This window comes from Canis lupus, chromosome 37 (genome assembly GCF_003254725.2).
Source record: "Canis lupus dingo isolate Sandy chromosome 37, ASM325472v2, whole genome shotgun sequence".
NCBI classification, from domain to species: domain Eukaryota; kingdom Metazoa; phylum Chordata; class Mammalia; order Carnivora; family Canidae; genus Canis; species Canis lupus.
Window position 1 is genome coordinate 28,316,245 of NC_064279.1, and position 72,089 is coordinate 28,388,333.

General features: G+C 40.4%; 1 long non-coding RNA gene across 1 annotated transcript; it reads right to left on the reverse strand.

Moving 5' to 3' along the window:
• Nucleotides 1–26,867: 26,867 nt before the first annotated feature.
• On the reverse strand, nucleotides 26,868–58,255 carry LOC112656734 (uncharacterized). The gene is made up of 4 exons (XR_003134625.2): nucleotides 58,124–58,255; nucleotides 56,906–56,990; nucleotides 27,874–27,998; nucleotides 26,868–27,062 (listed from the first exon to the last, which is right to left on the reverse strand). It is a non-coding gene; the product is annotated as an uncharacterized LOC112656734 (long non-coding RNA).
• Nucleotides 58,256–72,089: the final 13,834 nt, after the last annotated feature.

Genomic DNA, 72,089 nt, shown 5'->3' on the forward strand with positions numbered 1-72,089 from the left:
AACAGACATGTATTTAAAATGAGAAGTGGTAGGAGCAGAAAACCTATAAAAATAGATTTTATTTTTATAGGAAGTAGAAGTGGTAAGAAGTCATTTTTACAGAAATTACCTAATTGAGGGGACTCCGGGTAGTTTTACATACTCCTTTACACTGATCTGAATTGTTCAATTTCTTCCAATAAATAATTTACTATCATAATAAGGAGGAAAATGTCTAAGAATGGGCAAATCACGGTAAGTTTATTTAATGAACATGGAGTTGAAGCAGTGTGGTGTACCATGTGAGTCAGAACTCTCTTCTTACCTGGTTGAGAAGCAACCCGACAAAAACATCCCTAAAATATTCAAAGATAGGCCAGCTCTGGAACCTTCCTGAGCCTCAGTTTCCACACGTGTAAAATGAGGGGAATGGGAATGACCATCTGATAGCATTGTGGGGATTAAGTCATGATTCGAGCAAAGCATTTTGCACGAGGCCTGGCATATTGCAAACATCCACCATCACCCAGTTGTTGCTATTAATTCCACCAGTAAAGCTAAAAGCTGCTTATTTCTTCTGTTCTAGTTAGAAAACTTTCTATCTGGAGGGGAAGATTATAGCTAGCTAATCTCATTGTAACTTTTTTAAGATACGAAATTCTTTGCTTAGAGCTATGGAGAAATTCTATACAAGAAAACACACATCCACGACCACACAAGCACACGTGTCCACTGAAAAGTGATCTCCTGTGGGAAGTCTGGAATGGGGCTGCTGGGGGGTCAGGGCCAAGAGGCCCAGCAGCAATCAGGAAGGGGCTTCTAGGGTCATGTATGAATGGCAACCATCTCTGCATTGAGTTGGGAGGGACTCGGGTCACCAAGGAGCAGCATGCCAAGCAATGCAGAAAAGGAGTGAATGTGAAGCAGAGGAGAGTGGAGGTAAACCAGGACCTCCATCGCTAACCCCAGGGATGCAGGGGACCTGCAGAAGAAGCTCGAGACCTTCACCAAGGAGCTGCACACCACACCCGGCCCAGGCCTGGAGAAGCTGAGGAGGAGATTCAGGGAGGCATAGTCCCTAGAGTTAGGCCCATAGCTGTTGGCCTCTGCCAGCAGGTGAGCTACAACATGCTCCTGATGCCCCACCAGACCTTTGGACAGTGAGGGCTGCTCTTCACACCTACTTTTCCAACCCTATACAGGTTTTCCTTGTGGCCTGTCCTAACCCGCCACCACACCAGGATAGTGGATCTTGGATACACAGTTCCTGTTTGGCTAAGCTGACAGTGTCCAAAGCCATCCCGGTGACCTTCTGTTTAGATGCTGTTCCTTGTAGATACGATGTTAACCATGATCCACGCTCAGCTGATTTCTAAAACCATTGGCTCTGAACTTCATTGGCAAGATGGAAAAACTACTCTTCTTTTCAGGGGAATAATATAGGGACTCACTGAAAATCTACCTGAAGTTTATCACATCGTCTGAAATCGACTGAGAGAGCTTCAACATATGGAAAAGCGATCTCCTCCTCCCCCCCATCGGTGGTTCTTAAACAGAACCACTCAGAGGCGGCTGCCAGTCCTCACAACAGTGTCTAACCTGTAGGTCTGGAGCACAGACCAAGAGTTTGCACACCTAACAAGACCCTGGTAATGCTGATGCGGAGCACCGTGAAACCACTGCTCCCAGTAGTGGTTAAGAACCATTTCAGAAAAAAAAAAAAAGAACCATTTCAGGCTCACCCAGGAAACTTCCTAAAATTCAAAATAATTGGGCAGCCTGGGTGGCTCAGTGGTTTAGTTCTGCCTTCGGCCCAGGGCCTGATCCTGGAGACCTGGGATCGAGTCCCGTGTCGGGCTCCCTGCATGGAGCCTGCTTCTCCCTCTGCCTCTCTCTCTCTCTCTATGCCTCTCATGAATAAATAAATAAAATCTTTAAAAAAACATTCAAAGTAATTATGCCCATTGCACATCACTACATCAGTATCTTGATTTGGGGTGGAGGGTGGGTATTTTCTTTTTGAGAAAGTTTTACAAGTGTGTACGATATGTCCATCTATTTTAAAAACTACAGATTGGAAATTGTCCAAGAGCTTACTTTCAGCACGTTGGTACCTGGTATAAGTCAATAGCTTGTTCTAAGGAGGACAGGAAGCTTCTGTGATCAAATATGGCGCGAAATACAGAATTTAATAATGTTGAGCTACCTACTATTCAGGACAAATCTGTAGTTGATCCTTATGTAGCGGTTGCTAATACTAATGACAAATTAACCTAACTAGCAACTCCATGAAGTAGCCTTATTTTTTATTCCCATTTTGCAGATGGGGACACTGAGGTGTGGAGAGGTTAGCACTATGCCTCAGGTCACACAGTTAGTAAGCTGGTAAGTGGAAAAGTCAGTTTAAAGCCCAAGCACTTGGGCTCTGGAAACCACACTTTACTGATTTACCCAAACTCCTAGCAGCTCATATGCACTGAGAATCTCTAACACCATTCTTTCTTTTCAAACTTGTTTGATTATGCACCATTTCCCCCATCCCCATTTTGTGCCAGAGGAGCTTTTGGAACTAGTGTTCCTGGAATACATTCTGGGAAACGCTGCTTTACAAACTCTAAACTCCACTTTTGGATTAAACGTGATTATCTAAGTGTTGGCCATTTAGGCAAAACCACATCAGTCCTATATACAACTTGCTTACCTAATAATTCGGCTCTGGTGAGGAGCCGTTAACTTACGTTCTGAGCTACGATGAAGAACATAATGCCGTGGAAATCATAGTTGTGCTTGTTGCAAGAACATGAATTTTCTTTGTTTCTGTGTCTGTTTTTTTAGATCTCCCTGCGTCCTGGTTGTGTGGTCCAGGTTTGGTAGTAGGAATAAGTGTGATTTTCAAACCTGAACAACCAGCTTCCCACCCCCCCCCCCGCCCGCCCCATCCCAGGCATACTACATATCACACATCCCATCATGTTTTGCTCCTGGATTCTGCTGCTTGGAAAATAGGGCTCCACTCTTACAAGCATATATATGCACTTATTATTAGCAATAATTAATACTAAGAAAAAGGATCTTTTAGATCAAAGACCAAAATTTTCTCACAAACGATCCTGGTGACTGAGCAGCAGTGGAGGATGGAAGAGTGTCAGGGATAGAGAGGATGGATAGACGTCGGATCTCAAAACATGAAATCAAAATGATTTCAAAAGTTTGTTTTCTCCGACAGTGAACATGCTTCAAAACCGGGCACAAATTCTCAAACAGAGAACCAGCCTCGTGTTGAGGATTCGGTGCTCTTTTCTGATAAACTTGTATCACAGCTTAGTAAGACATCGCTCACGTTTGACTCTCCTGGGAAGACACAGAAGGTCATTTTGGCAAAAATATTCAAGAGCTTCACTGATTTTCTCAAGGGGCTTTCTCCATCCTTTGATATTCAAATCTTCTGCTTTTGAAGTTTCCACCAATGGGGTCTTGCGCGTCCAGTTTCCCTTACTTAGCTGTTAACTCACCCAACTGCCAGGTCTTCGTGGGCCTCAGGCTTGGGCTTCAAGCAGGTGGTCGTCCAACCGGCCTCGCAGAGCAGAGGCCCCAGGGCTCCCTGCACAGGGGGCCACCACCAGGGAGCCCTCAGTGGAAGACAGGTGCGTGGGGACTGGAAGGGCATTTGCAGAGGCCTTACTGCATGCCTCCGAGCAGCCTTTGCTTTTCTTAGGCAGCCCTGGTAACTTCTGGAACCCCTCAAACGAGGTCAGATCATACCAACCCCCTCTGTAAAAGGTCACGGGGTGCACGTGGGCACTTCGACCTGAGTCTGCATTCCTTTTGTTTTACCTTTTTTCAGTGTTTTGAGGTCATGGTGCTTTATTATTTATTTATTTATTTATTATTTATTTATTTATTTATTTATTTATTTTTATTTTTTGCAGCTCAGTGAACAAAATCAGAGCGTTTTGCGGAAAAAGCGAGAGCAGCCTAAGAGGACTAAGCAACCAAACGTTACCCGACTTCAGTGGCCTCTTCCTTCACAATGTTGCTCGGCGTCCAAAGGTTTGGCTGACACCCTTCACATCGCGCTGCCTTTGAACCAGGACATCTGCAGTCGGGCACCACTGAGGTTTTATATCTGCGGTTAAACCTTGTGACACTGGGTTTAAAGACCTGTGTGAACCCTCATCCTTCTGCTTCTGTTTTCCAAATATTTACATGGATCTTTATAGTATTTAAATGCAAGATAGGTCCAGCTGTCAGCAATTGGGACATCCATATCGAGAGGAAATGAAGTATAAAATGACTCACTCTGGCTCTTTGTCCAAAAGGCAAGTGAGAAACATTTTAACAAATATATGTAATCCTCACGGCTAATTATGATTTTTCTCATTGCAATTTTAATTATTTTTTTAAACCCACACTTTCTTTCATCCCTCATGGCAGTTTCATTGTCATTAAAAGTACCGCTCTATTGTGTACAGCCTCTATTCATATTCATGAGGTCAGGACCATTCAACCACAGTAATTGAGCAGGTCTGATTGGCTGAATGTCCCACAGTGGTTTAGAGTGATACTGATTAACAAAAGGCACCAAAGCCTCTGCCATGATAGAAAGTATAATTAAGTAGGACCCTAAATGGGGACTCCAATCATCTGACAATGCCCATTGGACTCACATAATATTAGTGTGTTATCTATCATCCCACTATGATTAAGTAGTATTTAATTATTCTTTTTTTTAACGGGGATTATCCCCAGTAAATATGTCTCATACCTACCAACTCAACAACTCAACTTCTTTTCTGGGTTTTCTAAAGAGGATTTTTAAGTCGAATATCATGCTGGACATGAGCATATCTAAGATGCTATCCCCCAAATTGGTAAGATACTCGCAGGAACACCCTGGTGCATGGTGGCAGTGCCGAATGCTGTATAGATTGTCGTACTGTAGGCAGAATGAAGTATGACTATCTTTTGTCTCCTGGGCTCTTTCTTTGAGCTCCAGGGGAAATTCCTTCTACTATTTCTTCCAATACTCTGGAGCCACGTAACCTCTGACACAGCATTTAATCTCCCTGGATTTCTGGTTCTTTATCTGTAAAACAGGAGAGGTTGGGGAAAAACGGTTCAGAAGCTCTTTTCCAGCTTTAGAATTCTGTGATTTTCTGTAAATGGAGGTCTATTCTATTTCATGAATGGGATTATTGTCAGAATTCCATAGTCTGTGTGGTAGCTCATATAGCCGTTTCAAAATATATATAGGAGGAATATAAAACCATTTCCAGGACTATGGGAACTCATTAGAACTTCATTTATTTATATTTATTTTTTAATTACCTTTAAAGGTTTTCTATTATATATTTATGTTTTATATTCATTAAGTTTTCAAGCACTTTATATGTGCCAGGCACTGTTCTAAGTGCTCTAAGATTATTGGTATTATTTAATCTTTACAGCAACTCTATGAGGGAGATATTCCTACTATACTGATTTTATTTATTTATTATTTATTTATTTATTTATTTATTTATTTATTATTTTAAGGTAGAGTGTCACTCCTTTTTGTTTAGACACTTGTCTTTTTTTTTTTTTTAAGATTTTATTTATTCATGGGACACACACACACACAGAGAAAGAGAGGCAGAGACACAGAGAGAGGGAGAAACAGGCTTCCTCTGGGGAGTCTATTGTGGGACTCGATCCCAGGACCCCAGGATCATGACCTGAGCCAAAGGCAGACGCTCCGCTGCTGAGCCACCCAGGCTTCCTACTATGTTGATTTTAATGGTGATGAAATAGAGACACCAAGGTTATGAAAATGACCTGAGATCATACAAAGTTGGAGATATTCAAGCTGAGACTTGAACTCAGACACAAACCTCTTAACCACTTACTATCCAATCCTAGTACAGTTACAGGATCCAAAAATAAGTAAGCGTGCAAATGGCAGACAGACTGTACGATGCCACTCCCCACGCTCTGTGATTCCCTTCCTTTTTCCTGATGTTCCTAGGTTCATATAATCCTCTCTCATTAGAGGCAGAATCTGTGACTTGCTTTTAATGACTAGGATATGCCAACAGTGAGAGGCTGCCATTCTCATCTCATTTACTGACAGATTTGTTCCAATAGGTTTCTCCTTTGGTGGCTCGGAAGGAGCAAGGTGCCATGCTGTGAACTGCCTATGGAGAGGGCCCCATGGCAGAGAACTGTGAGTGGCGGCGTCTAGAGGTTGACGGTGACCTCCCGTCAATGGCCAGGAAAAACTGAAGCTCTCTTTCCTACAACCATAAGGAATGCAGTGCACTGAGTGCTGCCAATAAAATCGTGAATGAGGAAGTGAATCCTTCCCCAGACAAGCCTTGAATGAGACTGAGCCCCAGCCAACATTTCAATTGCTGCTTGCAGAAACCCAGCAAGGCTGCCCCCCGCCCCAGACTCCTAACCCAGGGGTAAACTGTGACATAATAAATGTGTGTTGTTTTAAGCCTTACGTTTGTGTTAATCTGTTACACAACAATAGAAAACTAATGTAGGAAGGACCTGCTCATGTTTCTAGCCTAAAACAATGAGCCATAAAAATATATATACCACTTCAGTGTCTCTCTCTCTAACCCATCCGATGGATGTAGAAAATTTGGTTTGGTCGCACTGGAGTTTGGCTCTCCTCAGTTACCCTATTCCCAGCCAATATATGAGATTAGCATCAACAATATCCATGTGAAAAATAGCTAGCAAAACATCAGAGAGAGTTTTCTCTTCAGTGGGCTGGGCTACTTGTAACAAGAAAGGTTCAGGAATTTATTTATTAAAGAATGTAGTTAGAGAAAAAAAAATAAGAAATGGTGCCAGCTAAGGGCGCCTGGGTAGCTGTCAGTTAAGCATCACCTCTTGATTTCCACTCAGGTCATGACCTCAGGGTGATCAGATCAAGCCCTGCATTGGGCTCCATGCTCAGTGAGGAGTCTGCTTAGGATTCTCCCCCCTTGCTCCTCCCCCGACTTGTACTCACTCACTCTCTCTCTCTATCTCTCAAAATAAATAAATGTATGGGTTTGTTTTTTTGAATACAAGAAATGGTGCCAGTTACATAGAAGAAAGTAAAACTGAACCTCAATCAGACACCATAAAACATTAAATTCCAGATATTTGTGCGATGGAGAAAATGACATATAGAGAGACACCATGTGGTTATTTATGACTTCAGAGAGGCAGGAATAGAGGAGATTTGCCGTCCTGTCTTTGAATGGCATGAAATAACTCCATTAAGCATATTCCAGATTTTAGTTTGGAATACATTTCATAAAAATTTATTTTATATAATAGTAGTTTCAGGAGTAGAAGTTAGTGAGTCATCACTTACATGTAACACCCAATGTGCCCTTCTTAATGCTCATACAAATTTTTTTTTAAATAGAGAAATATTGGGGCGCCTGGATGGCTCATGATCCTGGGGTCCTGGGATTGAGTCCTGAATCGGGCTTCCCTGCAGGGAGTCTGCTTCTCCCTCAGCCTGGGTCTCTGTCTCTCTCTCTGTGTCTCCATGTGAATAAATAGGTAAAATCTTAAAAATTAAAATAGAGCAAGATTTATTTTGCTTCCTTGCTTAAAAGACATGTATGTGGTTATCTTTTCATTTTGTGTATATTTTATGTTTTGTGTTTTTATCTATTGTATTAGAATTTTTGAGTTGTACAAGTAATGCTTGGTCATGGTAACAAGTTAAACCTGGTAAAGATGTTCACTTCCTTTTTCCGGTCTCCTGGCTGCCCACCCTCCCTACTCCATTGTCATTGCACACTTTGGTGTATATTTTTTCAACTTTTGCTATATCCACACAAACATGGAAGAGTAGGGGGAAGGCACCTGGAAAGCAAGATCTAGACAATCAGTGTACTTGTTGTACTATTGGGTGTCACTATTTTATCTGTGTGATTACATTACCAGTTGAACATAGTTCCATTTCTTTCTGCATATATTAAATTTCATATCTTTTTATTTACTAGAAACACTTTATTTACTTTAATTTTTGAACATATAAAACACTTTCAAATTTTGAAGGTCAAAACTATATAAAAACATATACTGGCAATATCTCACTACAATCCCTAAACCTTTCCTCCATGTGGCTACCTACCTCCTTAGTTAACACTACTTTTACTTAGAATCTGAAATAGCCTGCCTATGTTTCTTCTGCAAAAATAACTGTCTGTGTGCACATCCACAGATTTATTTATGCATTTTAATTTTTTCCTTCTTTCTTACATATAGCATAATGATTTTGTACCTTGTTTCTTTTATTCAACAATATATTCTGGAAATAATTCTCTATCAGTTCACAAAGATTTTCCTCATTTTCACAATATCATGTGGATGCAGCATAAATAATAAACATTTATGTATATATGTATGTATTTATATATACAGGCTGAATTCAAATAAAGAAAGAAATTGTAAAGTGCTAAAAAGTCAGAGAATATTGAATATTAGAATACCAGAAAGACCAGTAAGTGTAGTTATGTTGCAGCTGCAATGGGAATGAGCATGCTGGTGAGAACCACAGGATTTTTAGTCTAGCGGCATGAGTTTTTATGCCTACAGTTAATGGGCCCATGTGAGGCAGAGAGTCAGAACTTAAACTTCCCAGATAAAACCAAGATCCTCAAAGAACTGCACCCTTGGGATCCCTGGGTGGCTCAGCGGTTTAGCGCCTGCCTTTGGCCCAGGGCGCGATCCTGGAGACCCGGGATCGAATCCCACGTCGGGCTCCCGTTGCATGGAGCCTGCTTCTCCCTCTGCCTGTGTCTCTGCCTCTCTCTCTCTCTGTGACTATCATAAATAAATAAAAATTAAAAAAAAAAAAAGAACTGCACCCTTCGTGGGAGAATATACCAGAAAAAAAAGTTGCCCATTGACTTATGTAGACAACAAGAAATATTGTTTATGTTTGCCTAGTTATTACATACTTCAGTCTGATAAATCTTGAATTAAGAATGTAACATAAAAATTGATCCTTGGACGGTAAATATCCAAGGTAGGTCCTGGAAGAAGTAAAATTCCCCACTAAAATTCTTCTTAAGATATAATCCCACAAAAAGGCTATGAAGAATATTTCGGAGGAAGGGGTATTTCTGACAGAAATAATTACAAAGCCAACTCAATAAATAGCAAGACTAGAACCTCAAGAACTTGAAATAACATGGAACAGTCACAGAAGAGTATCAAATAAGTATGTTCATTTATTTTTTTAAGATTTTTATCTATTTATTTATTTGAAAGAGAGAGAGTAAGAGAGAGCACGAGCAGTGAGGAGGGACAGAGGAGAGGGAGAAGCAGACTCCTTGCTGAGCAGGGGCTTGATCTCAGGACCCAAGATCAGGACCTGAGCAGAAGGCAGATGCTTAACCTACTGAGCCACCCAGGAGCCCCTCAAATAAACTTGTTTAAATGGTTAAATACAGAAAAGAACAATCAAAAAAATCAAAAGCCTAATGAGGCACTCTAAGCTAAAGACCAAAGAGACTTCTAGGAAAAAAAAAAAAAAGCAAAGTCCATGGAATGAAAAACTCAGCAGATTAAGGAAAATGTCAGACAAACTTAGGAAAGCAATGGCAAACTGGAAAATAGATGTGACAGTTTCACAGAACAAAGTTCAGAGATAAAAGAATGGAAATGATTTTAGGAAAAAGAAATTAAGATATGTATAGGACAGGATAAGAAAGTCTAGTATCTATGAGTAGTGTGTCTGAAAAAAAGAGAGGAGAATGAGGAAGGTAATTTTGAAAGATAAGAATGAAAGATTTCCAATTTAACCAAATAAATTAATCCTCAGGTTAAGGAAGCAACATAATTCTTTTGAAGGACAAACAACTAGTAATCTATTCCTAGACTTAGAGTAAAATTCCAAAATACCAGAGGTAAAGATCAATCTTAAAAACAATCATAAAGAAGACAGACCACTCTCAAATGAAAAAAAAAATTCATGAAGAGAGATGGTTTTAAAGAAAAAGCATTATCATTTTCAAAAACATAAAAGACATAGAAGAGCAATACACAATGCTGAAAAGAAAATTTTATAAGGAAATCCTCAATTCATATGCACCTAACACAGACTTAAAAAAATAAAGAAAATTGGAGAGACTCAAAAGAAGAATGCAAAGATCCACGCTCACAGTGAACATTTTGTCATTTTTTAAAGTAATAGGCAGAGCTCAATTAAACAGTGGTGTTATTTAGTGATATAATTTATAAACCTGTTAGTAAATGTTTATAAATACTACATGTAATGATGAGAGAATGCACATTTTTTTACTTCTATTTTTTTTTTAAGATTTTATTGATTTATGTGAGAGGGAGGGAGAGCACAGTGGGGGGAGGGAGAGTGAGAAACAGACTCCCTGCTGAGCAGGGTGCCCCACATGGGGCTCCATTCCAGGACCCCGGGATCATGACCTGAGTTAAGGGCAGATGCTTAACTGACTGAGCCACCTGGGTGCCCCAGAGAACACACATTTTTTAAAAAGATTGTATTTATTTGTTCAAGAGAGACTCACAGAGAGAGGCAGGGACACAGGCAGAGGGAGAAGCAGGTTCCCTGAGGGGAGCCCAACGTGGGACTCAATCCCAGGACCCCAGGATCACGCCCTGTGGTGCCTCTGAATCCACATTTTTAAAAGCCCACTTGGAACATATCTGAAAATTTAATACACATGATACATCCCAAAGCAAGTCTCAAAAATGTCAAAGAATCGATACCTATGCATTCTCTCTAAAAAGAAGCAAAGAGAACTAAGAGAAAGAGGACATGAAAGAGAGAGGAAGCATGCAGGCACAACCCTTGAATGTAAATTACCAAGATAAAAAGGGGAGAGGTAGGGTGGGGTTAGAGGTTACAGAAACACTATTCTAAGCCCAGGGAAGAGAGCCTTGGTGGACCTTACAGAGGAAGGGGGTTTGGTATATTTGAGTGAAAGGGGAACAGGGTGGCTCGAATTCACTGGTGGAGGAGGAAAGGTAGAATAACATGCGGCTGAAGAGATAATCAGGAGCGAGGCCAGGCAACTGTGTGGATCATATTTTCTTATGAACCAAGGTTTGGGGTTTTATCTGAAACTAAGAGGAAGGCATTAGAAGGTTTAAGAAAAGGAGGAGATGCGATCAGATTTGCATAAGGAAAATGTGCACTTACCTGCTGCATGGAAGTCAGACAGACAGGAGTGGAGGTCGGAGACCAGCTAGGGAGCAAAGCTGTAGTTCACACAAAACGTGGGGGACTTCAGGCCAGGATGGGAGCAGGGGAAGAGGCGGAGATGAAAATGAATGGAGGATGTGAGGGAGAATTAGGTGATACAAGATTCAGTGATGCCTTGGCTGTGGGGGTAGGAAGGACAGCAGGGGGTGTTTCATTTGTTGAAATAAACAGGTGATAGTACCAGTGACAAGAGACACAGGTATCGTGTTTCACAAACAAGATGAATTTTGTTCCTGCCGCTGAGCACCACCACCCCCCACTTTTTTTTTTTTTTTTTTGAATGCTTAACTTCTTGCTTTTATTTTAAATATACCCCACATGGCCTGCAAGGCCTGGAGGACGTCTGATTTCTTCCATTCACGATCATTTATATTCCTTCAGCACCATCTGCCCTTTACAATTACACTTAATTATTTCAGAAATAGACTCAAACAGGCCTGAAGGTCTCCTGGTGGGAAAGGATGCTCAGCAGTGTGACCCCGGAGACTGAGTTTTGATCCATCTTAAGCGCTCCGAGACACACTAAATGCACCAAGGTTGTTTCTGGTTACTTGCAGTCTAGCAAGAAGGCACACCCGGAACCAGGGTCTCCAAAAACACTAAGAAGGAACAAGAGACTATAAAACTCCTATGACAATGGCAGAGCCTCTCCAAGGAGCCCAGCTTCCTTTCCCTGAGCCGTAGTAACAGCAGCTTCTGGGCTCCTTCCGTTGAAGGCTCCCCAGTCACCTGCTCCATGCGGCAGCCGTCTGGGCACACTCCATTAATTTGTTTTCTCATATTAAAGGAACTCATATTCTTTTTTGTGTGTCTTTTGACATTTCAGGGCTTTAGCTGGTGTTAGAAAAAAAAAGGGGGCTGAGGGATTTATTCATGGGCAGTCAGAACCTTGCAACTGTTTGCATCTAAAACCATCTGGGTCTCTTTGTGTTTATCCGACTGATTAGTGAATCTCCCGTCCTCTTCTGTTATCTATTAAGTTTGAGAGCCTATCTTTTTTTGTTGTTATGTTGCTGTCTTGTTACAACAACAGGAGCGATTCATTAATCAGATAATATCACACCCAGCCTCAAACCTCTCCCAGTGGTTTCCCATCCTACTCAGCATAACAAGGATGAGCTATGAGAATCAGCCCCATGTGCTCCTTGACAACCTCTTCATACTCCCTTTTTTTTTTTTTTTTAAGATTGTATTTATTTATTCATGACAGACTCACAGAAAGAGAGAGAGGCAGAGACACAGGCAGAGGGAGAAGCAGGCTCCATGCAGGGACTCGATCCCGGGAGTCCAGGATCACACCCCAGGCCGAAGGTGGTGCTAAACCACTGGGCCACCAGAGCTGCCCTCCTTTTTATTTCTCTTCACTGTGCTTCAGCTACGTCGTCTGCCTTCATGGAACACAATCACACACACACACCCCTCAAACTCGGCCTTTGTGATTTCCATCTCCACTTGAAGACCTCCTCCAGGTACTGACCTGGCTCGCTGTGGAGAGTGCACATCACCGATGCCCACTAAACCCCAGTTTTCTTTTACTTTCAGGTACACAGAGGATGACTTTCATGATGGGTCGATGACATGTAACTTCTAGGTGAAGCGTTGAGTTGAATCTCACTGTGTTTACATGCTAACATGTATAATACCTTGCATGTATTGCTTTCTTTGTTTTAACTGCAGGAACACGCCCTCCTAAATGAACTATTCCATAGCTTATTTTCCCATATTACAATTCCTCATGGAAAGTGTCAATGTCAACGTTTACTTGTACTGATTTGTCAATGTTTTTGTTTTTGTTTTAGCTACGTGCTAGTATTTACCTTCTCAATAATTATGAGTTTCCCAAGGTTTCTGAAACTTACTATTCATCCATTCTGGCTCATGTTTGTCACATGCCTGCCGTTCCAAGCTGTGGAGATTGGGCAGCAGTTGAGTAGACAAGGTTCTTTCACATAAGGAATTTTATGTTAAAGTGGTAAGAAACGGATAAATAAAATAAACCAGGGTGCCTGGGTGGCTCAGCGGTTGAGTGTCTGCCTTTGGGTCAGGGCGTGATCACAGGCTCCTGGGATTGAGTTCCACCTCCCACTCCCCATAGGGAGCCTGCTTCTCCCTCTGCCTGTGTCTCTGCCTCTCTCTCTGTGTGTCTCATGAACAAAAAAATAAAATCTTCAATAAATAAATAAACCAAAATATTTCAGATAGTGATCAAGTAACATACAAATAAACACGGTAATGAGATGGGAAGTGACTTGGAACAGAAGGGCGGTGTCATAGAAAAGATCTGGAGGGACTTTGGGCTCAGCCCAAAGGTGACACATCTAGTTCTACATATACTTAGGAGAAAAGCCTACCATGCAGAGGGCACTATGGGGCAAGCTTGCCACGTCTGAGGAACAGAACGGCCAGTCCAGCTGAAGCGTGGTCTGTGTAGGAGTGTGATACAGAATGAGGCCAACAAGGGAGGCTCTGATAGTGTGGAACACATAGTAGGTATTCAGTGATGTAATGAATAGGGCCTTTTTTTTAAATAACAATGATATGATTTCAAAGGGAAAACTAATATATTTGCAAAATGGGAAAAAAATTCTCACTCCAGGTTTGACTGATTCCATAAGATATTTTGAATCCAAAGGCTGAACAGAACCCGAGAATGTTTCGGCTCTTTTATAAGGCACCATTAGGATGGCCATAAAATGTTTAGCCCTTAAAAACACATTCTATAGCTCAGCAGTATGTCTGAGATAACTTTAAATGTTAATGAAATGTTTCATAAGTCCACTGTTTTTAAGGCTGTTAGGAGTCTAAGGAATTTCTTAAATACCATCTCATAAAAAAAATAATCTAACTTAAGATGAACTTACATACAGAATATATGTCACAGAAGACCTGGCATAGGACTTGAATTCAATGATTATGTTCTTCTGAGAGGGAAACAGGATTGATTTTGTACTGGCCTCAAGTAAGTTCTTGGAAAGATCTATTCCTTTCCAAATGAAAATATATTAGTGGCAATAAAGTTTTTTATAGCTTGTAATTCAGAAGTGAACTTTTATGAAACACTTTGGCACTGTGGATATATGTCCAGTGAAATCCTGTATAACTGAAAGATCTAGAATTGTTTTGCTTCTGGTGAGCCATCAAGATAAGCTGTGGAGCAGTGGAAACCATATTTCTAGAGATATCCTCCTATTCAGGTCCAGTCAGGTGAAGGGAAACAAGAGCATGACGTTCTTATGGGCACTGTTTTTTTGTTTGCTTTGCTTGTTTTTTGCTAATTGTTTTGCGAATGGATTTTTTACATTCCGGGTAGCCACACAGTCCTGAGGGGAGAAGCTACCAGAAGTCAAATCAGGGCATGAAAGCAGAGTAGCTACAAGAAATTAAACACATTTACCTTCAATTTATAAAAATCTTTCACTTCGCTGCGAGAAGTTGCATGTGGATTTGCCTTGTTTAATTAACTTTTCTTAGTACACTTTACATCTTTCACACCGAGAGATGTATGTGAGCTAAATCAGAGCAGCATGACAGTATTTTTGTCACTGCTGGAAAAACAAATTGCTCCTTTCAATTACCCAACCCCTTGCTCCCTGGACCCACGCATACAATCAAGTTAAAACTTACAAGAGACATAAATGTCATTCCTCCTTCCCCAAAGGAGAGTCTGACCAAGAACCCCTACTTCCCTTTGGGTTGAGTTTGGTTTTGCTGCTACCGCTGAAGGAATGAAGGCGACATTCATTGTCCCTTGCCGTTTAATGGAGGTAATAATTGCCAGCCGGCGTGGACTGTGATGCTAAAACCCAGAAAAAGCCTTTTCAATCATGGCATTGCATTTCCATCCAAGCCCCCGCTGTAGAACACTAGAGAACAAGGTGTAAATCAGTTTAAGAACATAGTTCTGCATTCAAGGCATTGTGGTTTACAGCTCCCAAATGACCTCCATCTATCTTCCTTAGCTGTAGAGGTGTATAATTGAACTAAAGAGAGTCTTGAGTAATGAGGTTCAGAGTGGCAGCTCCATTGCTGAGGCTTAATAGTGTAACTGCTGCATGCTTTTTTATCCCCTAAAATGTAACAAAATAGTCTAGTAGGTCCAATTCTTCAGGGTGACACTTGCCGAGAGTCTATATTTTAAAATAGAAATAGGTTTTTATAAGCAAAAAACTATAAATCTCTCTCTACAAGAGGGTTCTCAAAATACAATTATACAAGCCATTTTCTGCTGGAGCAGAAACTAATATGAATGCACACAACAACCTGTACTTCTTTTTGTGGGGAAATCATTTTTTTAAGCCTTTATTTTTCTAACACAACCCAACAGCTGCTTTCTTGGTCTCCAAAGGGGCTGGGGAGTGATAGCCTTTTTCAAATTGTGTGCTGCTGGGAGTTGTAGCCAGAAGACCCATGTTATTTTAAGTTTTCTTTTCTTTTTTTTGAGAAATTTTATTCTTTTTTTTTTTTTTTTTTTTCAGTGAAATTCAGGAAATACTGCTGCTGGAGAATTCTTTCTTCCAAGGAACAGTCTGCTTGCAAATGAATGTTTCTTTTTTAAGGATCCATAGTTTATATGCTCTTATCAGGCCTTGACCATATGCAAATTGCTGGGTGAACAATTTAGTAGAGCAATGTTAGTAAAGCATAAAAACTGAACAAAGGCATAACTACCTCCTTGTGAATTCTCTGGGAGTATAGTATTGGCTGAATTTAGGAATGAGCTTATTAACACAGTCATTTAATATGAGTGATTAGAACTAGGTGGATGGCTTTAGGGGCTCTAAATCCTCTATCCTTCCCCCAAAACAAGACCCTGAAAGAAAAACAAAAACAAAACAAAACCAAAAAACCCCAACAACCTGCTTGCTGACTATGCTTAAAATTCCACATTGGACATTCAACACTATTACACAAGATATTCCTGGCTAACATGCAAATTTCACTAACAGGGTAAATTATTAAATAATATCAATCACAACAAGTAACACTACCTGATTGCTTACAACATTCGTTAGAGTTCTAAGCGCTTGATATGATTTAACACTTTGAGTCCCCCAAACAGCCTATTGATTGCCTCCATTTTACAAATTCACAACCTGAAGCAGGAACAGAGGAGTTAATTCGTCCATGCTTATAGTTATACATGGCATTGCCCAGATTGTCGACTTCAGAACACTTGGTCTCTTTCTTTTTCTCTTTCTTTCTTTCCTTCTTTCTTTCTTTCTTTCTTTCTTTCTTTCTTTCTGAGAGATTTATTTATTTATTTACTTATTTATTTGAGAGGGTGCTTGCACACATGCATGTGGGCGAGCTAGCAAGGGGAGGAAGGGCAGAAGAAGAGAGAGAATCTCAAGCAGACATCTCCACTGAGTGCAGAGCGCATTGCAGGGCTCAATCTCATGATCTTGAGATCAAGACCTAACCCGAAATCAAGAGTTGGTCACTTAACCATCTGAGCCACCCGGGCACTGCAGAATGCTTGGTCTTAACCCCTTTGTTCACGTGGATAAGTTTATTAGATGGATTTGTGAGAAGAGAGAACTGAGAAGGTTGAGTGAATCGTGTCCTGTGAGGAACCTCCTTTCAGAGCCCACAATTCCTCCTGGGACCAGTGGTAGAGGCAGTCTGTGGTTGCAGATTCAGTGATGCCATCAAGTTATCCTTATAAAAGCCATGCCACACCATTTATGCCATTAGTGTGTCGCAGAAAGGTATCACGGTCAAAATTATTTCCACAATAGCATACGTTGTTCACCTCTTTTACTTCGTTGACATTTGCAATGGTGGTACAAAAGCAAATGGTGGTTAAGATGGCTAGCAACTCAGATGAATTAAGGCAATGGTGTCAAACGTTGAATTCTTCTCTGACCACACTTGCAGTAAAAATATGCCAGTCGCATTCAGGAATGGCCTTGATGAAGCAGTAAAAATTGTTGATTTTACTAAATGGGACCCTAAGAAAAGGTGTTTTTAAAATATTTTCTATAATAAAATAGGGAGTATGGATACAGCACTTCAGCTACCTACCCAAAGCATGACGGTCGCCTCAAGGAAAAGCCCTTATGTGACCATTTAGGTTACAAGTTAAATGGGGCACATTTTTCACGAACCACTGTTTTTCACTTGAAAGAATGGCTGAAAGACAAACTTCGGTATTTGGCAGCTAGGATATCTAAATGAGCCTACAACACCAAGGAAACCAATTGATACCCACAACTAATTATAGTGTTGCCATTATCTTTTTGCAGGAGAAATCTGGGCAACTCTCTATAGCTCCACATCCCCCCAACACATCCCTTCTTCTTGGATGAGGTGTCTTTCCCTGCCTCTGAGCAACTTGATTGGGTTGGGTGCCTGACCCAAGCTGAGTCAACAAGCCCAAAGTTATAGCATGTAAAACTCACGACTATGTGGGTCACTGCATCCATGCCAATCAGAGAGGTATAAGGCCACCATTCTGGGAGGAAAGAAAAGAGAATGGAGGTGGCCATGATGTTTATGGAATGGTTTCTCATTGTTCCTGAGGCTTACAGATCCCCCATGAACTCTCTGTTATTTGGGCAATTCCTGAAATAAACTACCCTACCTGGTATTCTTTCATTGACTTCTGTTTGCTAACACTAGTTTAATTTGGATTTCTATCACATGCACTCAAAAGAGACATCACTAAATTTTATTTGGCTCCATTTCCTATTGTATGCCTCTATGTACCTTCTGTTACACTCACATTAAACTATTCAACAGACCCTAAACAAAAGTGTTGATGCATTTTCACATGCTTTCGCCTTCAGTGTAGAATAATTTTTCTTTCTATCAAAATCCTTCCATTTCTCAAGCCTCGGGTTCAATACCACCTACTCAACTAAACTTTCCCTGGTTCACCCACCCAACTACACGTTTCATAGCCTCTCCATGTTGTGCTGTTTATTTCCTTGTTGGTTTTCTCATTCAGCTCTGTATGACGATTATTTTACCACCTGTCTCTCTCACTAGATTTTATTTCCCTGTGGAAAGGCTCACATCATCTCTGATGCTTTAAGCCCCAGTATCTCAGTCACGGCACTTAGTTGGGACCAGTAAGGGTTTGTGCAATATGTAATTCAGGTGAGAGGGTATCATAAAGGAACCTGTCATTCGTGTCTCTCTAACGCTGCAGGGTGAATGTCTTCTTTCTTGTGATATATCTTCTTGACAATGTCTCCACTCTTTGTATTAATGTCCTATTTTTTTTCTGATTCGTCATTATTCTTACCCTGTGTTGGCCATTTTTTTTTCTCATTATAAAAATATTCTGTTTCAGAGCCAGATAGTCCATTTACTGAAGTAACACCTTATCTAGATAATGTGATTTTTCTACATCTCTTGTTTCTCGTGTTATTGTCAGACCTTCCATTTACACTATTCACGGTTTGTGAGTTTTTTTTTAAGACATGATTAACCTGGATGGTATATTTATTTTACCATAAATAAATGTGAAGTCAATATATGGATTCTTTTGTGTTTGTATCAAGTTTTCTTCCTTCTTATTTTGTATTTTATGTCACAAAAGCTGAGAATGGGAGGTTGTGTGGAAAGGGTAGGCTCACCCATCATCCATCCATATATTAGCTCAATAGAGTAGTTTGCAATCAACAAAGATACCATAATCTCATTATGATAACGTTTTACTAAAGATCAGTCATAAATTTTGGGTCATGGTAGGTATAATTAAGAAAGACTGATAGGGGTTTTGAAAATGGAAAATTTAGGTATCAGAACTCAGTTCCAATCTCAGTTGTCTTACTTACTAGCTGTAGGACATCACATCACAGATCATGCATCATCATAAATAAGCTTAGTTCTGAAGCAAGGGCTTGAGTACCTGAGATAAAGTACCTCAGATAGACTCAACTACATAAAAAGTTAAATTTAAATGTCAAAAAGCCCCACTAAAAAGTAAGTAAGAGAAATTTGAATATAGCAATATATTTATTTATTTAACAATTTTTACTTGAAACATACTTGACATATAATATTAAATTAGTTTCGCCCGTACAACATAATGATTCACCAATTATATACGTTACAAAATGCTCACCATGATTGCAGTATGATTACTGGCTGTATTCTCTATGCAATACTTTTCAGTCCTGTGACTTAACTGTTTTATAACTAGAAGTTTGTACCTCTTAATTCCCTTCACCCATGTTGTTCAACCCACCACTCTTTCCCCTTTGGCTGTCACCAGTTTGTTCTCTATATTCATGAGTCTGTTTCTCTCTTTGGTTGTTGTTTGTTTTTGTTTTTTTAGATCCCACATGTAAGTGAGATTGAAATCATATGGTATTTGTCTTTCTCTGTCAGGCTTATGTCCCTTATTCCACTCTACGCCCATCCATGTTGTCACAAATGGCAAGATTTCATTCTTTCTTAGGACTGAGTAACATTCCGCTGTGTAGACGTGCCATAACATCTTTATTCACTCATCTATCAATGGATGCTTAGGTTGCTTCCATATTTTGGCTGGATATATATTTTATTTTTTGAATAAAGTTAATTAAAAATAGATAAAGCCCTGGACAGAAAAAAATTAGCAAATAATGTGAAGAAACAATTCACAAAGATAAACATAAAAATTGTCAACAAACTGGTAAAAAATTTTCGAATTCACTAGAGATAGAGGTACATGAGTTAAATTAAAAGAATGCAAAATATTTTACAATAATTAATTGTAAAAGATAGTTGTATATTAGATTGCCAGAAGCCAGAAATAATAATAGCCTCAGATGGGGCGAGTATGGAGATTTTTACACACGCGTGGGGGATAGTTACAACTTTTCTGGAGGCTAATTGGTACAAAAAGCCTTAAGATGCATATACTTTATGCTTTTGACCTAGGAGTTTCACTTCTGTGGGTTAATGCTAAAAAAATGACTGAACACGTGTACAATGAGGCAGGAGTTGGTTTGTTTTAATGCCAGAAGATCGGGAACAGTCTAAACAACCAACCATGAGAAAAAGATGTCAATTGGAGATGTTATTTAGCACTTCTGCAGAGTGGGATGCTGTTCAACCATATAAAAAAGTGCCAAGAGGAGTATTTCTCAACATGAAAATATATATTGGAGTTAGAAAACTGTTCAGTGAAAAAAGAAGCTATGAAATGTGAGATTAGGAAAAAAAAAAAAATAACACCCCCGTGTCTAGTTAGAACGATGTTAGGACGTTACCCAGTGGCTTTTCTCTGGTGGTGAGAAAATGGGTGGTTCTGATTAAAACCTTTGTCTTTTTTGGTGTTTTCCAAATTTCTTTGTGAATCAGACAGCTCTGCGACCTGCCTAAGTTCTTTCACTCGGGCCGTGCAGCAGCAAGGGACTCCTCTCTTGCGGAGTTGCTCGGTGTCTCCGGCAGCAGGTGGCACAGGGAGCCCTTACCTCACCTGTGGCAGGTGGAGACCCTTCGGTGAATCCTCTGGCGCGGCCTCCCCGACCCGGGGGACAATGTGGAGGTGCATTTTTAGGGCCCATCAGCAGGTCTCACCAGCTGACCTCTGGCTCTCCCTTGGCCTCAGAGTCCAGGTCACAGCAGGGCAGGGGACACGGGTGCCCAGCAGACTGTGGTGTCCGTGCTCTCTCCTTCTGCCTCGCCCTTCCTGGGCCTTCCCTCCTCCTCCAACAAACCCAGGCCAAGGCCTGTGCATATTCATTCCATCACATTACAATGCAGTTCACACTAACAGCGTGATATGGTGTCACTACAGAGAATGAGAGGCCCCAAGTTGTGGAGCCCCGTGGCCAGCACTGCCCCCAGCATCGGGGGATTGGATGGGCCCGCGGACCCGGGGGAGCTCGCCGCCTGCACACCCCACAGTGCTTTCCCTTGGCGGTTGGTCCAGACCAGTCCTTAGACCCTGTGGGATCAGCTCCGCTGCTGGAAAGAGCGTGGGGACCGTGAACAAGGGCACCTGTTGCACCTGCAGGGCCGCACACATGGCAGGTGGCAGGGCCCCGGGAGAGACGTGATGCACAGGCACTGGGTGGAGCAGGGTCTGTCCCCGGGGCCGCGGTGTCCCGTCCCCGGGGACGACACACACAGCTCCGCAGAGCAGGGCAGCCTGCGCCCAAGCCCCAGCCCAAACAGGGACGCGGTCCCCCGGACAGGGACAGGGCTCCTGCCTCCCTCGGGGACGGCTGTTCCCAAGGTGCACTCCTGGGCCACCAGGCAGGGGTCAGCAAGGCCTGGGCTCCCGGGGCTGCCCTTCCCAACTCGGATGCAGTGATTTAAAACTTTACCTTGGGTGGGCACTTGACGGGATGAGCACTGGGTGCTTTTCTATATGTTGGCAAATTGAACACCAATAAAAAATAAATTTATATAAAAAAAAAGATCGAAGCTACATAAAAATAAAATAAAATAAATAAATAAAACAAAATAAAATAAAATAATAAATAAAACAAAATAAAATAAAATAAAATAATAAAACTTGACCTTGGTAGGAAGCCGTCTGGTGGCAGGCCTGGAACAGATCCAGCCTCTGGCTATGCCTTCTGTCCAGGGGAGCCATTCTGTCCAGCTCAGCAGTTACTGTTTTTTACAAGAGCATCCGCCTTGATGGGATTAGGAAGTTCTGACCTTTTTCTTTTCAAATATTTTATTTATTTATTTGAGAGAGAGCACAGGGGGAGCAGCAGGCAGGAGAGGGAGAAGCAGGCTGCTCCGATGCAAGGCCAGGCTACATCCCAGGACCCTGACCTAAACCGAAGGCAGATGCTTAACCAACCTAGCCATTCAGGTGCCCCAAGAAAGTCCTGTCCTTTTTCTAATTACCTCCCCTTTTCTGGCAAACCCTAATAACCGAACTCAGTGGTGTTCAGAAGAGCCACAGAAACTTACCATTAGAAGGGATCGATGGCAGTCACTCCCCACACCCCTGGAAAAATTAAGTTTCTGCATGCTGTCTTTTTCCTCGTATTTCTTCCGCAGCTTTGGCCTAAAGCTTTGGGGGCCTGGTCTCCCCGGCTTCTACTGGAATAGGGTCGATGGTAACATCTGATTTAGCACTTATTTACTTTGTGATATAAACTTGATTACCTCATGGTGTTCTTTAAAAACGCCATTTCTTTGGATGGCTATGCCTACCCTGTGAAACACTATCCTCCTGGAGCGTACATTTGCTGTTGTTTTTCCCATTTACCTTCCTAAATGCCTGGAGGTTTTATAAGAAGTGCCCCAAATGCTAAAAGGGAATTAGAATCTGGTGGGAAAATTAGAATCAGGCCAAGATTTTCGTGCATGTCTTTTGACTTGAAATCCTATTCTGTTTCCTCTTACTGCCTCTAGCAGGAGCTCTAGAGGAAGATCTTGTTCTTAGGGCAGCCCCACTGCCCTCCACAGGCAAGCCCCTGATTCTAGCTGCGACAGCCTTCTTCACAGTTAGGTGACTGTTAGAAGGGCTGATGCCATAATACAGTGCAAATGAAAGGTAAATTGTGCAACCAAAATTTGCTCTAGGAGGTGGACTGATGCCTCTGGGGGAGAAGCTGCCTTAAGAAGCCTCAAGTCATGCAGAAAAGATGCAGTGCAGGACCCAAGGAACCCAAAGGAATATGCAAGGCAAGGATTGCCCGGTTGAATGCACTGCATGGAATGGCCATCGTACGTGAGAACAAGGTCACCACCGGTAGGTGCCTCAAGGAGGCTGGAAACAAGCAAGTGACACATGAACTCTCGTCAGTGCCTTGGTGATCTGAGCTCTAGACTTGTCCTACAGATTTTCCTTTTTAGCCAGTGCCCTTTCTTCAAGTCAGATTCCAACCGGGCAGGGGGTGGGGGTGTGGGGGTGTGGGTTGGGGAGGGGATCCAACCAGAGGTGTTCTATTTAAATTGAGAGTGGGGAGACCTGAAGCCCCGTGATGATTAATTTTACACGTCACCTTGACCACAGAGGACCCAGAGATTTAGTGAAGCATTCTTGTCAACGAATGTATTTCTAGATGAAATTAACACTGGAAGCCGTAGAACGTTGTTCTAATCTAATGAGGTGGAGCCTCATCTAACCTAGTGAAGACCTGAACAGAACCAATATGGCGGACTGAGAGAGAATTTTTCTCTTTCTGCTTGATGGTGCTCAAACTGAAGACAAGCTGTCCTCTCCTGCCTTCAGACTCAGATTCAGACTGGACCTATACCGGTGGCTCTCCTGGGTCTCCAGCTTGCGGACTGTAAATCTTGGGACTTCTCAGCCCCCATAACCATGTGAGCTAATTCCTTATAATAAATCACTTCTCGTGTTGTTTCTGTTTCTCTAGAGAACCCAGACATATATATCCCCCTAATCACCCTTCCAATTTCCTCCTCCACTCATCCTCTCTAGGAGCTAGTATGTGTGCATTTAGGCAGGTTTCTGGATGGAGGCTCTAGCCAAAAAAAAAAAAAAAAAAAAAGGTTATAAATTCCTAGGATATATACCAGTCAGTCATGTCAGAGCAGCCTCTGGCACGAGGATTACACTACAATTTACTGGACTTGGCTCATCTGTCTTCCTGGATTGCCTTTGACTGTCTGTCAACCCTGGAAATTATTTACCTCCCCAGAGTTTAGACTAATCCCTCGTTTTCTTCCTTTCATTGCCACACTGCTTATTCACCTGTCAGATGGCAACTATATTTCTTCTAGCTCCAGGGAGTTTACTTGCTTTGAACCTATTGGGTAGATTATAGGGTCTGGGAATCTTAATTTCTGGGAATTCCACAGACTCCTTTTTAACCATTGGAGAAATCTGGCCACAGCTTTTCAATTCTGTCTGTCTTTCACATTTCTTTAAATCTGAACCTATCACTGTATAAACGTTAAGAGAGAGGATACAAGGGCAAGCATGATTCTCCTGCTATTATGCTTCAAGCGCGAACCCAAGTTGTCCCTATAAAGTCCAGAATTCAGCAGCGTGGCGGGATGGCTCCCTACTTTCTTTTTGTACTATTGGGAAATGGAAGGTAAGGGTTGGGCCCTGTTGTCAAATTGGAACCCCAGGCACCAACCTTGACTCCTCCTGACCTCTTGTACCTACCCCCCCATTCAAGCTACCACAAGGTATTGTCAGTTCCACCCACTAAATACCTGTCCAGTCTTCCTACTTTTTTCTGTTCTCATTGTCACTGCAGAGAAGTCACACCTCATGTAAGGATTAGGCTCTAAAGAGTTGAGGCTAGGAGTACCTGGTTGAGCATCTGCCTTCAGCTCAGGGTGTGATCCTGGGGTCCTGGGATTGAGTCTCTCATCGGGCTCCTCACAAGGAGTCTGATTCTCCCTCTACCTATGTCTCTGCTTCTCTCTGTGTGTCTCTCATGAATAAATAAATAAAATCTTTAAAAAAAGAGTTGAGGATAGCTGTGAGTTGTGTAGTTATGACTACCCTTGAGAATTCCTCAGGAAGATTCCTCAGTGGAGACAGACCTACTGCTTCTCAGCAAATGGAACACAATTTTCTCTCTAGTGTCAGAACACATTGCTATTTCTTCAGCTGAGCTCTAGATGAAGATGTTGGTTTGTAGTTCAGGGCCATATTGGATAAAAATGCATCCATATTTGAACCCTAGAATGACATTTCACACGATGAAATGTCTGGGCTCTCTCTGGGACACACATTCCCAGCAGTGGAGTGGAGTTGTCGGTATTACTTAAAATGGTATTGCTCTACATCTTCTGCTTTCTCCAATTCCCATCTCTCACCTTGTCACTTAGAGCATCTAATTGAATCAAGTAAACATACGACGAACACTCCACCGTGTTGATTTTAAGGTACCAACGTCTGCTGTCTAAATTATAATAGGGGTCTTCTAAATAGACCATCATCCTCCAATATTAATATTCCTCAAACCATTTACCACATTGCGGCCAGAATGATTGCTCAAGAGCACAGAGTGTATCATGGTTCCTTCTTACTTCCCCGTGTAAAATTGTTCACCTGCTTCCCATTGTCCTGGGAAAGAGTGTAGAGTCCTTTGCATGACATGGGAGCCATTCACATTCTCTCTGCACTTTGCATGCTCTTCTCCCACCACACTTGTACCTAGCCTGCTGCCATTTCCAGTGAAATTCAACTACTTACACTCGCTAAAATAACAACACCTTCCTTTGCCCTTGGACTTTTGCACATGCCCTCTGTCTCCTTTTGCTTAACTAACTTCTCCTCATCCTTCAGAGCTCAGTGTAGGCATCATGTTCTCTGGGACCTTCGTCAAATATCTATAGCACTGCCACTTCACCCTCTGGCTAAGCCTTTGCATTTCTAATCCATGGGCAGTTCAAGGTCCCCATTGGAAGCCATTATTCCATATTTTTTAACACTCTAAGGAAACTTAGAGATGTAGAAACAGTTGTATTTCATGGGGTCATGCTGTTGAGTTGTTTTCCTTTAATGCCAGTTCAGTTACAGCTCAACACTGATAATGATAATAATAATAATAGTTATTATTACAACCACATCTATAAGAACAAATACCAATGTTTGTAGTATATATGCTAGTCCTTCTAAGATATTTATACTTATATTTATATGTGATAACTATATTCATATCTATTTACCTAGGTGTATATATACTTTTATACACTATATAGATACTCTTCTAATATGCACAGAATTATTACATTCTCCTCTAACAGATAGGCAAGGAGGGTCACAGAGACACAAAGTAACTTGCCTGGTGGATCAGAGAAAACATATTGCTTTTCAGTGAATCCAACACGGCTAGGCTTTCTTCTCGTGTTGGAACAAACTGGAAAAATCAGGATCTGAGTCCAGGAAGCCTGAGTCAAGAACCTGCCTAACCAGTGTACTCTCGGCTTCTCTCATCTGCTTGGCCTGGCCTCTGGGATAGAGCTCAGTTTGCAGTTCTTTCCCACCGACAATTACTCACTCCACAGCTCAATGGAAGTTCATGCTGTCTTGAATAGAGAAGGTATATATATATATATTTTTTATAAAAAGCCTAAGCCTTGAAAGACGTATTCTATAAGCATGAATAAATCCTCCACCATTACTGTTTACCATAATCAGAGGCCCTTTTCTCCAACAGTCTCTCTTTTAAAAAATTGTTGAATTCCACCCACGACCATGCTGAACATTTCCCCGGACTCCCCTGATCCAGGCATTATGCTATTTGTATTCATTAAAACTGATTAAGGTTTTCTTCATATTTATTACCAGTTTGACTTTCATAGCTGAGGCTTACTCTGCTATCAGCAGGATTCCTGGTCTCCTTTGGAAGTTTTCAAAGTGAAAATCCAAGAACACAAATGAATTCTGGCAGCCAGAAGTCTCTAATTTAGTGTGTGGGTTCAGCAAGATGAGAGGAGCTATATTTTAGGATAAAACAATTAGATAACCCTGAATTAAACCTATGGTGTACTCATCACATTCTTTTCTTGGATTCATGTGCAATGTAAATGTACTTGACATGATTCAATTATGACTTAAATTCCTGATTGCCAAAGCTAATCATATAATAAAAGTATAACACACCAGCCATATTTACAAAAGTTGTGTAGAGCCATTGACCCTAGAAAGGACATGCTACCTCTAATTGTGCATTATGGGCAACATGGGCCCTATAAATCATAAAGAATAATCATTAAAATGCTAAAATAATGAGTTCAACGAAAGGTAGGGCTTTCCATTAAGTTTTATTAATACTGAAGAAGAATGAGATTATAAGTGGAGACAAACCATAGCATCTTTTTTTTCTGGTTCACTGTGTAGATCCAACCTTGGGGCCCTTACCATGGTCACCAAATACCTCTTATCCCTTGCACATCTTGAACAAGCTCATCAGGAGGAAGCGTGCCGTGCATTCCTCTCAGGATTTTTCTGTTGAGGTAAGTAAAGATTTTAGCTTACAAAGAATACATATGTATAGTCATGGAACTTTCGATTTGCATCCCTGCAAACTACACACGTTGGTTGGAAACCATAGGTGTGGTCTAATGTTTGAGACATTCCTCCCCCTCCACCTCCCACCCCCATTTGCAAGGACACCAGCTGCTACTTATAAGAATATGTTGTATGCTATTTCTCTTCAGCACTCTGCTACCAAACATGCCTCAAGGAAAAGAGAAATCTGGAAGTAAACTGTCACCTTATGGAGTCTTTCTACCCCGCATGCTTATGTTTGTATATAAAAAAAGACACCATCGCTTTTCTCAGAAGTGTGGTCTGCCTCTGGCTTGTAATTCTTCATGGGGGAGGGGGGGATTTTTTTTTTTCTCCCAGTGACCTTAAATGCAAAGAGAATAAAGTTCTATAATTTGGAACAATGAATCCTTCCCACATTTCAAACTTGGCTGGAATCCTCTCTATCCCCTAAACACCTAGCGATTATAAACTCCTGTTGACGTTCTATCGTCTGTGCTCTGCTAGATACGTACTCACTTTTCACGTGTTTGCATCTTATCTTGCCAATGAGACCATGAGCTCCTCGAAGGCAAAGACTGTCTTTCACTGTTATGCATCCCTGCAGTCCCCAAGCTCAGCACCTTACACATTATAGGCACCTGGTTATTACTTTTGATGGCTTAATTTATCAGGAAGAGCCACTGGCTGACAACAAATCTAAGCTCCAAATTAGAGTCCCTGTGTCTTAGATCAGGGCTTCTCACACTTGAGTGTGCACATTGCTCACCTGGGGATCTTGTTACAACTTGGCTTCTGATTCCTAGAACTGTGGAGGTACCTGGGATGCTGCATTTCTCCCTCTGAGAGACTGCCAAAGTTGCTGGTTCAAGGATCTCACTTTGAGGAGCAAGGCTGAAATGTGAAGAAAGTCAGAAATGAATAAATCATCTAGCAATCACTTCTTTGCTTTTTATGCTTTTGCAGAGCCACACGTACATCACACTTCTGGTTGATGTGAATCTATCCAGTTCAGAGATTTTAGAAATATTCAGTCACCAATTAAAGGTCTTCTGCACCATAATAAGAGCTACTGTGGCAGGTAATTCATGGAGGTGCTAATTTGCATTTGTTCCCTGTATTTCTCATTCGTTTGTTCTGAGCAGGTAGTCAAGCCCATTCAAATTCTTTGCTTCAGAGATTCAAGAGGTGGGGGTCGGGGTGGCGGTGTGGGAGCAAGAGCTGCAGAAGACAACCCTTCTTTTTGTCTCTTTTGAAATCTGAGTGATTGAAAGGATCATTCTAGGTATTCTTTGGGGAGGGGAGAAGGAAAGAGAAATGGGTAACACTTGTGTCCAGGCCTATAAAGGGGAGGAAAATCAGTGTCTCTCATAAAATTAAGAACTACTTGTGAAGTGTGACAGGACCCTACAAGGGCAGTAGGCAGGCAGGGCACCAGACACCAGGCTCCTTCTCTGCCATGTACTGTGCCCTCTAAGGCATGGAAGCCACAGATTCCTGGGAATGCCTGGGCCCTGGAGATGGGTATCTCAGTAACAACCAGACTAGGCTGGTACTTGAAATGGACTCCGATGCTTTGGCACTGCACGACCTGCCCTATTCCAACAACCAAAGAAACACTGAATTCATGAGTTAAAAATGTGGAAAGAAGAAAAAGAAAAAAAGGAAGTGGAATTAGAAAAATGTTGGGGAATAAATTTCTCATTCCCCTAGCAAAAAAGAGTTTGCAACTGGGTTTAACACGATTTTAAAGAAGTAAGCCTAGGAGATAGTTTTTGTTTAGCCGAGTGTGAGAAGTAAGATTAATACTTGGTAGTCATCTATTGAGTGACAAATTTAAAGACAAAATCAAGTCATTTCTCCATCCCTCCCCCTGGGCCACACACACACACGTTTTCCCCCAACTCTCTAACCCTCCAACAACTTCCTATTTGCCTCAATCCCCTCAGTTGCTTCTGAGATGTTAAGTGGAAAAGGCCTACCAGGTCTGAAAGGTTTGGTACAAAAAAAAAAAAAAAAAAAAGGAAGAAAGAAAGAAAGAAAGAAAGACAAAAGATTATACATTTCTGGTTACTATTTTTTAGAGTGATTGTGTGTTGACATAATGTGTTGACCACACTGGGTTAATTTCACCTGTTTCTCATTATTTCCCAAATTGCAGCTACTGGAAACCTTAAGGGCACTACATACACAGCTGGCATTTTACTTCTGCTGGCCTGCACTGCTCTGGGGATCCGCCCTCAGCCGACCTCCCCTCCCTCCCCTCCTTCCCCACCCAAGGGTCCTCCAGGCTACAGGCACCTGCCCACAAAGCCAAGGCAGCACATGCCACATGCTCGAGGTTGGCTGTGTCTGCAAACTTCCTCCTCCGCGTCCAGGTCGGGTCTGGGCTCACCCTCGTGCAGGTTACTGCTTGGCCTTCCCCTCACTGCATTCAGCTAAAATTCTGCCCAAATGTCCCCTCTCCAGGGACGTTTTTCCTTACCACCCTAAGCCCATGTGCACCTCCTTCTTAAAGGCCTGGACCTGCTTCCTTTTTTCACATGACATCACATTGCTGGGCTCACCTGCACTCTTTCCCTCAAGGTCACCTCCAGCTTCTAGGAAAGTGCCTGCCATGTGGTGGGCACCTGGTAGACGATCATTGGATAATTGACTTAAGTGGTCATTCAAACGTGAGCTCTTGCTACCAACTCCTCATTTTGTTGGGAGTTTTGTGTACTTTTTTCATATTTAACTCTCACAGTAGATCTATAAATAAATACTACTGTAATCTAATTATACACTGGAGAAAATCAAGTCTTAGAAAAGTTAATTTAAAAATGTTTAGTTAATTTAAAAATGTTTAGGGGTACCTGGGTGGCTCAGCGGTTGAGCCTCTGCCTTGGGCTCAGGGTATAACCCCGGGGTCCTGGGACTGAGTCCCCCATTGGACTCCTCGCAGGAAGTCTGCTTCTCCTTCTGCCTGTGTCTCTGCCTCTCTCTCTCTGTGTCTCTCGTGAATAAATAAATAAAATCTTTCCAAAAAATGCTTAGTGTCCCAAACACTTTACAGAGATTTACTTACTCAATCCTCATAGTGGTGCACTAATACTGGCTATTTTTACTGGACGGGTTAAGTAATTTGGTTCAGGTGGTTAAGTAATTTGCTTGAGGTCAAGTAGCCTGCAAGTGGTGGGGCTGAGAGAGAAAGCCTGGAGGGTCTGACCCCAAAATCCAAGCCCTTTTGCCTCAGGGCCAGGTTCACACATTCCCAAATGCAAAGCAGGTTTGACTACACCCCTACTCCCCCCACCCCCCAGAATGCCCGTACTGGGATACCTACTCTCAGTGAGAGAAGACCCCCTCCTGGCACTTACCCCCACCTGCACTCTATTTCCACTACTCAAGTTCATTATCTTAAATACTGAAGACCCTATTAGGCTCCTCAAAATGTGTTTGATCTTCTGTACTTTCTCTTCTTTATAAAAAATACCACTAATTTGCTCAGTGTCCCAGATCTCAAACCTCACAGGCATTTGCCTTGTTGCCTTCACTTGTTGCTGCTGCCTACAAGTCTCTCTTCCCAATATTTTGCTTCTCTTCCTTCCCCCCCCCCCATTCCTACTGCCATTCATGAAATTCAGGGGTTTGTCAAGGCAGACCTGGACTTTGGGAATAATATGTTAATTTTTCTGCTGTTGTCATTGCCTCCTCTTTAAACTCATCCTGATGAATGATGGAAATATTTTTAAATAAAACAAAAACAATCATTGTTGTGTTTTTAAAAAGTTTGGAATGTACTCCTTCTTGCCTAAAGGATAAAATTCTTTGAAGTTCATCCATTCAGTGTCATTCAATGTCATCCCCAGTTAGGGCTAACCTGTGTTTCAAGCCTTATCTTCCAAATACCACCGTATCTGACCTTCTGCACTCTGGCTGCTTTACTAGCTGTCGGGAAAACAGCCTTTGTATGTTTTCACCTTTGTCCTATTATTCTTGGCATCTGCTACTCAATGTACATTTTACATTCTTTAATACATCCTAACTTATATCGAACTCTCTCATATGGCTTTCTCTGAGCATCCCAGCCTGAAATGTTATTGTTCCCCTAAGCTCCTATACCAAGAAGATTTTGCATAGTTTACTCATGCAATATCTGCTCAGATTTAATCAAGATTCCTTGCACTGAAATGTTAATTCCTGTTCCATTGCCAAGTATCTTTCTTCCCCAGAGCCATATTCCCAGCAAGGGCTCTGATAAAACAAAAACAAAAACAAAAACATAATAATTTTGGAATAATCTATGTTAATAGATAGAATCCAGTATCACAAGAATTTCAGAATCAAGGATTGTACTTAAATTTGAGAAATTGGCATCTTTTTTTATCTCCAATGCTTTTATTTTGTTTACTTATATAAACCTTCTAGAACAAGACTGGAATCAGAATGATCATATTAATGATCAATGATCTTTAATTAACGATGAACTGGGGGAAAAGAAACAATAGTGGATTCCCTATAAGATGTTCTGTTTGTCCAGCCACCCTTTATGCAAATGAAATGATCGGATGCTAAATCTTACAACACTTTGCTTATAGAATCAGAGGAGAATTTAGAAATCAATCTGCCCAGCTACCTAATTTCACAGGAGAAGAAACATCAAGCTCAGACTAGACACAAAACCAATGGCAAATCAAGAAGCCGAACTTAGATTTTCTGAATCCCAGAAAATCCACCTTGCTGCCTCTTGTCTGGAGAAAAGACATTCTGCTCAACCTCACTGATGTTGCTGAATCATCTAAATTTGACTTACACACATATTCCACTTGGGATTGTCGTCATTACCCTGCCACATTAATTACTCGCAGTCAGGGTGTTGTTTATGGTTCACAATACGTTTCCACAGACATTGTCTGCAAATGTGACGCTCACAACTACCCTAGGATGTTGTTGTCAGCATGTCTAAAGCCAGAGGTAAGGTGGACTGGACAAACGTGAATGCATCAGATGTGACTGTCTAGGAATTCCCTGTCCCAACAAATGTATCTCTTCGTGATCCTTAATCAAGGAACATCAGGTGCCTATTTTGTGGGGACACACGGCACCTGCTGATAAGGGTTTGAGAGAAAATTCCCATGCCACGTGCTGGGTTACGCATGTGAAATATCCAGTCATGGTTCTGTAGGGCCGCAGAGTGAGAGAGGTGCTGGACCCACGGTGCTGGGTGCTGGGACCCATAGTAAGCGTCTTCATAGAAGAGTTGAGCAGAACCTTGGAGCCCCAGCAGGATTTACATAATGGTGATGCCCAATCAACTTGTGCATTCATTCTTTCTGCCTGTAAAATCTACACCTTATAAAGCATTTCTGTATTCTTCTTTACTTTATTTAGTCCTTTTGAGATCCTCACCCTTTAAATGAACAGTTCTCTCAGGCCTAAGACAGTCAGTGTAATCTCGAATATTACCCATTCTAGAGAAAATTCTTTTGAATGCTTGGTCCCTCTATTAAGTTGAAAATTAAATTCTCAAGAAGTAGGGCACCGGTGAGGGGAGGGGGAAGGCTTGGCATGGCTCAGCATAGCCCAGAGACCCTTGGCTCAACTTTGTCAGGCTAATGACGCAGCCATCTTCAACAGGCAGTAGGTGTAAGTGATGGAATGGAGCCTAATTTTGCTAACTGTGTATTAAACTGAATATTAAAAATAATATTAATAATATTTAATAAATATTAAATTAATAATTTAATAAATATTAAAAATATTACCAGAGTGCTGAGTCAACCATCAGAAATGGATTCTTCCCTCATTCACCAACATGAACTTCTGGTCATTGAATAGAGATGCCATGGTAAGGTGGCATTTTGTAATCTGTCAATTCCAAGAGGGTTTGAAAAAGACTTCTTGTGGCAGATTAGTCTAGAAATGCTTCATCCCCTTTCTCACATTGATTAAAGTGCTAGTTACAGGTTTGTTTGTTTTTTTTTTAAAGATTTTATCTATTCACGAGAGACACAGAGGGAGAGCGAGAGGCAGAGACACAGGCAGAAGGAGAAGCAGGCTCCATGCAGGGAGCCCAATGTGGGGCTCGATCCCGGGACTCAAGGATCACGCCCCGGGCCGAAGGCAGGCGCTAAACCTGCTGAGCCACCCAGGGATCCCATAGTCACAGGTTTTAAAAGTTCAGAGCTACAACTACTAAGTTAAAGGAATTAAGTTAAAGGAAATAAGTATCACACTATTATTATTTTATTTTAATTTTATTTTAATTTTCCACACTGAGCTGTCCATAGAAATTTAATACTATCTTTGACCTTTATACTTCAATTTGACCCACAGGCTCTATGTACTTCCCCTCTCCCACACTTCTGGGGCTGCTCCTGTTGACACAGCTATTAAATGGCTAGCATTAGGACTGGTTTCTATGGTTGCAGAGTGAAAGATGGGTTTTCTATTATATGTTCTAGCACAATGAAAGCAAGGGGAACAGCCAAGCCTGTTGGAGAAAGTCTAAATGCCAAATTTAGATAAAGAGCCAGGAACTGAGAATGGGTTGGGAAACAAACTCAAAAAGCTGGACCTGTATGGATAGGGATTAAAATGAGAAAGGATCAAGTGTCTGATGTGCAGGTGGCCCGAGCCAGCTTTGGAAGCCCTGGAGCAGAACAGCCCGCACAGCATCCAACATGAGGAATAAGCTCAGGTACTTGCATTCATGATGACTGCCTTAGCCAGGCTCAGGAGGGGTGTCTTGAATGGCAAATGAGCACCTCTCTCTAGGGTGGTCCTTGGAAAATTGTCAGTAAAAAAAGAACAAATAAGCGAGTGAGACTCCATCATCCACTGAAGATGGGTCACAAAGGCCAATTGGCACATTGAGAAAGACACTCTTACTACCTTCTCAAGTATGGAGTGGTTCGCTGCTGGTCCAGACACACCACATATCTATAGATTAAAATGTTGCTCAGAGAAACACCCAAAATCTCACCAATTCCATCATCCCATATCAGGATACCCCAATCAATCAGTGATATTTCCAGAACTGAGTTAAGAATTTGATTCCAATGAGATCTTTGAGGATCACACTACTTAGTACACAGGCGTGGTCATTTATGAAAGAGGACACCATTGCCTTATAAGGCTTAATGAAGCTTCCCCAGTGCCTCACCTAGTTATACTGGAGTGATAAACCCACCTGTCATTAACATTAAGGACTGTTATGACCATAATGTAACAGGGACATCAAAACCGTATTATATACTCATACCCTAATAGTACGAGCACTGCTTTAAGATAAATAGAGATTGATAAAATTCTTGAGAAAATTTGATGGACATTTTTGAGATTACTCTAAAGTAACCAATGCATTTATATCATCTCAACAGTGTTAGAATTTTCATTGTAAGGAAAAAAAAAAAGAAATCATTTGGAAACAATATTATATATGATACCTAAAGAGAATTTGTATTATTCTATTTCTCATGCTACAAATGTATAAAAAATACTCTTTAAGGGCAAATTATTGACTTAAATTATAATTTAGTTCCCCAGACCCCAGGGAGTTGTCTTTCTGGCAATGTTTTTCTTTCTTTTTTTTTTTTTTTTCTCTTAGTACACCAGCCAAATGTACTGAACACCCACTGTGTGCAAAGGCTTGCATTCAGGCAGCCCCTTCCCATGCTCGGAAAGCCAAGAAATAATTTTAAACCAAAAAAGTATAAAGTGGTGGTAAGTAGCAGTGTACAGGGCTAACTCAGTGAGCCAAGGGCATGGGGAAGGCAGGCATGTTACGGACATATATGTGGCATCTAAAACTGGTAACACACATGTTCTAATTCACAACACAGATATGTCAGGGATTTAAAAAAAAAAAGCTGCCTTTGACCATGAAGAGCTGAACTTAGGTATGATCTGTTTTTGCAGAATGTCTGTGCCCTCCACCAAAGCCCCCTCATGCTTGTACTTGACATTTATACTCCTGAGGGAGCCATCCATTTTTCTGTCTTCAGAGTCCCTACTGATTCTGGCCCTGTTTCTCACCCCTGCAGTAGCGTGGGTGGCTAGAGCCATACTCTGACTTTATAAGAAAGGAACTGCTATTCACTGCTATTAGGGAAACAGTAGTACAGAGACAATAATACACTGCTTAAAACCGAAAGACTTAGCAAAAATCCCTACTCCTCCATTTCCAATTTAGAGGACTATGGGCAAGTTTCTTAACTCCTCTGTGTCTCAGTCTTCTCATCTATAAGATGGGAGCAGTAACAGCATCTATCTTGTAGGGTCATTGTGAGGACAGAATGAGAGGCTACATCCATCAGGCTCAGCTGGCACATATTGATGATCATTAAAAGATAGCTATCAGTCATTGGCTCTTTGGGGAAAATGTGCTTGGAAGCCCCATTTGTCACTTAGAAATGTACACATAGAAACTACCCGTTTTGTGTTGAGGAGCAGAAAAACCGATCAAATATACTTGAAAGAATGAGTATACAGACAATGGCCAAATTATATATGAAAATAAAACTGTGGCAACCTGCAGCAAGCAGCCCAAGAAGACAGCCTGTCTTCTGTAAGCAATCCAAGAAGTCAACTACTATCTGAAGAGTGTATTCCAGGAGGCCAAACAATAATCCGTGTAAGAATCACCCCCAAACAGCTAGGGCTTGATTTAGTAACCAATATTTTCTCTAATTTTTGCCCCAGCTTCTAACTTAGGACCACACAGTGAAGGTCAAATATGTACCTTTAACTAGTCATATATAAGATGCCCCGCACCGGGCACTGGGGTGCTCAGTGGTTGAGCATCTGCCTTTGGCTCAGGTTGTGAAATAAAATCTTTTTTTAAAAAAAGGATGCCCCAGATGTAGTTAGTCTTCTTCAAGTCCAGCTTCCTCATGCCAACAGCCTCTACTTGGGACCCACATTCACTTAGGGCACACCTAAAGCCCTCCTTTCTCTTTACTTGCTTGTGATGAGTAGAAGGGAAGGATGATATTCACAGACATAAGTGACCTCCTCTACAATCTAATTTTGGTTCTGGGCAAAAATGACAATTTTATTCATAATAAATAAAAATTAGACTAGACCCATATAAGGGTTTTTTAATATAACGGTCACAAATTGGGGAGTGCTAAATATAACTTTTTTTCATTTTCATCAATGAACCCAGCTTAGTTTCAGAGCCCATATTTCTGCTTGGGAGTGGAAGAAAAATAACAAGCCTTTCAGGGTAGGTTAATTTTTCATTTGAAAAATGGTCTCTTTTGGGCTAACTTTTCAGGGGAAATTCTGTTTTGTCCATTGCTTTCCCCTTGCGCCAATTCCCCCCCCACCCTTTTTTCCCCTTACCTGGCACCTTGGCCACAGAAGAAGATCCAGAGGGTTCTCTCATTCTAGTGCAGTCTTACAGTTTTCTCTGGCTCCCCCTGACCTCCAGGTGGGGTGCATTTCACCTATCCTGGCCTTCAGACAACAGTCTCTGTTATCAATGTCCCAGTGTTGTAGCCCCTGGCTTGTTCTGGGGTAGTCTTGACTCATAGGTGCTTGATGGTGTCGCTGATATTTGTAGACTTAGTCCAGCCTCCATTCAACCCCTAGTTTTGAACTTCCCACTAGCCACCTCTGCAATAGCATCCCGCCATGACCCCCATGTACACACTGGCAGAGCCATAGGAGTAGTTCTAGTGAATGGAGTGTGAGCAGAAGTGTAATGGCGTCCTTTGGGGGGCTGAGAGAGTAGAGAAAGGCTTAATAGTGCTCTGGAATCTCTCTTTTCTGCCATGAGCATGGAGGCCTTAAGTTATGACAGCAGAGGGTTTGTGATGGGAAGCAGTATTGATCATCTAGCCACAATGAGAGGGCAAGCTGTCATAAGAGATAACTAGACCCATAGCAGGCTTTATGAAAGTTGGAAATAAAGAGGTTTGGTATCTATGTGTTACTACAGCATAACTTAGCCTGTCCTAACTTTTACAGAGTATTACCCAAGCTTTTTATTTTCTGTACTCTGATGCTTTGACCTCTGGTGCCCTGCTAACTAACCCGGAGAGTCTATCCCTTCTAGAGTTAACAGACTCCTAAAGATATAAACAACTCACCTGTGAGCACACTTTTCAAATACAAAGTAACCAACTGATATAATGATTGTCCTTCTCTGATTGACTTACTTCGCTCATATGGGGAATATAAAAAATAGTGAAAAGGATTATAGGGGAAAGGACAGAAAATGAGTGGGAAAAATCAGAGAAGGTGACAAAACATGAGAGACTCCTAACTCTGGGAAATGAACAAGGGGTAGTGGAAGGGGAGGTGGGTGGGGGGATAGGGTGACTGGGTGATGGGCACTGAGGGGGACACTTGACAGGATGAGCACTGGGTGTTATACTATATGTTGGCAAATCGAACTCCAATAAATATATATATATATTAAAATATATAATATTTTATATATACATTAAAAAAACTAACCAATCTAGAATCCATATCCCAACCATTGTCTTCCTTGGCTCTCATGCTCTGAGCAACTATCCACCAGCTCTAATCACCTCAGGGCACAGACTAAACATTAAGATAGGCTCTATATTCCAGAACACGCTGAATCTTTTCAAAGTACCCTGCTTACCATATTTCACCAGTTTTCTCTCAAGGAAACTACAGTGAAGGTTCTTATCCACAGCTTTCCTCTTCTCCTGATTCCTTGTATGCCTGCCCCCATGGACTAGTGGGGCCCCTCCTCTTGGGAACTGTGAGGAACACCCTATCTTTCTTTTTTTTTTCACTCTATCTTTCAATAGCAATTGTTTTTTCATCCGCTGTCCTTACTATACCTCATATTTGCTACGAATACACTGTAGTTTAAAACAGAGTGATTATTACTACCAATAGGATTATGAGCAACTTGGTGGCAGACACATGTATATGGTTCTTTATTATTTTTTTTAGTGTTTTAGATTTTATTTATTTTTCATGACAGACACAGAGAGAGAGGCAGGGACACAGGCAGAGGGAGAAGCAGGATCCCTGCGGGGACCCCGATGTGGGACTCAATCCCAGGACCCCAGGGTCACGGCCTGAGCCAAAGGCAGATGCTCAACCACTGAGCCACCCAGGTGCCCCTCATATGGCTCTTTAGAAGGCAGTCTGTCATTCAGTGTTTGGCACATAGTAGTGTATAGTCAAATCTACGTACTAGTATATGTAGTTTATATATACCATACTGTAGTATGTATAAACTCTACAACACACAAAGCTATAGGCTAGTATATAGTAGTATATAGTCAAAAATGATAAATTCAGTGAATTAATGGGAATAACACAAATCACTATATACAATCTGTTTCTTCAAGATAGGAGAATAGCAATGCTAAAACCATCAGGAATATCCACCTTTGAAAGTAGCTGGGAGAAAGAAAGAATGAACGGAACGTTATGAAGAAAACCATCACAGCATAGATCCATGGATGCCAGCCAAAGTGCTCCAGCAAGGAATGGGGATAAACAGATTTTAAGGAGTGTTAAAAAGAAAATAAAAGAAAAAAAAAGCAACAATAGTGAACACAAGCATTGTTCTTAGAGAGTACATTGATGTTATAAACCTGACCGATATGAACTTGGGAATTAGGGAACACTACCTTCTGATAGTTATACACCTGAAGATCAACACACAATGGATCCTATCACAGATATGCTAAGAAATGGGAAATAGCAGACAAATAAAAATGGAAGGAAATGTACTATTACAAATTGGGAAACTTACTCTCAAACAAAATGTGCCAGTTGATATGACAGGACTAAATTTAGATTGATGGCAGGGAAGTTTCCTGATGAAGAGACATTAAAACTGAGACTTACGGAACTAAATGTAATCTGATTGAAAATATAAACCCATCTGACAAATGAAGAGAGGTGTGTTCCACAGGACATCCCAGAAATGAAGAGTCATGAGGGGAGAAGTCTCAGCCTCGAGACTTTGGGTGTCAGCAAAGCCATCACCGATGTGGTGGCAGATGCAGGACTCCCCCAGCAAGGTGCTAATTGCCCTGAACAGCCAGCTCCCTTATCTCTGCTAATAAACCTTAGCTTCCACTATCAGACTTTCAGTTCATCCCCCATCCCCTGTTCTGAATCCACGCCAAACTTCTGATTACAGTTTGGCTTCCCACGGAGGTACGCCTGCAGAGAAAAGTATACACTGATCATGTGAACTTTGAGGCACTTCTGATTTCTAGTGGTGGTTTCTTGTAGTTAATTAATAAAGTAATTTCTGATCGTGATTTGCCTTTGCATAAAAGTGACAACAGAGAGAAAGTGATGTGCATAGGTGTCTTGTTTCTTGTACCTTTTAAGTGTGTCATTGCAGATTGACAAATTATTGTTCCCATTTCTGCCTGAGGTTCAGGAGGGCTGCGGTCAGCTTCATGTAAACGACTTCATTGGAACTTTACTGTCAAGAGAGCCCTGCAGACCTGATGACAGTCAAACGACTTTCAAAGCAGGCTAGATCCTGGGACACGGCGACCTTCTTGAGAAGTCCTACCTCTCCTTAGGAACAGCCATTAGGTCCACCTTTCTCTCCACCACATGCTTCCTCAACTACTAGTAAAACGATGGGAGTGGAACCACGTGATACATACTTCAGTATTTCACTTGTTTAGCATTGAAGATGCTTACGCAGAAATTAGATGGTCACTTAACACCTAAACAGATGCTTTCAAGGCTATTAGATGAGGTATATGACCCAAGGTCACTCTAGCCTCTGAATGAATGGATGAATAATAATGTGCTTTAATTTAGGGTTATTCCTTCCTTTTGATAACTGAGGTCTAGGGACTGACTTTCTCATTCCTTAGGATGAATTCTTCATATAAGTAAACTTTAGCAAGGACCAAGTTTCCCCTCGGGTCTTCCAGAAATACTCAGAGCAGGATCCCAGCAGGAAATTCAACTCAGACCCAACTGGCTTGCACCGGACACAGTAGGTCCCAAGTATAAGGCTAATTAGAGAAGGTAAGGACCTAGGTTGGGGAGAAATAATATACATACATACAATATATGTATCTGTATGTCCAGAGACGAGGCTGGATAACAAAAGACACAGGGCATTGAGAAGTTGGCCAATGGCACACAGAAGCGGTAAGAAGCAGAAAATTGCTGAATGGTCAGAGTTTAGCATCTGGAAAAGGATCAAGAGTGGAGATGAGAAATCCCAGTTTCCTTGCTGCAATGTTGGAAGGGTGGAGGATTCACGTGGTGGAGGCTGGCAGATGCTGCAGACCGCTGGATTTTACTTTCCTAGAGTAAAATTCCTAGGGCTTGGCTGTGTTACCCCAGCTTCATCCCTGATTCAGTAAGTGGTAGCTTTTATTACTGAAAGTGCTCTGTCTTATAATGTATCGATGTAAAACAGGATACATAATGCAAATAGATGGGTATAATTAATCTCATATGGCACACGAAGAGCAAAGAGATGCCAACACAAATCATTGCCCTGGATCCGTGATGTTTTGCTGCCCTTGGAATCAGTGACACAGATTTTGTTATAGGTGAAACAGTAATATAATGAGATCCTTCTGGTGGATTTGGTAACTAAGTCCTCTTGGACGAGGTCCATTCAGAGCACATGCCACAGAATTCCATATGCTAAGCAGTCATCTATGAATACACTGTATTTTAATGGTGTCCCTCAATTTAAAAAAATGCCATTCGAGTGGGTAAATATATGGCTATGCATTTGACTTTATTTCTTTTTCTAGTATATTCCCAAACTAGACATACTAGAACTTTAAGCAGAATGGAGATCTTCCAAATTTTAGAGTCAAAGTTTATGTAGTTGAGAGAAGTAGTGGATAACAGGTTTTTGCTAAAGTTATTCTGGTTGTAGTAGCAGTAGTGGTAGTACTTGTAATAATAGAATGCTTACAATGTGCAAGGTGGCTTCCTACCTGCTTCAGATGCATCACTTTTGCTTCATCCTTACAAAAGTATCAACTAAGCAGAGGTTTTTTTTCCATTTTAAGATAAGAATCTCAACTTTCACTCTCCCAAGGATGTATAATTATCAACTGTATAATTATTAAGTGTCAGAAGGAGATTTTGAATCCAAGCCTGTCTGGCTCTAGAGCCACATTATTGACTGCTACTCAATATTGCTCTTTTTTCCTTAGCAACAAATCCAGAACAAATATCTCTGAGCTTATTTGTTAGCTTTCCTATTACTCAGACAACAGAACCATTTCAAACCTGAGAGTTTTAATCAATAAGTATTTCTTGAATATCTAGAATGTGTTCAGCAAAGATAAAAAGCAGGAGAGAGGACCTGAGCCTTAAGAAGTTTGCAACCTTGGGCAGCCCCAGTAGCTCAGCGGTTTAGCACCGCCTTCAGCCCAGTGCCTGATCCTGGAGACCTGGGATCAAGTCCCACGTCGGGCTCCCTGCATGGAGCCTGCTTCTGTCTCTGCCTGTGTCTCTGCCTCTCTCTCAATCTCTGTCTCTCATGAATAAATAAATAAATAAAATCTTTAAAAAAAAAAGAAGTTTGCAACCTTAAGTTGGAAGAAGAAAAGAACCCACATAAAATAATAACAAACAGAACAGAAATGAACAGAATTAATGGAGGAAAGTAAAGCACATGGTCCAATTCCAACTGTCTGAGATGATGGGATCGCTGGGAGATAAAGTGACTGGCAGATTTAAAAGAGATAAGCCTTGATCTGAGTCTGGGAAAAAGATGAAATCTCTGTTATATGCTCTATGTCTTAATACATTTATAAATACATAAAAATATATTAATACATTTATATACCCATGCACACATACAAATGAATCACATTTTTAAAAAGTGTGCAATAAACATAAATACCTGAAAGTATACGAAACACAGGTGCATGGCATGATGAGTAAATATAAAGTGAACACAATATAACTGCCTCCTGGGTCAAGAAATTGAACATAACTGGTTTCGAGAATCTCCCCATGTGTTCTTCCCAATCCAAACCCAATGAAGCACATTTGATGACCTTTTATGAGATGAATAAAAGAAAAAACTGTAAGTAAGGGCCCAGCAATTATGTTCCTGGCAGTTTCATGTTTTATATTAGAAGTGGCTTCAGGCATAGACAAAGTAAAAATCCAATTGTGTCTTTAAAGACAGAAAGCCTTGCCAATAATCAAGCTGGTCTCCACTCAACCAACCCTGAATGTATCTTGTGATGAATAACCGACCAACGAGGCATTTCTCAAGTAGCATCCAGATGTTGCTGACTGAGACATCCTTCTGCCACCATGACAAATAGGGCAGAATTAAGTGCGTGGCAAGCATGTGACACAAAGGTAGCCATGCCCATCTTGGCAGGACCCTCCCATTCAGCTGCAGACCCCAATGCTGAATAATCTGAATGAGCACCACTGAACAAAGGGTAAGCCCACCCCTGCTTGATGCAACTCTAATCCTGCCCCAGCTGGGCCTCATTAGGTTCAAGGAATGGAACAATCATATTTTCTGAAACACACAGTAACAAGAAAAGCCTAATTAGAGAGCAAAGGGTAGAAGTTTAGCGGCCCTAATAAATATGATGTGCTGAATGCATTATCTATTTGGCAGAAAACAAATTATGGAGTAATCTGCAGTATTCAGATAGTTTAATTTATGGCAGCTCATTTAAGGAAACGCTTTAACCCAGCATTTTGAGATCATAAAGCACATTTTAACAAGTGCAAGCATGATTTTCTGGAATGTAGAGAGATTCTTAAGGGATGGAAATTTTCTGGAATATATTGAGACTATTTGAATAATGTTTTAAAGATTAATTAGTTCACAAATGCTATTCCAGCAACTTGATATTACTAAATGATGGGGAAAACATCTCTTCGTATTTTTTTTTCTGAAATGCATGGAAAATTATCCATCAGACAATTATTTTATGGACCCATTTGATCTTTAATCACTGTTGCTTAAATAGCATTCAGTTGTCTTCTGTTGTGCTCAGAAAGCCATCCTGCAGCCCTCCAATTTCCTACCTGCCTCAATTCTCCCTACCTGTTGGGCTCTGCCCATAGTGGCCTACTTTCTAATGTCTACCAGGCTACTTCAGGGCTCATAGATCTAGCATTGACTCCTTCTCTCTACTTGAAATGCTCTTCAGCTGATTTTCATGATTGGCTTCTTCTTATAGCTTATTTCCCATCTCTCTTCTGCAGAGATATCTTCTCTGACCACTCTCTATTCAAAGATGTGAAGACACTCTTTTATTCCTCTCTCTGATTGCCTTCACAGCACTTAGGACTGCTAGGAATTGACTCAAGAGTTCACTTGTTCCCTGTATCTCCATTTAGGACATCCATTCTACCAAGCAGGGATGTTGTCTTGCTCATTCATCTTCAACTTCCACTGCCAAGAACAGGACCTGGAAGATGGTAGGTGTCCCTCATAATAATGGAAATATGAAGTAGTGAAAAAAAAATGGAAAGAACCTTAGGTAGATCTTGGCTCTAGAACTGTGAAAAGTCAATTCAATTTCATAAGATACATTTTAGAAATCAAATGTTCTTAATTTACATAAGAAAAAATATTTAATCGTACCAATACTACAAGTACTATCTTCTTTGTGTGTGTAACTTCAATGATTTTCCTGTCACTGACTGAAAAGCATATTCTAAATACATATTGTCTTTTTCCTGTGAGTGGGAAACTAAGGTCTAGATTGACGCCTACTTTCGTTCAAGCCAGGGCATTTGAGAGACAAAACCAAAGTTAGCATTTAGCGATTTGATTTCTATCCCTTGGATTTATCTTTTCACAATTTTTTTCTAGCTATTAAATATATACAAAATGATGATAAATGAAAACAGTCACACAATATGCCAGTGACTTTTTAATAAGAATAGTTAGTAAATTTGCCTTGAGTTATTAGTTTTCGAAAGTATTTATCTTCCTTTTTCTTACGAGCAAAGTGAATGTTCTCTTGCCCTTTTGTAATTTATGCAACTAAAAAATTGAATCCCTCTTAACATTTTTTGGTTAACTCACACTATCAAAATGACTTCCAGGGATTGAAAGATAGTCAACTGGTCACATTATAGTTACTGTGTAGCTCATTACTTATATGATTGCTATAAATTGAGACATTGCACTAATAGTGTGCTTGACATGCAAACCACATTTCTTTAAGTTATATAAAATAGAATATTTCCCATGATTATATTTTGCTATCTTAGTAATCTCAGGGAGAGCCAAGCAATGAGCTGTGTCTCAAATAACTAAACACGGCTCCTGGTGCTTACTCTAAGTGTGAACAAGTTGGTCATTTCAGACATCACACAATATTTCAATCACAGAGGTGCCCAAAGGCAAGCATTCCACCAATAGTTATTGGAAGGCTTGAAATATTTATCTCAAATTGTATATGGCCAAGCCAACAGACCAAAATTAAGATTTGGCATTTTTATTGCCTTCACAAGGGTCAATAAAAATCATTCCACATTTTAATAGTTCCAACTCCTTTGAAAGTTTATTGACCCTTGTTGCAAGATGAGGTATGGACTTTGGCTAGTCCAGTCCAAAAATTCATATCCAATCCATTGTTTAAGTCTTTGCCTCCCTGATTGGATCTGATACTGGTAAATGCTTCTCCACTATGGATACTGCTACATGCTTCTAGTCAAGGTCTGTATCCCATCTTGCCTTAAGGGAACATGTTTTTTGGAGAAAGTCCAGGTTTTGTGCATTTTAGCACACCTCATGGTATGAGGCCATGGCTACATGCAATTGATTTGACTATTTTCACTCCATGGAGCCTCTAACAAGTTAGCACAAACAGCAAATGAGGCAATCAGTACCAATAGTAATAATTTAACATGTAAATTAATTATGCATGTGTGGATATAGCTAATGGCATTGTTTACATCAGTGATTCTTGGACTCCTTCACATATTTCCTTAAAGAATATACCAAATACTCTAGAATTTCATGAAGATGGTCTTGCTTAAAAGATTTTTATGATAAACAATGTAGAAAGAAAAAATTTTAGCACTTAAGGAAAAGTATTGCTAACATTTAGGTGTATACGTATCCATGAATCCAAACAATTATGTATAGTTTTACCAAATAAGCCTACATGATAGATAATCAAATATATCTCTACAATTTTAATGTCAATGAATGCATAGCATCCTTTTATGTATAAACCATAACTTACTTAAACATTCTCTTATTTCTGAACATTTAGATTGTTTCCAAGATTTCCATTGGTTTGTACTTAGCTTTCATAAGCCACATTGCAAAAACATTCTGACAGCTTATCTAATAGCACAATCACAATTACTTACCTGGCATTATTTTTAAATGAGATACAGCACACATAATCAAATAATTTATTTGACCTAGACATGAAATGATAGATATTGTCATATTATAACCATGATTGCTTCAGAGATCAATAATTTTAGCTAATAATTATAACAGAAATAGTAACAATTATTATCATTACTATTTTCTTTTATTGAGTACTTATATGACAATGTTTAAGTGCTCTATAAACAAAATCTAATTTAATTCTGATGCTGCTTCCATGAAATAGGTATTATTATCCTATCAATGATTTATGATTAAAATATGCAATAGTCTGAATTCATCACAGTATTCAAGTAAACTGTTTTAGTATCAAAATATTGCTTTTATCTATTCAGTTGTTGCCATTTTGTATATTATACACAACCATTAAAACAGACTTTTAAATATGGAGGATTCCAGACATATACTGGTTTCAGTTCTCTACTTTTTCTTCTATCCAGATCTTTTGCCACATAACTTTGTGTACTCTCCCTTTTTTTCCTTTGTGTCTTATTGAGGCCAAGAGAATGACACTAGCTTCCAGCCTAGGTCTTGAGGGCTTTACACGTCTTACTCACCCTCTTGCACTTCTGTCAGAGCAATAAAACCATGCCTGTGTATCCTGCTGAAGGATGAGAGATTTGTGAAACAAAGCTGAGTCACTTCAGTGCTCTAACCATGGCCATCCTAGGTCAACTGACAGCCAGCCAACACCAGATATGTGAATGAGCCTGGCCAAGAGAAACCATACCACTTAGACAAATCACAGTTAGTTCTAGAAACATAAGCAATATGTATTTATTGCTATATGCTACTGAAGTTTGTGGTTGTTCATTATGAAGCATTATTATAATACTAACTTATACACTTAATAGAGATAACAATAGAACACATCCTTGCAAGTTATCAGCTTAAACATCAATCAACATGTGACCTACCTCATATGACATATACTTTTCATGTCCATCGGGACTATTTTGAATCAAATTCCAGACACATACTTTCATCCATAATACTTCAGTCTGTATCTGAAATAGATATCCTTACAAAATATACAATCACAATACCATTGTCACATAAAAAATGACAATAAGGGGGAATCCCTGGGTGGCTCAGTGGTTTAGCGCCTGCCTTTGGCCCAGGGCGCGATCCTGGAGTACCGGGATCGAGTCCTGCGTCCGGCTCTCGGCATGGAGCCTGCTTCTCCCTCCTCATGTGTCTCTGCCCACCTCCCCTCCTCTCTATGTCTATCATAAATAAATAAATAAATAAATAAATAAATAAATAAATAAATCTTTTTAAAAAATTAAAAAAGAATGGCAATAAATTGCTAATAGAATCAAATATGCAGAGAGAATTATGAATGTTTTTGGCTCATATCTCAGAAGTTTTTTATATTTGAGTGTTTGCATCAGGATCCACATCTCTGATTTGCTTGCTGTTTGTTTTAAATCTAGAAGCCCTCCAACTTTTTTCTTTGCCAGTTATTTGTTAAAGAAACTAGGTCATTTGTCCTTTAAAATCCCCACGCTCTGGATTTTGCTGATCACATCTCCATGGTATTATTTTCTATGTTCTTCTCTCCTTTTATTTTCCATAAACTGGCACTTTGAGCTAAGGATTCAGCTAGGCTCAGGGTTCATTTCTAGGCAGTAATACTTCTGAGCCGTTTATGAATTCATTTTGCATCATAAGGGAAGTTGCCATGTCTTGTTCTCTCTTTTTGTAGGTGTTGCCAGCCTATCCATCCGTTAAAGACTATCCACCGTTATTTCACCTAACAATTGTAGCAGTCTTTAATGGTCTTTACCTAACCTATTATTTCACTCAGGGCTGCCGAGTGGTGGTATTTTAATTGTTTTATTCCTTATGTATTTATTACCTAAAGAAATAACTCTCTTTCCATGATGATTTGAATACGCTGTGTTACAAATTGCATAGAATTCATTCTTCCCCTTTACTGACCAATTTTCAGAAAAGTAAAGTGGTTCCTGAAGATCCTCTGAATATGACTAATGAGCTTTAGTGCTTCTGAGAATCATAATGAACTCAGTGATTTTAGGTTATTTTGTGTATTTCAACCCATCAGGATAATTATACAGGCATATTTTTAAAGGAGAAAAATTTTATAAACATTATGCTTTATTGCCTGCATATCACCACCTCTTGACTTAAACCAAGCCTATCTTTAATATCAGGAGCAGGTCTATTGATTCTATTCTTTTTAGCTATAAAAGTATATTTATTTATTCTATTTGTAAAAAAAAATCTACTGCTGTCTCAGTCTTCTAGACATTCATTGTGAGTAGAATTGTTTTCTCTTGGGGATATTTTAAAAAATTATCTATTCAGAGAATTTGTCAATTGACTTAGTACTTATCAAGTGCTACACAATTCAGACATCATTTCCATGACATATTGTACAAGAAAAGATTTTCTCCTCTATTTAGGAATTTATGTGGACATTATTATTTTGAAGGAAGTGCTGGGAGAGAATCAGAAATGATTATGTGTGTGTATGTGATTTCCTTGAGTAGACCTGCTTGATGTGCAGAAGAGCTTTAGACACTTATGAAATATTATGAGCCCAAGGCCAAATAACTGTGGAATTTCCTGATGTGAAATTTACCTTATTACTACTGAGAGATTGCAGACAAAATAGAGGGAAAAAACTACTTTCTGTATCACCCTTTCATCAGGGAAAAAAATATATGATAAATAGAAACGGGCTCTTTAAAAATGCAACTTACTATCCTCTTCCCACTTCAACTACCTTAATTCTTTTTGTCCTACACCAGGATGCTGTCCTCATGAGTCTAACTTCATTTTCAATCTTTCACATTTCTTATTTCACAGGAACATTTGGCTAACAAGACTAACTTATAGCAAATCATTCACCAATATGACATCCAAAGTAAACAATGGTGATCTGAAGATCATTTTGTTTCCTAGCTGACAAAATATAGTTTATTTCAGGCTATACCACACACATGGTAAGATTGAAATGATTAAACAGTTCTTTGTTGTATGATGGAGGCACATTTACATAAGCAACACATATTTATTGTAGAAAGATTGGAAAATACTAAAGTACACAGAATAAAATAAGAATCATATACAATCATACTGCTCTGAGATTATTACTTTTATCATGCTGGGGTTTTCTTTTTTATTGTTTTATCAGTTTTTGATGATCTACTTTAATTATCAAAATCAGGAGACAGATTTTGAAGCTTTGATAATAGTAATAGTTCCTCAATTAAAAATAATTGTATGGCTGTCATATGATAAAACCTGAAGTGCATCCTGTAGCGATGCGGAGGGAAGACCTGAGAACACAGGTAGAGATTACAAGAAGTGAAGTTTTGGTTCAACTTAAATGAACTTGGTTTTTCTATCATTTTAAGATCACAAATAACAGTGGTATGCTCTGCCAGCTTGTACTGATTCATGAAAAAGAATTGTTAAATTTGAAGAAATCTAGCAGACTGGCATCAGATTGTCAGCTTGAAATTGGCCATGGTGGGAGTATTTACACTATAGAAATTGGCAAATGCTGCAAACCAGGGCTCCCCACTCCACCTCCAGCCTAACACCACCTACAGGGCATAAGAAGGTTTAATTGTACACGACTGAATCAGAGCAGGTAATACCGAAGAAGAGGGACTAGTCCAGATTGTAGTGATCTGGAGAGACATGTGCAAGGGATATCTTCAGTTCTAGCCATGTTTCTATGTGGGAAAGGGCAGCCAGTGTTTTTCAATCTCATGGTTTCATGAGGAAATCCAGAAATAGGGAATTTTTTAATGTGAAATTTTCTGAATTTTAAAACACTATTAGAGAGGCGGGGGGAAGATGATACTAAACTAAATACAACTTGTGGACACCAGGTTTCAAATCTTGCTAAAAAATTGTGAATTTCTTTTATTTGGCTGTATAGGGAGAGGGTGAGTGTTTTCTCATCAGTTATGGCATAGCAAGGATTCTTATTTTCAATAAGGATTAACTAATGATCTGTAAGTTCCTTCTCTATTCAAAACCCCCACAACTTGATGCCTCTGCACTTCCCTGCCCTGAAATACCTTTTAATATTTTCAGGCACTAATCATCATGGCCATGTAATATTTCACTGTGGTTGCATTGAACTCTGCTTCATCTCTTGCATGAAGGCATACTACGGAGGGCCATCTTCTGGGAGGTCTGGAGGCTTTTGATTTTATAGAATCTTAGAATGTCAGGGCTGGTAGAGGCTTGATGACAAGTCAATGAGCCTAAGAGTTATTGACCCAGAATCTATGACTGAGAGTGGATGATAATTGTGAATCCCTTGAAGTTTTCTGAGAAAAAGGTCCATAGATTTCATTCATTATTCGGATATTCCAAAATGGGTAAGAACCACCCATATATTATATCAGGCTTTTCCATTCATTCAACAAATATTTATTGAGTACTGGCTATATGTCAGATTCTATAGGTAAAAATTAGCAAACAGGAAAAATGAAGACCATTATCTTTAAGTCCAGAAGAGAACACACAATTAAATAAGCAATTCCAATAAAGCATAGTTGTCCTATGGCAAACAAAGCACATAAACTGAGTACCTACCCTAGCCTGGGAGGCATAGAGTAAAGTTGTCATCAGAATGGAATATTGGAAGAACTGACATTTAAGTTAATATCTGGAGGATGAATAGTAATTGGACAGTTAAAGAGGTGATTATCCTCCCAAATACTTAAGAACCACAGAATATGTATAGTACTTTCACTTCCCATAGGAAGAAACTGAGAACTTAACACCCAACAAATCTTTCCTAAGTCACTAGAATAGAGCAAAGCATGAAAAGTTTGGTACACAAATGCAAATGAGGAAACAAATAATGAACGCAAAGACCTTTCTGTTGTGGAACACTGACAATGCTCGTTTTCCTTTCACCTGGCTTATCCACCCGTGTTGGCAGTTGAGTGGCCGCAATATCGTGAAGGGAATCAATTAATCAACCCCATGAGGCCATTTTCACTGTAGATGGTGGCTTTGTCTGACCTGGGCTCCTTCTTTTGCCTGTTGGGATCCCTAAATGTGAGCTCGCTCTTTCTTAACCCACCCTAAGTTTGGGCAAGGTGTCTGGAAAGTCAGTGGCTCCCAACCTTGGGCCCCCCGTATCCTGTCCTTTCCCTGTAGAATTGGTCACTGATAAACATTATTTGTATAGCCCTCAATTCTAGAGGACTTCTGGGGTGAGAACTCTGCCCATGCTTCATGACATTTCCAGACCAGCCTTGCTTTGTAAAAAGGCAGGCACTGAAATATTCATTCTCTGTCCCTTTTCTTCTTCCTCGTGACACATACTATATGATTATATTAGCACCAAACCTCTCAGGTACTTCCTCTTCAGGAAACAAATATTAATAATGATAACTGGAATTGTATGCTTAGTAAAACTGTTATTTGGGGGGCACCTGGGTGGCTCAGTGGTTGAGCGTCTGCCTTCGGCTCAGGGCATGATCTCAGGGTCTTGGGATCAAGTCCCACATCAGGCTCCCTGCAGGGAGCCTGCTTCTCCCTCTTCCTGTGTCTCTGCCTTTCTCTGTGTGTCTCATGAATAAATAAATAAAATATTTAAAAAACCTGAACTTTGTTATTTTTTAAATTATTAGGTACCAAGGTTCCAAAGATTCTAAAGAAAGGTCCTAGACATCCATCTACAAAGCTTGCTAAAAGTTGGCCAAAACCTTAATCAGGTGCTCAAGTAACTTATCCCAACTGGGACAATTTTGAAAGTGAAAGGGGGTTGTTCATAATTACACTGATCAAGAGGTGTAAACCAACATTCCCAGTCACTTCATCCTGAGCCCAACATCCACCTCGAGCCAAAATGAGAGAGAAAGAGGAGTGTTATTAACATCCTTAAGCTAAATGAGAAGGAATCAAGAGTAGTTAGTAATTCCTTATCAGCTGGTGACTGCTGAGGTAAAAGAACTCGCAGGCTTTTGTTGAATGGTAGTTCCTAAAAAGATGTATTTATCATCCCCTTCAAAACTGGTGGAGGTGACCTTATTTGGAAAAAAGGCATCTTTGCAGATGTAATTAAGGTTCTTGAGATGAGATCATCCTGGATAACCCAGGTGGGCCTTAAATCCAATAACAAGTATTCTTATAAGAAACAAAGGAGGAGAAAACCCTGACAAAGAATTAATACAAAGACGGAGGCAAATATTTGAGTTATGCAGCTAAAAGCCAAGGAATTCCTGGAGCTACCAGAGGCTGGTGGAGGACAGTAGAGTCTCCCCTAGAGTCTTTGGAGGGATCATAGCCCTACGGACACTTGATTTTAGTCTTCTGCATTTAGAACTGTAAAATAATAAGTTTCTGTTATTCTAAGCCATCGAGTTTGTGAGCATTTATTACAACAGCCCTTAAAAGCAAGTACACAGACCCATCCCAAGATAAAGCCTGTGAAAATTCTTGGAAGATTATTGTTCTTTGAAGTTTGGGGCTACCCCCTGCAATTTCGAGGTGAGGAGGGGAGTCCGCAGTCAAAGCCAGCTAGACTTTCACAAAGCGCAGGGCAAGGATGTGTGGTTCTCTTTTGACAGTGGACACTTCTGAGGGAATCCTGGTTAGACATATGATGAAAAGGCTATTCCCAAGAGGACCACTTTCAGGGATAAAGCAACACCAAGTACATACTGCTAGGAGCAGAACAGAGGAAGTATATTAGTTATCTATGGCTCTGTAACAAATTATTCCAAAACTTAGTATCATAAAACAGCAAATATTAAATATCTCACACAATTTCTAGTGATGAGAGCAGCTTTGCTGGGTGATTCCTAGCTCAGGTTTCTTATGAGTTTGTATTCAAGCTGCCAACTGAAGCTACTGTCATCTGAAGGCTTGACTGGGCTGTAGCATCTGTATTCAAGTTCACTCACATGGCTGTTAGAAAGCAGTTTCAGTTCCTCTGTAAAGTGGCCTCTTCACAGGATTGCTTACAACGTGATAGCTGACTTTCCTGGGAGTAAGTAATGAGAGAGAAGGAGAGACCAAGACAGAAGCTACAGTGTGTTTTATATCCTAATCTTGGAAGTGACAACCATCATTTCTCTTGTATTCAATGCCAACCCTGGTACAATATAGGAGGAGACTTCAGAGGGAGAATACTAGAAGGCAGGGATCATTGGGCACATCTGGCTGGTTATCATGGGTGGAATTGTAAGAAGCCAGCTAGAGAGTCCTCCATGGCCATCAGGGATTAGTGTAATCAATAGCCAAGACAGAATTACAGATGCCCTCTGCTAAGTACAAGTGGTTTTTTTCTCCTTCTCTTTTATCTTTTTGCCCTGCTATTCCCTTCCCTGAAGGAGTCAGAAGTAGCAGAGGTAGATGGATCAAAGAAAAAAAAATACTGATAATGCCCCTTGCTTCACTGATGATCAGCAGAAATACAGATGAGGTGACCTGGTGAAAAAAAAATAAAACTTTTGAATATGATGAGAAATAATTTTTTTTTGTTATATAAAAGTAGTGAAAGGTATAATGTAACATGCTTCAGCAATTGTCAACCGTTTGATCCCCCTCTATTATGGATGTGCTCTCTTTCCCTTGCTGTATTAATCTTCTCTCATCCCTTGCAATCTCTTAGTCTTTCCTGATCAACACAGCCCAAAGGGCTTCCTTTCCTCTGAACTTCTCGTAGGTTTCAGTAGCGCCTGGAATCCAAACTCTAGGGCTTCACTGTGGGATACTTATCTCTGCTCCTAACTGGAGGGCCCCAACTGATGCTGTTATTGAAGCTGGCTCTAAGAAGGGGAATGGAATTGCGGACAGAAAGGGATGGGTCAGAAGATGGACATCCATGGGTATATGCAGAAGCAGCCTCCTCTGACTAAGGACCAAGAGTTATGGACAATTTGTGAGCTGTCCGATGTGGAGAAGCTGCTCAAAAGCCTGGAAGAGATTTCATATTCAAGGTGCCAAGATAAGTCAGAAAGAGCTGTACAGTGAAAAGGATCTAGAAGTAAAAGTCAAGAGTGGGTGTTCATCCCAGATCTGCAATGTGACCTAGGTCATATCATGTCATCTCTCTGGTCTCCAGGGCCTTCCCCTCCCCCCAAAAAAAAATCAGCAGGAGGAATTGACAAGCTAATTCCAAAGTTCACCTAGGATAGTGTCTTTTGATCTTTTCATGATCGTTGTTATTATTATTAATATTATTACCACTCCAAGGGGATTTTTTGATATTTTTTTTCTAATCACCCCCCCCCCATGAAATGTTCCATGAACATATCTGTTTAACTGCTGTGTGTATCTCTATCAAATGCTTAACCCTTGGAAGAGTAAGATCTTTCACTCTCCAACAGCTAATTCCCAACTTTTAGGAAGTGATATCATCCCCATTGAGAACACATGATCTAGAATTTAAAAAGTAGAAAGTAATTTGAAAAAATTCAGAACAAGAATTATGAAAGATCACTTCTCCAAACTAACATCAAAACATGCTAAAAATTACATTAATTAAGAGGGTGGTAGAACAATAGACAACGGAGCACAGCATCTTAAAATAGATTCACATCTATATGGAATATTTAGGAATTTATTATGACCATCTTGGCATTTCAAAGTCAGTGAAGAGAAAGGAAACTATTGAAAAAAACAATCTGGAGAAAAGAGACATGCATTGGCAAAAATAAGCCAGATCCCCGAAGCCTCTGAATAAATAAATCATAGGTATGTTAAAGAGGTAGACATATAAAGTAATTCCATAAAAATAAAGAAAAATACAGAAAATGAGTTACATTTTAATTTTTTCCTACTCTTTGATTGTTTTCTCCCTCTACTTTAATCATTTAAAGGTTTAGACTATAATCTCTTTCATATAGTTCTAGTATTTTTAGTTCTCTGGGCTCTCATTCTCTTGTGTGTTGCATGTGCAGACACACTTTCACTCTCATGAGTGAAGTTTTCTTCTTGTGGTTTGTAATTTTTTAGTGTGAGCTCATCTTTGCAAGATTATGCCCTGGCTTGTGAGAACAGAGCAACAGAGGGTTTTTACATTTGTCTCTTCTGGACCTCCAGGGGTTCTAGACTCCTACCGATGTTAATTAATTCTTACTTGGGGAATCCCATACCACATAAGTAGTGTAAATTCACATCCCACAAACCTGCGTGTGGTTGGGGTTTCTTTTCTTCATAGGAGACCTTTTCTTCTCCACTGACTGCCCACAAAAGATGGTGCAGGTCTCTCACTCCTATATCAGAAGGACTTGAAGGATTCTAACTCAATGGAAAGCACTCAGATGCAGCTACCTGCCTTTCAGAGAGGTCCTGAGAGCCCAGAAGACCTCATGCATGTCCCCTAACTAAGTAAGCATCTATACGCCTACCACATAGGAGGCTTCAAACACCAACTGGTGCTGGCTGCACTTATAGGCAAATTAAGTGACATGTGCCCCTTTGGGCCACCACCACCACCACTGCCCACCACCCCAGTCCTAATTAGCAGGGGCAGGGGCCTCTGCAGGACAGGCAACAATGGGGAGGTGGAAAAGGGAGATGATACTTTGAAGTTGGACTGAGTGAGTCTGCTATTGTTTGAATTACCGAGAGATCAGATCTAGATGTCATTAAAAAGCTTGAAAAGGAGATTAGATAGGCTTTGGTTGGAGAAATATTAAACATTTTCATGCTTGTATCCCAGCAGCCCAAACTGTTCATGAAGCTGATCACATACCTATTACCAAGACTGTGGAACTCTTAAGTCAAATACAGTGAGGTTCCATTTTCACTGTTCAGTGAAAGAAGCAAGTCATACAGTGACATGTATGATACAATCCCATTTATAAAAGATATTTTTTAAGTATGTTTCTATATACCTTCCTATCTATATATCTGGCTATCCATTTAAGTGAGGTATGCTATGTCACACACTAGCTCCATGACTTTGTATAAATTGCTTGGCCTCTCTGTGTCTAGATTCTCCCCTTACCCCCACTGGTAAAGAGGAATAATAATGATAAATGCCTTATGGGACCTGTGACAATTGTATGAGTTGTATAAAGACTGTATGGTTTAGGATTACTTTTAGCACCTGGTAAGTGCTATTGGTTTTGATCCCATTATTCTCTAATGAATTTTAAGGGTCTAAAAGATATTTACCAAACTTTGTGGAAATAATCTCAGGATAGAGGGGATGACTTAAGCTTAAGGTTCAGTTTCATTTCCTATCTTACCCTCCCTGCTAAAAAATTCTCACCCTTAGAATATTTAAGTACAAAACCTATTTCTGCAATACTTGTATTATTTTATTTTATTTTTAAAGATGTTATTTATTTACTTATGAGAGACACAGAGAGAGAGAGAGGCAGAGACATAAGCAGCAGGAGAAGCAGGTTCCCTGCAGAGAATCTGATCCAGGACTTGATCCCTGGACTCGGGATCACGCCCTGAGCTGAAGGCAGATGCTCAACCGCTGAGCCACCCAGGCATCCCAATACTTGTATAATTTTAAAACAGAAAAATTAAATGTTTGCTCCAAAAGATAACCACATGTCCCTTCAATAATAACCTTCTATGACTCTTCCAAAACCTCCTGGTCTTTTTTGCCTTTTATCACACCCCCTTGCTAATGCCCTTTTCTTCTCCCACTGATACTAGCCTTTATTTTGTAAATTTATACCATGAGTTTTCTTTTCTATGTCAAAGTTTTGTCTTTCCAAGTGGGCTTTCAGCTACTTCCATGCCAGCACAGTCTCACATCTCCATTTGTAACCCTATCATGATAAATATAATGTGACAAATGAGGCCAATGCACAGATTGACTTACCACCTTTTAAATCCAGAGATGCAGATTAGACCAGTTCTTTTAAACTCATTTTAGGTTCTGGGGTGCCTGGGTGACTTAGATCAGCTAAGTGTCTGACTTCAGCTCAGGTCATGATCTCCCAGTCCTGGGATCAAGCCCCATGTTGGGATTCCCATTCATCAGAGAGTCTGCTTCTCCATCTCCCTCTGTCCCTCCCCACCCCCACTCTCTCAAATAAATAAATAAAATCTTCCTAAAAATAAAAATTGAAAATTGAGAAAAACCTCATTTTAGGTTTCAATACTTAGGCTTCCTTGATTATACTTGCTCCATTGAGTGGCCAACAGAATCCCCATCACAATCTAGTTTTGAAGTCTTATACTTGTTGCTATATGTATCAGACAAGGTTTTAATTTAGGTATTTTCAAACTTTTTGGTCTCTGACCCCCTTTACATTCTCCCTTAAGAATACCAAAGAGCTTCTGTTTATGTAGATCGTATCTGTCAATATTTGTAATATTAGAAATTAAAGCTGAGAAAATTTCAAGATAGTCATTAATTCATTTTAAAATAAGGATTGATGAAATGTCAACATAAATACTTTCTAATGAAAAATAATGTATTTTTCAAAACAAAAAAAAATGTGAGAAGTGATTTTGTTTACATTTCTGTAAATCCCCTTAATGTCTGGCTTACTAGAAGCAATCCGGACTCTTCCATCTTCTGCATTCAGTCTGCTGAGCTATCACATCAGGTGGCTTCTTAAAAACTCCATGGTACACTTATGAAAGAATAGGAAAAAGAAGGTATTTAATAGCTTGGTATTATTATAAAAGGAGTGCAAAAAGGTAAATATGCCTTTGCATTATTATAAAAATAGCGTTGACCTTGCAGAACCCTTGAAAGAATCACAGGGACCCCAGGAGGCCCCAGACCACACTCTGAGAAGATCATACTTTGGGAAGAGCTGGTCTGATTTAATCCTCAAAAAGGCTCTGTAAGGTGAAAATTATTCTTCTTCTTCTTTCACAGATGAGGAAATTAATGCCCAGAGTAGTCAGGGAAGTTGCCTCAAGTTACCACAGTTGGTAAGTGGAAAAGTCAGAATTTGAGCCCAAATCTAAACCTTGAACCACTATACTATACCGCCTTTGTAGTAGCCTGCACCTACCCCCATGGCCTGCTATCCTGACCGAATAGAAGTCAATGATTGCCCTTGTCCATCTCATCTACCTGACTAGATATCTATGTACCTACCTACCTACTAGTGACAGACCATTCATAACCCATCTTTCTATCTCTTGTCCTGACAGTGCCTGCTAATGTAATTTGAAAAAATGAGTAAAAGCACTGGCTTTTTTTTTTTTTTTTTTTTTTTTTTTACATTCACACAAAGTAACATCAGGACTGAAAAATACGTTTTTGGTAGTTACTTCAACCGTTCACTACTGCCCCAATTAGGAGATACCCGATTCCTTGTCTTACAGCTGGGAACAGATGTTTAAGAAAGTTGGTCTTTGCTATAGGAAATGGTGCTGGAAAGGCAGTCACAGAAAGCAGAGCTCCAAGGCCATTTCAATACTCTGCCTGTGATTTAGAAGTACACCAGTATGTTTGAAGTCTACATTCTTAGCAAAACATCAATTGCTTTTCCAGTATTACATTCGTGTTGGATGGCCTCAAATTATACATTGTCATATGCTTGGCAGGTCTGTTCCCAGCTTTTTCGTTCAACCACATAAATATCCATGTGTCTTCTGTACATTTAGTTGTGAACATCAATTACTTAATAGACCTGGAACATGAGAAGTAGGAAAGAAAATCCTTGAGCTCATATAGCTGATAATATTTCATTATGGTCAACCTCATTTGAATGCTAGTGTTAGGGAATAAACACTTGGTTTATAACTTTACCGTGAGTTGATTGTCAAAAGTGATATTTTGTACTTCACCGCAAATATGGGGTCTGATGGGACCCACATGGGACTTTACAGGCTGGAGTTTTAATCAGGAGAACCACAGCACAGCTAGCCCATTGTTTTCACTTGGCACTCTAACGTTCTGAAAAAGAATACATGAGTCGTATAACAGAAAGGCAGAATGAGGAGGAGGAGAAAAGGGAACATTTTCAGGCTTACCTAAGTCAAAGAAACCTTACTAAATAATTTACTTTTCTTGATTATTCTTGAAGAATACCTGGATTCCTCTCCATTCAAGCTCTTGTCCTTAGCTGTCAGCACCCCAAATCATTTTTTTTTCTCATGCAGATTTTGAACTATAGGTATTATAGGTTCAGGGCGAGTTTTATTGTTCTTAAGCTTGTCATTCTGATAAGGATGGAGCCAGAAGGGACCAGGATCCCATGTGACAAAGGTGGGTCAGTCAACCACAAAGGATCTAACTTGCTCTAGCTTGTTCATGACTTAATCTTTCCAGCCCCTACCGTCTCCTACAGTCCCAAGACAGAATGGAAGTCATCAGGGCAAATGGCTACTCCCTTTCCTGGAGAAAGTAATTAGCTGTCAGTGGCCTATCGTGGTACCCAAAGCCTGATGACTCAGTTCCATCTGCATTTACCTTCATCACCTCCTGCTTTGCAAAATACAAAAAGATGACCACAGTCCATTCATGGTAAACAGAAAAATCCTCCAACTGAAGATGAAATAGTGGTGCCTCCAGATGATCCTTTAGAAATAACATAATTAATTTTTAAAAAGTTGGAGAGTAACAATTCAAGAATATGGTAAACTGAAACAATTAATTAAGAATAAATGGCCAGAGAAAGCATTATCCGATGAAAAAGTGCTATTAAATGCCAAATATTAATAAGAAAAAAATTAGGTAAATGATTTCTATTTTATGATGGTAATTCATTCAAATTTAAATAATCCAAGGAGAGATGATAATGAATGGATTTTTTCCAAGGAAATGCTCATTAAACAAAAAAATGCAAATTATTTATATTTTTACCTTCTAAGATAGGAAACATACAATAATATCTTCTAGAACAGTTTTGCTCTGCACAGTGTGTTTTGGAACAGAGATTGTATATGATGAGTAATATGACCTTTTATACCCTATTATCTGCCTCATTTGAAGTTCAACAGATGTATTACCACAATTACATATTTCCAGCTAAAATACCAGTTCTGGGAAAAATTACCATATTCATTATGAAACCTTCCCACTTTCTAATTTCTATTGTCTGGAAACGTCTGATCATCCTGTGTTTTAGCATGGCCCAGAGTGTTGAGCCATTAGACCCATTCCCTGAGGCAGGTAGGGTTTCAGTCGGCTGCTCAGGGCTTTCTGCTTGCATCACACATTTAAACACAGTCCACACCCACACTCCACCCTAAACTCTGACTGATTTCAGTGAGGAAAAAAGAGTTATTAAAGGTCTACTGACTAGCTCACAGAGTCGGAAGTCTGAAGGCCTAATATTATGCAGTGAAGTCTAATATCTAAAATCATGGTTCACAATCAGTCTGATAAAGACAACTCTGCTGTTCCCCTTAGGTGGGAGTGTCACTACCAGCAGTAGTAGCACTACTGGCAGTAAGCAGAGGAGGCTTCTGTTTAGAGGTCTCCATGAACCTACACATAATTTCCATCATGGTCACCAAAACCATATTGCATCACCTATTCAAGAAGCATCGGCGGGGCTGGACATAAAGGTTTCATACAATCCTAACTTGGGACATCTCGATCACTTAATTTTTTTACTTCCCCAAGGCTAACATGGCTTCTTCCTCTAGTAGTGCTCAACTCACCAACAGAAGGAGCCAACGTTGAGTCCTAGTGTGGCACTATTCCTCTATAGAGAGATAGCTAGTTTCTGATCCCCCCCCCCATTTTTATTTTCCCTCGGTTTGTCTTTATTTTTTTAAACTTCTTTTGTTATACTAATTGATTAATCAATTGTGCTAGGAAGTGATGTAGCAGGCTAGCTTCTAACTTAATCAAGACAGCAAACCAACCAGTCATTTCATTAGGATTGCATCTCAAGAGATGGTCCCACCACTATACAGCTCTTCTGCTGGAGCTAATGAATTATAGTGTTGGAATCTTGTTTCTTCTTGGCAGACTTTGAGTTTAAAGGTGATAAACCTCTGCATTTTATTACCCCAGTCCCCATGGTGGCAGCAAAACCTTGGAAGTACCGGTTAAGAGAAATTTATGGATTTCCTGAAAGACTGCATATGGTTTTCTAGGATGACATTTTTTTCTCTAGATCAATTTTAAAGTATCAGCATACAATTCATACATACGTATCATTGTTGAACCAAGAAAACAGAGAGACAACAAGAGAGAAGAAATGGATAATCCCAAATCAACCAGATTCATCAGGACATTTAGTTGCAAGTGACAGAAACCCAATTCAAAGGAGCTGAAGCAAAAATGGGAATTTATTGACTTTCATACCGGGAAATAATATGGATGAAAGGCCTGTGTGGACCCAAGGACTCAAATGATATTACCAGGCTGTCCTCTGCCACAGGGTTTTGCTCCTCTCTGTGGCTGGCTTCAGGCCCTCATAATGGCAACTGGCTGCTTATGTGTGATGTGGGTATTTGAGGAAACATGGCCATAGGCAGCCTTGGGTTTACATAGTCTCTGTTCAGCTACTCCAGAACAAAAAGAGAAACCTAAATTTTCCCAGTACTCATCTAGAAAATCCTCAGGAAGTACAAAGAGGTTTAGCCGAGATCACATACTCATCCCTATGGGCTTATCACTATGGTCAGGGGGAAGGGTAATTCTGATTTGCCAAACCTAGGTCATGTTCTTATATCTAGGATCAAGGAACAGGGTAGTATAACTAGAAGCCTCCCTAAAACCACCTAGAGGGAAAGGGTGGTTACCTAATAGAGGCAGGAGGTAATGCCACAGAGGGGAAGTGATAGATACAGACCCAATGAAAAACAAGATGTCTACTCCGTGGGGTATGGGTAGATGTGCAACTACCACCTCTTCTTAACACAAAAAGAAAACACTTGCTTGGAGCATCTGGCAATTTCTGCACTGTGAATGCTGCTATCACAGCAAATTTCAAGCTGCCCATGTGACATCATGGAAGGAATGCAGATTTGGGAAGATCAGCACAGTAGCCTTGCATTTTCGGGTGTCTCCCATCCACAGATACAGCAGGAGTACACCATCTCCAGGGCACAGATCTTAGTAAAATGCAGGAATTCAAAGTAATGGGTTTGAATGTTCATTACTTTTGTTTTTAAATACAACTTGTTTAATTGCAAGTTTATGTAACTTAATTTTTAATAATTGCTTTAATATTAACGTTGAACAAGACTGGCTGAACCAATTTCCTGAAAGTTTAACAAGTAGCCACACAGCAGGCTCTGGCGTGCCATGTGAACTTAAAACAAAACTAGTCAAAATAGGATATAAAATTATCAAAATTACCACACAGACACTGAGGCAGCCACAATGGGAGGAAGGAATTGGCCCTTCCTCTCAAAATAAGTAAGTACCTGCAATCTCAGGATGCATGAGACCTCCTGCTTCCCTGGAAGGGTCTGGATCTACATCCTCATCTCTGCCCACTTTTGGCTCTGAGGTAGTGGGAACATAGGGAAATATCAACGTCACATTAGGATGGGAGGAGAGCAAAAGCATCTGTTTCTGCTTCCTTCCCTCTGTCAAATCACAGTCAGCGCCAAATTTGCTCAGTTACATGGTATAGTATATTTAATGTTAATTAATACACAACAGATACAACAAGATAATCTTAAAACTTACTCCTTCCTCCTTCTTTCCTTTTTTCCTTCCTTCCTTCCTTCCTTCCTTCCTTCCTTCCTTCCTTCCTTCCTTCCTTCCTTCCTTTTCATTCACCACCCCTCCTACCTGCCTTCCTTCCAGACTTATTGGTAGCCTACTACATGTCTAGCGCTATACCAGAGATAGAGTCTAATTACAGTGTATAAATATAAAATGCCACCTTAATGGACCTGATGCACATATATACATATATTTCTCATACAATACATCAGAACATGATGCTATTATTAACAGTATTATGTATCCTATAATTCTCACCATCTGTAGGATGTGTATTTCTTAGTGCACAGATGGCTTATCTTGAATTATCCATAAATTTCCTTTAAAGCAAGAAGAGCTGGCTTCCTATTTTGGGTGGCATGGCTGAATTTCAAATCCCTTCGTCAGAAATTATTACACATTGGCAAAGACATCTGGTCACTTACCTGGTAAATATAGGACTCCCGACAAAGTCCAGCCTGACGCATGACCACATATGCCAGATTTGCCAAAATAGGTCCTACAAAGCCATGAGCCAGCTGCTGAAGTGCTCAGATCCTCCCACCTCCTTTATGTTCTAACTTCCTTAACTTCTTCCTATTTATACAAAAGCCATTTTCTTCCCTGACCTCACAGCAACCTAAATCCATATTTGCTGGCTTCATTTATTTATAAATAAGCATAGTACTTTTTAAATTTTTGCTTCTTTTACATGATACTCTTCAATGCTATCATAACCTCAAGTTATTCCAATTGCTGTAGCCATTTTCCTGCCATGCATTCTCATTCCTGATTTCTGAGTAGACCGATGGAGAAGCAGTAGATTCTCAGTTATGGCTTAAGCACTAGAGCTCAACAGGCACCGAGAAAGGTATTAGGCTAAGGGGAAAATCTACTAAGGCATGTTTTAATTGTCTGTGTGTTTCTAAAATCTAAAAGGACAACACAGAGATTCTAACGCTCTCTCAAAAATATCGCCCCAGAGAGGACCATTTCCAGACCTACTGTAGCTAAATAATTTGTTAGCTCAAGAGTTAGTCTAGAATTCTCACCTTTTGCGGGGAAATCAGGACAGCAAAAATGCCCTCATGTCTCAAGATCCGGATCCCAAGTTCGAAATGCCTTCCGGTCTCCACTGTAGGAGATGTTTGGGGCCTGACCACTGCTTCAGGGCAAAAAGCCATACTTTTATAAGCAGATAAGAATTTTTTTTGTACATATATTTTTATTTTACGCTTATCTTCACCAAAGATTGGCAATGAGGGAAACTGGTTGGAGTGGATAAAACCAAAAGGCACATTTGTTATCAAGGAATAATGGTTAGCAAACAGGACCTCCAGGGCCTACCATGCAAAATCAATAGCTCCCTACTTTTTCTTCCTTTCATATTTTCAGTTTATAGCAGCCATAAATACCTTGGTGCATGAAATTTACCGGAGTATAATGACCAGCTGGCATTTCTGACCAGAAGCTGAACGGGGCAACCTCATACCTTCCCCACTGTCATCAACCCAGATAATGTTTCAGGCCTTGGTTATTAGTCTCCAAATGACATTTAATTATAGTTCTAATTGGAGGTCTCATGGATATTCTTCTAAATTGAGGTGTGCTCAGTGAAGTCTTGTAAAATGATTCAAAAATCCACTAAGCAGTTGAACGTTGTACCCATGCTTTTGGTTTATCTCTGTGGGTAACAGAAATCTCTAGCGAATCTCTTTGTTTCCTAACCCTTTCCCTTCCGAACTAGGGAATAACTGCATTGTGTTCTCTGCAGAGCTCCAACTACCCGAAAAACATCATCTGGCAAAAGGTATTTTCTCCAGAGATAGTCAAGTACCCTCAGCATATGCACAACAAAATGCTGCTGTTTGCTGTGAATCCTGTTTTAGATTCTGTCAAACTGAGAATGAAGAGCCTGACATATGGTTCCGAGCGTATCAAAAGAATCGCTGGATGTTATTTTATCAGTGCTAATCATATTATCAGCTTTACTTCTTTTGCTATTCATTTTTTCCTTAATTCTTTTCAAGAACTACTCCAGGGTTGTGATGGCCATTTGTTTTCCTCTAATAAAATTGTTCTTATACAATTGTTTTTTTTTTTGTTTGTTTGTTTTTTAATTTTTTTTTAATTTATTTATGATAGTCACAGAGAGAGAGAGAGAGGCAGAGACACAGGCAGAGGGAGAAGCAGGCTCCATGCACCGGGAGCCCGATGTGGGACTCGATCCCGGGTCTCCAGGATTGCGCCCTGGGCCAAAGGCAGGCACCAAACCGCTGCGCCACCCAGGGATCCCTACAATTGTTTTATGTAATTCACATTTTGTGCTCTTTTAATGAAAGATTATACCACAAAAATTGACCACTAGAGTCTTTCCATTTCACATTTCAGCTTCAGAAACATAAAATTATTTATATGTAAGTGCTATGTTTTCTAATGTATGTTTTCTCTATAAAGTCTATTGGAAAAAAAAAGAATATTATCCTTTTACCATTGAATCTCTATCATCTAACACAGGTGTGGTACTTAGGAGCCACTCTAATATTTGCTGAATGATATCTGACTGCACACATATGGGAATAATATTTTCTTTTCTTTTTTTTTATTGGAGTTCGATTTGCCAACATATAGCATAACACCCAGTGCTCATCCTGTCAAGTGCCCCTCTCAGTGCCCGTCACCCAGTCACTCCAACCCCCTGTCCACCTCCCTTCCACTACCCCTTGTTCGTTTCCCAGAGTTAAGGGTCTCTCATGTTCTGTCCCCCTCACTGATATTTTCACTCATTTTCTCTCCTTTCCCCTTTATTCCCTTTCACTATTTTTTATATTCCCCAAATGAATGAGACCATTCATTTGAATGTTTGTCCTTCTCCGATTGACTGACTTCACTCAGCATCATACCCTCCAGTTCCATCCACGTGGAAGCAAATGGTGGGTATTCATCATTTCTAATGGCTGAGGAATATTCCATGTATACATAGACCACAGCTTCTTTATCCCTCATCTGTCGATGGACACCGAGGCTCATTCCACAGTTTGCCTATTGTGGACATTGCTGCTATAAACGTTGGGGATACAGATGCAGTGAAATGCCGGAACACCTGCACCCCAATTTTATAGCAGGAATAATATTTTCTATGATGGCTTGTTCTGTCTTTGCTTATGCTGTCACACCAGTCAGGGTAATCAGGGCAAACTTTTAAACCATTTCTTAGTTCTACATTGTATTTGTGCTATTGAATATGGATTTTAAGATAAATCAAGGCTAATGTAGGAAATGAAATGATTCTATCTAAAATATTGTGGAATAAAGAGAACGTGGTTTCCATCTTAGGGAATTTACACTTCAATGAGCAAACCTTCACATGAAAGGAGAAAATTTGTACCTATAGGGTACCTTTAACCCTTCCTGGGCATAAAACATTCCAAAGATTTTTCACCACCCACTGATATTGAGCAAGCCTCAGTTTCCTCAATCTGTAAAATGGGAATAACAGCCTGACCTATTCCACAGGGTGGTTGGAAATCTGGTTCTTTCTCCCTGGCCAGGCACAGAGTAAGGACATCCTCACAAAGCAACCCCTTCTTTGCTTCTCTCTCCCACTGCCTGCCCTGGGAGCACTGGGGCACACTCCCTTCCCCAGTGCAGGGTAATCAGCAATTGTGGCCGACAGTGCTGTCCCCCTGGCTAATGAAAGGGCTTCCCTTGAATCTCTGGTTGGAGATACGAACACCAAGATGATTTGCTATAAAACAGAAAGCTAATGATCTCAAATCAAGAGAGGAAGGTTTCATTTTACCCGCAGCAATACCTGGGCAATTTCATGTGTCTTGAAAGCGTAGAGCTTCTAACAGAATCTCCAAGTAACTGGGTTTTTTTTTTTTTTTTCTCTTGGTTGTTGTTAGCTGTTATAAGAGAATGAGAAGGCCTAATTAGCCTGGGGAATTCAGGAATATTGCAGCAACACGGTCTGCTCTTGTTTGCTCTGGCCTCTGTGCCTGCCATCACACAGACAGGATTGGGGCGGCATCCGCCCATAGAGATGGCAATATCTGGCTTCCCACTTTGACGGCTTTGCTGACAGTTTACAAAGCCAAGCAGCCCAGAGGAGCAAAACGGAAAAGATTATTTGAATCTGCTTCTGTGATCAGTAGAGACTTCACAAGAAGAAGGGCATCCTGTCCTTTCCCAATTTCACATAAGCATTCAGGCAGGTACACCAGAGAGGGACGCGTAATTGCCTCCCAGCCTTGTCACATCCCTGTTGTCTCTGCTCTGGCTGCTTTGGTCTTTCAGTTTAAGAAAAATGAGGCTTAACACTTTCCCTGTAAATCAGGAAAGTGACCCAGTGTCCCTGAGGGGCTGAGCAAAGGTGGGATTAAATTGTAACCCAGAGGCCATACAGAGTAAACCAAAAGGAGAATTTACAGTAGCAAGGCTGTTCCATGCTAGGAGGACCATACTAACGTGTCCTGCAAGAAAGTTCATTGCTCTGCCCAAATTATGATCTACTTCTTGTCTCAATCAACAATAAGACCACCAAATGATGGACCAGCTCTTTCCAATTTGAATTAGCTAATTAGCCACTTTCTTATACTTATTTTTCTTCTCCAAATAAACACAGTCTTAGAGATCTGGTCATAGCTGGTGTCAGAGGCCAGAAGATAGACTTTGGATCTCTATTTGAGTTTCATTTTTTCTTTGGATGCAGGAGGCTGTGGAGGTTAGTGCAAAGCTTGGGATTTGAGCTCACACATCTCGATTCAAGGTCCATGTTTACTTTTAAATGTGTGATTGATTTTAAGTATGTTACTGAAACTCACTGTGTCTCTGACATGAGGATGATGACTGTCTTTACCCCCAACACCCAAGACTATAGTGAAGAGAACTGTAGTATAGGAAAAGAAAAACTGGATTTGAAAGTAGAAAGCCATTGGTTATGGATGTTGTTATCATAGGTAAAAGATTGGACTATGTTCTTTAAGTAGACTGTGACAATTCAAATAAATATTCATTCAACTGCTTTTCATAATATCTTTGAACTTAGACAAATAAGGGTACGAATCTCAGTCCATCATTTACTCGCTGAATGACGTGGGGTAAGTGACCTAGAATCTCTGGAACTCAGCTTCCTCCTCTGTAAAGTGGGACAATAATAGTGACCTCATACACACAAGGCTGCAGGGGTTTGGCAGCAGTACTTGTATCAAGAATCTGACCTTGGCAAAAGACATGAACAGAAATCTCACAGAGGAAGACATACACATGGCCAACAAGCACATGAGAAAATGCTCTGCATCACTTGCCATCAGGGAAATACAAATCAAAACCACAATGAGGGGATCCCTGGGTGGCACAGCGGTTTAGCGCCTGCCTTTGGCCCAGGGCGCGATCCTGGAGACCCGGGATCGAATCCCACGTCCGGCTCCCTGTGCATGGAGCCTGCTTCTCCCTCTGCCTATGTCTCTGCCTCTGTGTGTGTGTGTGTGTGGGTGTGACTATCATAAAAAAAAAAAAAAACTCAATGAGATCCCTCCTCACACCAGTGAGAATGGGGCAAATTAACAAGGCAGGAAACCACAAATGTTGGAGAGGATGCGGAGAAAGGGAACCCTCCTACACTGTTGGTGGGAATGTGAACTGGTGCAGCCACTCTGGAAAACTGTGTGGAGGTTCCTCAAACAGTTAAAAATAGACCTGCCCTACGACCCAGCAATTGCACTGTTGGGGATTTACCCCAAAGATACAGATGCAATGAAACGCCGGGACACCTGCACCCCGATGTTCATAGCAGCAATGTCCACAATAGCCAAACTGTCGAAGGAGCCTCGGTGTCCATCAAAAGATGAATGGATAAAGAAGCTGTGGTCTATGTATACAATGGAATATTCCTCAGCCATTAGAAATGACAAATACCCACCATTTGCTTCGACGTGGATGGAACTGGAGGGTATTATGCTGAGTGAAATAAGTCAATCAGAGAAGGACAAACATTATATGGTCTCATTCATTTGGGGAATATAAAAAAAACGTGACAGGGAATAAAGGGGAAAGGAGAAAAATTGAGTGGGAAATATCAGAAAGGGAGACAGAACATGAGAGACTCCTAACTCTGGGAAACGAACTAGGGGTGGTAGAAAGGGAGGTGGTGGGGGGTGAGGGTGACTGGGCGATGGGCACTGAGGGGAGCACTTGATGGGATGAGCGCTGGGTGTTATTCTATATGTTGGCAAATTGAACACCCATAAAAAATAAATTTATATATATATAAAAAAAGAATCTGACCTTGGCGCACCCGGAGTGGCTTAGTTGTTTAAGCATCTGACTCTTGATTTGGCTCATGAGGTCATGATCTCAAGGTCTTGAGATTGAGCCCTGTGTGGTGGGTTTCTATGGTCATCGAGGAATCTGCTTGAGGATTCGCCCTCTCCAGTTGCCCCTCCTCCCCTCAAATAAATAAACAAATCTTTGAAAAGCTGAAATAAAGAATCTGGCCTAAAGGCAGTTCCCTTCTCCTGTTACCCAAATGACAGTGGTGTGGGCCATTGGACAATGCCAGTGATCAAAGAAGAGTCTTTCTATAAACACGAAAAGAGCAGAAGAATCCTCCCCACCCAACCTTTGGAATGTCATTTTCCGTCTTCACCTTGCCCCTCTCTTACAGCAATGTGCTAACTTCTTATCCTGGACAATCACAACCGAGCCAAAATTTAAACCATAAGGCTGAACCAGCAGTGGGAAGTTACAGAATTTTTTTTTTTTAAGTTCAAAATGCTTCTCAAATAGTAGTAAGATCCACTTAAGTCTAATGCCATGAGTAATTGTAGGACATAAGTAGACATACAAAATATATAAACCCTATAAAAATGGGTTTGTTGTTTCCAGTAGATATTATTGACTCTGGGGTAAGATTCTATGGGAACAAAGGCAGTTTCTTCTATTTGTACATCATCCTCTGTTTTGTTTTATGCATATTCAGGCTTTGGAAAGAAAAAGAATTTTTATTTAGCTTTGCTCTCTGATGTGTTAATGCAGAGACTGTACCAGTGCTAGTCCCCAGATTTAATTTTCTGAGTTCATTCACATTTACTCCTAATAAATTTAGCTAATTAAATTACTTGTGCTGTTTTTAAATGGCAGACTAAGGCAATCTACTTAATTCTAAATTTGATTATTCTTCTTTTTATTTGGAAGCAAATTTGTGGAAAACTTATCACATCAGTGCTTTTGGGGGGTTAACCATTAATGAGATTAAATCAATGGGCTTTTAGATACTTTTCTTGTTGGTATGCAACAAATTAGGCCTTCTTGGCACAGGAAGGTTTGGCCTCACCAGTGTAGACTGTCATTTATGACCGTGCTCTTGAAAATTTCTGTCAATTCTGAGTGTTCTCAGTAAATCTTGTTAGTGTTGATGAAACATTTTGAACTCTCTGTTTCTCCCTCTTTAAATTCCCTAACCATCCTTTGTGGTCCATCCTATGCTTATAAAGTTTAGATTTGGGTTTGGTGGTGATGCCCAAAAAAGACATTAGCAATTAGCTTCAGGGGAGGGAGCAGGTAGAAAAAAGAAATTTCCATCAGAATTCCAGCATGAAATGGTTGAAAGGGCAGCACATAGACACTCTCAGCCTTCTAGGTTACCTAAGAGAGATGGAAAGACAGAAACTGTGTTGGCTTTGGTGCTGACGTCACTATTTTCTTCTTGGAGTCTGCAAGAGTGTTTGAGATTTTCAATGTCACATTTCCCAAGAATAAGAAACTGCTAGGGTATAAAACAAAGGAGAGCCCCTCACTGCTAAAGTTCTGATTGTTCTTCAGTATTAAAGCATCTTAAGATTTTTTTTAAAGTTCTAAGAGTTCTTGTAAGAGTATGCATGTATGCAGTTCTGCTTAAGACTCAAAGATGATGACTCAAATGGCCAACTTCCAGTGCTCTTTCTATAATCATTATAATGCAATGGTGTGATGACAGCCAAGATAAGGATGACCATGAAGGCAAATTTACATGTTCATTTCTTTTTACCTATACTTTCTCCTGTAAAGGAAGATATTTGGTTACTGTTCCCAGATCTTTCATTTCTCAACACTTTTGTGTTGACAGCAAAATATCACTCAGGATGCAAATTCTCCTTAGAAATGGAACTATACCAGGCATTGGCATCTGGGGTAAAAAGACAATATACCACCAGTAGTAGTAGAAACAGTTGTGATGGTGGGCAACATGAGAAAGCTCACTATGTGACAAGTAATTCTCTGAACAGGAAGTTCAGCTGGTTATAGAGCTGCCTTTGAAACCTCTCCCATAGTCAGTCTGGGGACTAGAGCCGTTGCTCAAGACAGGGAAGGAAGAGGGGACAGAAAGAAACTATGAGGACCTAACGGTGGCCATAGATGCATAGGCTGGGTCCTGGGATCAGGGTTGATTGAGTCTAATCCAAAACAGGAGTGGGTGGGAAAACAGGTCACAAGAGCCTGTTTCCACTGCTACAGAGACATGGTCACAATTGCACCCTTATAACACCTCTAGGAGCTAAGTGTTGCAGGTCACAAGCCCTGCCCACAACCCTGAAATTCAAAGTTCTGAAACACAAAAGGGTTGTACCGGGTTTGTGGCAAACTCACTTGAAAGTAAAATCTGACCTGAATTGAGGTGAAACCTACCTATGGTCTTTATGCCAGTTGGTGTGAACATCGAAATATTTCACTGCAGACCTGGCATAATTATTGAGCATTTGCACAAAACTCAGTGCACAGTGAGGCATCTACATAGAATACAGAATATATAAGCTGTGTGAATGATCAACATCTTAAAATTCTGAGGTCTAAAATATTTCTGATCCAAAGGTTTTAGAGAAGAGATTATGGACCCAATTTATAGATGATAAAATTGGGGCTTTGATTGGTTCAGAAATCTTCCCAAGGCCAAACAGCTTTTACATTATAGAGTCACTTCCCCAACAGACCTTTGTAGACCAAGATTATTGGTGGGATTGGGGGCAGTTGGTGAGGGCTATGGTTACATCCAAACAAAGGTAGGGAATCGCTGTTGTTTTCCAAACCTTAACTAACTGTTCTGACTACTAGCAAAGATTATAAGTGAAGCAAAACCCCACCAAACACAAGCAACTCCCATGGCATGATTTGCGATAGCAAGTGAGGATTATAGAGCCCGCAGCAATGTTTTCAGTAACAGCACATTATGACTCTGGACAGTTTTAATCACTAAATAAGATCCATTTCTCTATAACTTATTCTTATTGGTTTTCCTCTTATCCTCTGCAGGACAGGGAGAAGAAATGAAGAGACTTTAAATTACTGGGTTTCTTTGGGAATTTTGATTTCAACAAGTAGAAAACCCATTCAAAATGACTTACAAAGAGAATGGGGGTGAGCAGGGCTCATTTATAGGATATGAACAGAATCATCTTGGCTAACCTAATTCTAGACTTTCAGAAGCTAGAATGCCACCAGTTATTTTTTCCTCTGTCCTTTTCTTTGGGCTTTCAGTCTCTTACCTGGTTTTCTCCCAACACATCTGCTTCTTTCTTGTTTTTATGGACTGGATTCATTGGACAGCCTCGTCTGGTAACAATGACTTACCATTAGGCTGACTCTGATCTTATAGCCAGTTCCACTGTCCCCAGCCATCTGACAACTCCCTTTTGAGGGGTTTTGAGAAAGGAGATCTGGGACATGTAGTTCCTGGCACAATTGGTTGGAACCAAGAGAATGGAGTTATTTTACGCAAACATGGCCTCCCAGTTAGTATCATTCAGTAGGTGTATGTCTCTGGCCTATGTGTCTCTGATAGAAGGGGCACTTACAAAGTAAGGACTAGGCAAGGCCTTAAAATTACATTTTCAGTATTTGTGCTAAAGAAGGTAAAGTCATCAGAATAATTACTGGCCCTTTTTTTTTTTTTTCCCAGAACAACACAAAATAAGTTTACTCCTTCTTTCATCCAATAAATAATCAACTATTGTATTCCTCTTTGGTGTTCTTAGTTCTAAGGACTTCAAATATCTTTCATTACAACCTATTTTCTATGAGTTATTCTCTAGTTTGCTGCAGAAATATTTAATACAAACTTTAAAAA